This window comes from Pelodiscus sinensis, chromosome 1 (assembly GCF_049634645.1).
Source record: "Pelodiscus sinensis isolate JC-2024 chromosome 1, ASM4963464v1, whole genome shotgun sequence".
Lineage (NCBI taxonomy): Eukaryota > Metazoa > Chordata > Testudines > Trionychidae > Pelodiscus > Pelodiscus sinensis.
In genome coordinates this window covers 232135697-232207785 of record NC_134711.1, presented here as the reverse complement: position 1 = coordinate 232207785, position 72089 = coordinate 232135697, and positions in this window count along the sequence as shown.

Genomic DNA, 72089 nt, shown 5'->3' with positions numbered 1-72089 from the left:
ACTATTTTTTATGAAAAGGTGCCTGATTTCAATTATTATTTTTATAACTGAATGAGAAATTGTGAGCATATCTTTGCATGATGTCCTGGGTTTCTCATTTTTTGAAAATTAACCCCATAATCTTTCTGCATCTCAATTTCCTTGTCTGAAAAATGGGGAATATACAACTTACTTAATGACCTTAGATGGTGATGGGAAGATTAATTAATTGGCTAATGTTTACATAGCACTTTGAACATGTAAGTTGATATACAAGTCATACAATAAGAGTATGCAATAATTTGAACTTAGAGGAAATTGTAACTTTCATGTTGACACTGCAAGTAATTGCAACACTAAGCAGAGTTGATTACAAAAAAACAACAGAAAATATTTTTATTGTATGTGAATCAGCAACAAAGTCAACAAATCAGCAACATTCCCTCTGATTCATCATATTTCATTTAATTTATGCAGTTAAGTCATTACATAGGTATGCCTAAACCATACTTGTAGTTTCTGGGCACGTGTAGACTTGCTTTCACTTTCGAAAGAAGATATGCAAATTCAGCGCAAATTTGCATATCTTCTTCTGATCGCTGTTTCAAAAGAGGTTCTTTCGAAAAAGAAAGTAGTCTAGACGCAGTTCTTTCGAGAAAAAAACCCTTTCTTGAAAGAACCATGTAAACCTCATTTTTTTAGGAAGAACAGTTCTTTTGAAAAAGAGTTTTTTTCTTGAAAGAACCACATCTAGACTACTTTCTTTTTCGAAAGACCCTCTTTCGAAAAACAAATCGGAAGAAGATATGCAAATTTATGCTGAATTTGCATATCTTCTTTCGAAAGTGAAAGCAAGTCTAGACATTCTCTCAGAGTCCCAGTGACAGTGATCACATAAGTGATATTCACTAATCTAATTAATGTGACATAATGATAACTGAACAGATAAGTGTACTGAATGGAAATTATGTAAGACAATTTGAATTATTTTTTTTACTTCCGACTTTTGCCAATGATAAGTGAAAATACCACACGAAAGGCTAGTCCTATGATATTCTGACATCAGGAAATACTGAGATTTCCACCATGATATATAGTGAGAATGAACATCATCTTGCAGAAGCTTTTGGGACAAAGTTTCCAAATTCTGTTAGGACTCCCCAATCAATTGGTGACAAAATGGCACATCATGTAATGTATCCTAATCATAATGAAGTCAATGTGAAACTCACTTTTACTTTAGTGTCATCAGCACAGGCCCTTAGAAAACTAGAAGAGTATGTTTCTTACGCTATCATAAGCAATTTTTTCCACTGGATACAAAATTAAGCACATTTTGGCTATTACGCTGAAACAGGCCCATTGTTTGAGAATCAATTCAGCATTGGAAACTATTTCAAGGGCAGTGTTCCCTCTAAGCTGTGCAGCAGCATATCTTCACTGGTGATTAATCAGCCCAGCCCAATCAGAGTCTCAGAGCTCTTCAGGGAGCTGACTGACTGGGCGGGGCTGATTAATCACCTGTGGAGCTGTGCTGCCTCACAATTTAGAAGGAACAACGTGAAAGGATATCATAAACCAATTATAATAATCTATGGACCATTCCCAAACTCTTCAGTACTGGTGATAAGCATCTGTGCTTGAAGCATGGTATTCCAATAGTTGTAGTCAACCAAATCATGCTAACTGGAAGTTTTGAAGATATCTAAAAATGAAAGGCTTAAATAAGCTTCCAATGGACCATAACTATAAAATTTACAAAATATTACTACTTATTTATAGTATTACACAAAGCTTCCTTTTTTGGTTTAACTGGTAAAGAGTAAGCTGTGTCACTAAAATGTTCTTGTAAACTTTTAAGGGTTGCACATACATTAATGCTAGCATTACAGTTTGGAATGAATGTTGTATGCTCACAACCTACTATCTTTACATTATTAACAAGATCATTGAAATTTATCAAATTGTGTCACATTAGTTTTGAGCTTTCCAACGAACTCAGCACATTTCTTCATGTTTTGTCCGAGTATGCATTCAACAATGATTTGTCAGTTTCCTAAATGAACCTGAAATGTTATTTAAATCGATGACACAATGATACTTTGAAAATGTGTTCATAGATCAGTTTCTTTTTTACCTTTTATTCCAAGCATCAACTGAACAAAAGTCTTTCTTAGAATGGAAAATTTTATAAACAAATTGAGCAAATTTATTGTAATCATTAGGTAGGCTAGTAGATAGATATATAAATAGACATGTTGTCTAGTGTACAAAGTCTACATGACTTATCCAGGTTTAAATCAAAGTAATATGAATGTGATAATGAACAATAATATTTTGTTTCTATCACAGTCCTATGTACAGCCTTATGTACAATCTTCAGAATGTCATTCCAGCTTAAATTGTATTGATGGAGGGGATGATGTAAGTTATAATGATCAGTTGTTAAGTAACGGAGCATCATAGAACTCAAGGTTTCAATATTCCAGAAAATTAAATGTGTTATTTTGGATCAGAGATTACAAAAACTTTCTCCATTTGGATATTAAGGTTTGCATGGCACTTTTCTTAAGAGTGCAGGTTTGAGTAGGTGTTCCTAGCCAAAATTTCCCATTGGTCCTTGTTTGTGCTCTGGTTGCCCATATGACTTCTACATTTCAGTGCTGATTTTATATGTGTATAGTAGAGATATTTTATATCCTTTGGGATGAGATGTACTGTGTAAATAAAAGACAATATTCTTACTGAAGCATGGAAACCTAACCCTGATTTTACTAAGCATGTTTAAGTCAGGTCCGAAAGCCACTATTACTATATATTGTATATCATTCCTATGCAATCGGCTGACAAATACAGAGCAGGACTCAGATTTCTCCTGATGATTTGGAAACAAAGCAGAAAATAAAATGAAGCTCATGCACATGAAACAGGAGTACTGGGTCTGATCTCAGAATGGTGCAGGGTTTGGGGTATTTTTTAAAAATTGTCTGTCATATCAGCGGATTATCACTGAAAGACTTCATGGCACAAACATGTTTCAGGAAGGGATATGAATGGAGAAATGGAATTCATGTGGAACACCAGATGGGCTATGTCTACACTGCCCCCTTTTGCGCAAAGAATATGCAAATGAGGAGAAGTATGGAATATCGCCATACCGCATTTGCATAGTTAATGAGGCTCCGTTTTATGGTGATATTCCATGCTTTGCCTCATTTGCATATTTTTTGTGTAACGGGAGCAGAGTAGACATAGCCCGCAGGTATAACTCTGCTGAAGGCCAGCACAAGGATATGTCTACTCTGCATCTGAGGCTACGTCTAGACTGCAAGCCTCTTTCAAAAAAGAGAATCTAGACTACAACCAGTACTTTTGAAAAAGCAAGCCATTTTTTCGAAAGAGAGCACCCAGTCTGGATGCTCTCTTTCGAAAAAGCACAGTTTGCATTACATAGCGCCTTTTTTTGAAAGAGCACTTACACAAAAAGGTGTTCTTCCTCATAAAACGAGGTTTTCTGCGGTCAAAATAACTGCTGCATTCTGTCGATTTACTTTTGAAAGAACACAGCAGCAGTCTAGACGCAGAGGACGTTTTTTTTGAAAAAATCCCTGTAGTCTAGATGCACCCTGAAAGTGGCCCTGCCAGCCTAGATCCACAGGCTCACAATAGCTCTCTAAAAATAGCTGCTTTTACATTGCAGCTCAGGCTGGACATTGAGCTTTGAGACCTTGCTCCACACCCCCAAACTTTTCAGCCTAAGCACTAGGCCCTGGTGCAAAATTTATCTAGATTTAGAGCATTACAATAAGTCTTGCTAGAGTAAGTCTGTGGATGCAGGTTGGGGGGCTCTCTGCCAGACACAGTGCAGACCTTTCCTAAAACCCCAGTGCTTCTCAGCATTCAGACTATGAAACAGTGAATAGAACAGTGAGATGCTAAATCTTCTTCTACATCTCTGACTACCTTGAATGCCAAATGGTGTTCCTTATGCTCCATTCACTGTCAGGTCTTTTTAGGGAGGAAGGAAAAGAACTACTAGTTCAGCTCTCTATTGACACCTGCCATTCAAATTCCATGCAGTTTGTTCTCTTAATAATTTTTCTAAATAGTAAAGAAAGAATACATAGGACATGGTTGAGCAAACTATTTAAAAGTTCAATATTTTCAACTGCTACAGTTATATTGGTATTAGCTTAAAACAAGGTAAAAATAAGAGTTCATGCACATACAGTACTTGTATTTTAATGAGGTGATTTGGGTAGAACTGTCATTGAGTGTTAACATTTACAAATATAATTAATTCAGTCATATAAAACAAATATTAGATGGATATATTTTAATGGATTTAAATCTATGTATAAATGCCAGCAGGAAGTTGCAATCATATTTAGTCAGGGACATGCATTAATCTTTCTTAGTTTTGTCCTGTATGCCACACTGGCCAGTCTGTGCACAGAAAATTAACAATAAATGCTTACATTTCACCTCTGTTCCATGCTTTATGAAAACATACACCATTTAGTCTTTAATTGTGCTATTTTTCAGCTGCGCAAAATCTAACTATCTGCCCAAAGTTTAAACTAGTTTTGTTTTCCTCTGTGTACTCAAAATGAATTTCAAACAAAGTATTTGTTTTTCCAAGTAAAGTTTTGCTTTATTTATGTGTAACTGAGTAAGAATAGTCTGGTAAATTATTAACAATAATATATGAACTAAGTAGGAAAAAAATCAACATTTATCTGCAAAACACCATGTCCATTTGCTCCTATTCTAATCTTCCTCTCTCTCCAACCATTTACCACCTCTTCTGGCAAATTTTAGTGAAAAGGGAAAGGAGACAAGTCCGAATGAAAGACAGGCAGATATTTGTTGCTTGTGGAGGAGAAACAACTACAATTACTGCAAACACTTGGGACCCGATTCTCCTGTGAATATTCTAGTTTTAGCCTGCACTGAAAGTAATAAAGCAAAGCTTAAGCATCAGGCTTGGAATAACTAGTAATGGTGATGTTCACTTTTTTGAAGTTATCATATTTTTTTGTTTAGAAATTGTTGAGAAGTTTCTTCCATCTCCATACCCAAAATGGCAGGCCCAATAATGATGACAGCCAGAGTAGAGGATGGTACACTGGAAGGCATAGTCCCTGAGCATTGTGAAGGAAGAAGATGCAGGTTGCTCTCTTAGGTTTGGTCAGGTTTCTGTGGAGGCCAATGAAAAATGAATCATACTCCCTACTTCTCCTTGGCCCAGTGCAAGTAGAATTATTGCACTCCACTGGCATCCAAGGACTACAACTGTGAAACACCTGCATAAAGCAAGAGGCTCTTAGTGCTTTTGCCTCTGGTCTCTTCCTGTGCACTCAAAGGTGTGTAACAATCTAGCCATGATAATTTTTTCTATAGTCTTGCAAAATCATGCTAATCCAAAGGAGAATCTCTATAAAATTAAGCATTGGTATTGGATATTCAACCATCTTTATAAAATTACTAAAGCAACTATCTGTTCCCATACATGGGCTGTGTCTAGACTGGCAAGTTTTTCCGCAAAAGCAGCTGCTTTTGTGGAAAAACTTGCCAGCTGTCTACACTGGCCACTTGAATTTCCGCAGGAACACTGACTTCCTACTGTCTGAAATCAGTGCTTCTTGCGGAAATACTATGCTGCTCCTGTTCGGGCAAAAGTCCTTTTGCGCAAAGGTTTTGCACAAAAGGGCCAGTGTAGACAGCTGAGATTTGTTTTGCGCAAAAAAGCCCTGATCGCAAAAATGGCGCTCGGGGCTTTTTTGCGCAAAAGCGCATCTAGATTGGCACGGACGCTTTTCCACAAAAAGTGCTTTTGCGGAAAAGCATCTGTGCCAATCTAGATGCTCTTTTCCGCAAATGCTTTTAACGGAAAACTTTTCCGTTAAAAGCATTTGCGGAAAATCATGCCAGTCTAGACGTAGCCCATGAGTTGCTTCACTGCTCAGCTTCTTTTAATTTACATCTCACCATCTCTTTGCACTCCATACAGACTGATTCCAAAATAGTTGCATGTACATACCATAAATGTCTCTCATATCTCCACAGTATCCAAAATGACTCATGAGATGAACAAACACCGATATAAATGCCCCCGAATCACATCATGTTGGTGGCAGTTATAGTTTTATACTGTATTAATAGTTCCAGAAAGACACTTTTGCTCTAAGTATTGCTGTAACCGAACTCAGAAAGACCTTAAAAGGTCATTTTCTGCATGTATGTTATAAGGAAGGACAGAACATCCTGTGAGTACTATGGATGACAAATCAGTGAGGACTCCATAGAAATGAATGTGGATCAGCCAGCCAGAAACTGCAAAAACAAAACAAAAAAATACAACCCTATTGAAACCCAGCATAGCTGTTTATGCAGCAATTGATAAAGCCTGACAACTGAATTCTCTTTTATAAAGTTTACAGCCATGTGTGATGATTCAGTGATAATAAACTAATGTTAACAATATCAAAAAGCATGATTCTGAAATGAACCAAATTAAAAGTGTGCACTTTAAAAATATCCACTGAAGTAATTGATCCAAATTATGGTAATGAATATAAAAATAGCTTTTTGATATAATCAATAAACACATATTTGAGATAGTCATATGACAGAGGAGCACCAAATGTATTTTCCTGGATTATTCTGTTTTATTGTAAATATGGCAAGACTGGAGCAACTCATAGTACAATTTACATATTTTATATGTTGAACAACATTCATTGGGGGGGAGGGGACAAGGAAGGAAATGTGTGTGTTACTGTGCAGATTTCTTAGTTTGTTCAGTAAAAGATAGCAGAAATTGTACAATAGCTTAGAATAGTTCCTAGTTAATACAATATTTATGGGTCAAAGCCACACATTCTGGAAATAACTACTCCATGATTTAGATCATTAATAGTGTCCTTATCACACTAAAACTTTAAGATGAGTCAGTATTATAAGGCTATTATGATACCATAAAATTTTAATCCCAAGAACCATATCCACAGCAATAAAATGTATGGAAATTATTGTTTATATGAGTTTTAAATTGATTTATCCATTTTTAACTCTGTTGCAATGTCTTTTGCTCTAACTTAGAAATGTGTGTATTTCAGACCAATATATCTATTTTTAACCTTTTATTTTGAATAAAGAAAGTTTGGCTTGATAGGTAAATAGAATTTTGAGGAAAAGATACTACAATGAAACTTTCTAATCAAAAACACTTTCGTTTTTAAAAGTTACAAAGGTTATTCAAATACATTTTAAATTCAGAAATTGAACATCAAGATTCCTGTATTAGATACATTATTCCACTGAAGCCTATCGGTAGTTAAGAGATATTTAATCTATTTTGTCATATATTACATCTTTAATATGAGGGGCTGGGCATGACCACCATATTTTAGATATTATTGCACATAAAATACACTAACATACTATTAAAACGGACCCTTGCTTAGAGGGGCAGAAGGAAATATAGTCAAAAATGGTTTGTCTTTAAGAAGATTCCCAGTCCATGTATCATTTGCTATAGTGCACGTTAATTTTGTTAATATACAGACAAAGACACTGTAAAAGGACTACATCATTTAAATCACTGACAATGCAGCAGTGTTCCTTGCAATATGGTTTTAAGAATTATGTCGAATCTGGTTTTCAATTACTCAGTCCATGGGCCTTCCACCATTTCATCTCTCAGTAGACGCCTGGTCTACACTAGCACCTTTGTCCGAAATAACCTCCCCAAGTTCGAATTTCTAAGTGGCGCATTCATGCTATCAAGCCCATTATTCTGGAATGAGGAGCCACAAAATTTAAACTCTGTTGTCCCACTTTTCATGAGGAATAATGCAAAGTCTGAACTTGTAATTAGTGTGGATACGGCTAATTAGAACTAATTGGCCTCTGGAAGGCCTCCTGCTGCTCCCTAGAGTGCTTCCTAGGGCTCTAAGTCTGAGGTAGCGCATCCATATTAACAGAGCTTGCCTCAGATTACATTCAATTTTTCTGTGTAGTGAGGACACGCAAGAATTTGTAAAATTGGGAGTCCAGAAGTCTAATATAGTAAATTAAAAAAAACTCCTAGTGTAGACATAGCTATAGAGAACACTATTAGGAAAGCTTTTTAAATATCCAGCCCAAATTTTTCTTTGCTCAGCTAGGGTATGTCTACACTACCCCGCTAGTTCGAACTAGCGGGGTAATGTAGGCATACCGCACTTGCAAATGAAGCCCGGGATTTGAATTTCCCGGGCTTCATTTGCATAAGCCGGGCGCCGCCATTTTTAAATCCCTGCTGGTTCGAACCCCGTGCCGCGCAGCTACACGCAGCACGAACTAGGTAGTTCGGACTAGGCTTCCTAGTTCGAGCTACCGTTACTCCTAATTCCACGAGGAGTAACGGTAGTTCGAACTAGGAAGCCTAGTCCAAACTACCTAGTTCGTGCCGCGTGTAGTTGCGCGGCACGGGATTCGAACTAGACGGGATTTAAAAATGGCGGTGCCCGGCTTATGCAAATGAAGCCCGGGAAATTCAAATCCCGGGCTTCATTTGCAAGTGCGGTAGGCCTACATTACCCCGCTAGTTCGAACTAGCGGGGTATAGTAGACATTCCCCTACAAATCATTACCTCTAGTGAAAAGTGTCTTTGCTAACCTCAACAGTTTTTGTCCTTTGTCAGTATGGAGTTTATTCATTGTTTCAAAAGGAAACAATTTGTGTCATTTCAACAAAACCAAACAACTTTTCCATATGGGCAATGTCAAAAAGTTTTGTTTCGATTGAAGATTCCAAGCAAAATGTTTTGACATTTCCATGTTGACTTATTTTGAAATATTTCATTTTGTGAAAAGTTTCAACTTTTCATTTTGATTTAGATCAAACTCTGACTTCATTGAAGTCAATGAGAATTTTGCCATTTCTCTTCAACACAGTCAGGTTTTCACCCTTCAGATCATGAATTATGCCTTACAGAGCCTTAATCTTTAATGGTTCATTTCTCTAAATTCTTTGACTCTTTTAGGATGTCTCAGTGCTGTTCCATGTGCAGTAGAATCCAGATGTTATCCTTTATCAATAACAGGGGTATAGAAATCTGCTGGGGTATGGGAAAAAAGGGAGCAGCAGCTAAGAAAAATGTTTCTTTTTCTTCAGATCACAGAGATTTTTTCCTCTCTTAATCAATGAGATTTGGCTAGCCTCTGTGAGGACCATACCAGGGGTTGGAGGATATTTAGTTTTTCCATCAGTCTCCTCAATCACATACACAATAATTTCTCCATGGAAGGTAATGCTGACCTGATCCTCAAGAAATAATGTGTCCGTGAAGTCAAGCTTGGAAATTAGTGCAGAGACATTGAGCCTTTGCACAAAAGCTCCCATCCTTGACAGGCGTCTCAAGACCCATGAGACTTCATTACATTCTTAGGACATCTCTCTTGCTGCCCCTTTAATGGAAAGTGGGGGTAGGAATAGAAAGGCATGGTAGAAACACGCAGGGCCTGATCTTAGTTACACTGAAGCCCCTTTACAAAAATTTAGCAGTGTAAAAATGTCTTCAAATGGGTGTTAGAAACATGTTTACCATGCCCAGTCCCCTTTACACTCCTAGGGGAGCAAAAAAGGCCTTAATGTAACTGAAAGGTGAAGCCACGGAGATTAGCATTTCTTATGTAGATTTTTTTTCCATGTAAGAGACTATATGGCCATAAGTGCCTTCATTCTCTAAAATTTACTTTCCTGAAGTGTCATACACTTTTAATGCTATACTTAATGCTAACAAGTCATCTGTTGATTATTTAAAATATCATGGTCTCTAGAACCAACCTTCCTTATTTTGTATCAGAGGGGTAGTCGTGTTTGTCTGCAAGAACAACAAGAATCTGCAAGAACAATGAGAAGTCCAGTGGCACCTTATAGACTAACAGATATATTGGAACATAAGCTTTCATGGGTAAAGACCCACTTCATCAGATGCATGTCTTCTTTATTCTGATATTCTAATAATATTTCCCTAATGGAAAAAAATTGATTATTTTAGCTGAAAGGAAACAGCAAAAAAGAAAACATGAAAGAAAAGAAAGTCAACTCTGCCTCGCAAAACGGCAGCTATCCCTGCAAACAGCAGACTCCTAGACATGTAAAGGTGCAATGAAAAGGTGGGGTGGGGAATCATAATTACATTGTTACACACACCATGGATTCTTTGATGTCAGTGTCACAGAATGGTTCTCCACTTATTTTAGTAACCGATTGTGATATACGTTGAGCTTTATTTGTCATATTAGGTCAGGTAAAGCATCCCACTACCCCAACATCCAACTGATGGGTATATAGACTTGAATGTTGCTTCCTATTTGTTTTCACTTTCTTTCAATTATGAAAGACTGTAGCAATTGCTAAAATAATTATTTTAGCTTCACTGGATAAAGTGAAAACATATTCTTAACCAAAGAACTTTACAGGTATGTTCTGTATTGGCAAGTTCTGTTTCAGTAATCTGGTAAATATTTCCAATATAAAGACAACCCCTCTATTAGTTGTTTTTTTCATAGATTGTATCCATCCATGTTCATATTCAAGAAACATAAGAAACATCCCACAAAATTTCAAGTGTGCCAATTGTGTTTGCTATGCATCTATGAATTTTCCCTTTTGTGGTATTTTAGGGTACGTCTACACTAGCCCTCTAGATCAATGTAGAGCTAATGAGAGCGACTGGAATTGCAAATCAAGCCTGGGACTTAAATATCCCAGGTATGCACTAGATTTGCATGTTCCCGGCCGGCTGCCATCTTAGAAATTGACTAGCCCGAAGTAACTGCTTGCGTCTACATGCGGCAGTGAAACAGGATTCCGATTTAAAGCCCCTAATTCGAATTAGCTGGCAAACCTCATTACAGGAGAAATAACCATAACCTACATATTTACTAGAGTTTCATATTGTAATGTCTGCCTAAAGGGAAGAATCTGCATTGTATTTTTGCATTTTCTTTTCCATTGTCTATCTGCCTTCTATGTGTTGTTATAATTACTTAAATAAATGGGGGCTATAAAATAATGCTACCCTTTAGAAACCTTTTAAGTAGGAGTGCAGGGACAAAGATGTGGTGCACCGCTGAGTAAAGTGCACACATGATGCATGAAACAGAAGCCTTCCCAGAGGCCATGACAGAGTACCTTTGACCCTCTGCTTTTGCATGAAACTTCAGTGTACCGCAATCTAGACACTCCACCACAGGTGAGAAATGAGAAATTTTAAGGGCTGTTGAACACTAAGCATTTTCACAGTAGGCCAGCACAAATTTATTCTGCACAGGTGTTTCTGTAATTGTGAAACATTGGTAAAAACCTCACAATGTTCAATGGCCCTCAAACTTATGCTTCTACTAGTTTGCAGTGGTGGTTTAGTACACTGGACTATAATCTAAAAAAAACATGCAAAAGCATACTGGTTCAAAACCTGAGGAAGTATCCCTTGCACTCGGCTTGCTAGCCATGTTGCTTTGTTTATGAATGTACAGACACTGTAGGTCTCTCTCCCCATTCCCTGTTACCAAAGTTTTTGTGTGCTCTGTGGCTAATGTGTTTCTGCCTGTATTGCCCCCTACACATAACCAGTGTTCCTTATAAGCTGAGCACTTCGGTAGCCAACCAGGAGAGATTCAAATACTGCTTGGTACTGTTTTATTAGCAAAACATCCACAACACCCACCACAAGCAGCACGTGTTTTAACTGGTGGTGCACATACACACATACCTCAGTGCACATAATAAAATTTATTCCACACACTTGGGAAAAATTAGAGGAAATATGGCACACAACCAGTTTCTCCCCCCCCCCCCCTTTCCACATCTTAGCTATGTTGTGTCCTATGTCCTATCTCTACCTCCAGCCAGCAACATGTCTCTGCCTGTTCTAGTCTCCCTTCCCCTTTCTCCCTTGAGCCCTCAAGTCAGTGATGCCCTCCATGGCAGAAATCCCCACACTTGATATCCCTGCTGCCCTAACCAAACTCTGTCTATATCTACTTTTAGTCTCCTTGTTGGTCAACCTATCTCTGTTGCCTACCCCACCGTAGCACAATCTATGTTCACACTCACTCTCCTTCACTCCCTATTTGTCATCTCTGCACTCTTTCTTCACCCCAGTCAGTTTGGAAAGGATACTTTGGGTACCACTTATCCTACAAGAACAACCCTTGTTAAACTTAGTTTACCCTACTTGCAAGTAGGAATAAGAGATCCTCCGGAATAGGGCTTTATTCCGGAGGATCGCGCCAGTCGGGACGCTCTTTTCCGGCTTTTCCCCAAGCCGGAAAAAAAGCGGCGGCCATGTTTATTTAAATCCGCAGGGGATATTTAAATCCCCCGCGGATTTCCCTATTCCAAAGTTAGAAATTAACATGCCTCTTCCGGAGAAGGGGCCAGTGTAGACGTAGCCCAGCTGTTTAAGAGTTTGGTTTTACTTTGTCTGTGATGGCAGAAAAAAACCGTATCGTAGGAAGCCAAGCTTTAGTGCAATTACTACCCAGCATTGAAACAGTTTCCTAACACGTTTGTATCTGTGCAGCCAGGTAAGACAAAACATGAATAGGTCATAGCTGTGATGCAACAGGATTAGTTTTGTAACATACAAAGGGCTTGAGCCTGCGGCTGCAGCAGATGAGCTGAAGGTTTCTGCACTGGTTTTTGTTAAAGCTGAGTTGTATTTATTTATTTTACTAAAAAAAAAACATTTTAATCACAAACATGATAGGGAGGGGAGACTGAATAGGAGGGCTCCCAATAGATGATAGGAGGCAGGATGTTCTTGAATCAAAACACTAGCTTTGTTTTATAATTGGAACCGGTTGAGAATTTTTCACTGGTTTCTTTTTTCTATAGAAAGTGTTTATACAATGGGAAACACAAATTAAATAGTTCATCGTGGGATGGTTAGACTGAAATCAAAATGTTTCTGTTCATGCACGTGAATCCAAACACTTTGTTTTGAGTCAGTTTTAGTTTAAAGCTACATTTGTCTAAGCTGCTGCAGTGCCTCCTCTAGTTGGGTTCTTCATGCTCTCACGCTTTCCTATGAACTGTGCTGCTTTCCTGAACTAGATGCTCTGGGGTTTCCACACTGGTGCATCATTGGGATCACATTACTGGGTTCAGTGTAAATTTGCACAGCTCTAGTGTTAATGCCTTATGGGCTTCATGGTGGACTGTCGATGTTACATTCAATTTCTACAGCTAAACAAACAATACAGATTGCATCATGGAGAATACATGCAGTTCAGATTTTTTTCCATTGAGAAACATAATGAACCTTTCTCGTCACTAGTATTCTACTCTAGGGCTATGTCTACACTCATGGCTTCTTGCGCAAGTAATATGCAAATGAGGCTAAGTGTGGAATATCGCTGAGCCTCATTTGCATACCTAACGAGCCACCATTTTTTTCAGAAGAGGCTCTTACACAAGAAGGAGCATCAACACTGCCCTTTCTTGCACAAGAAAAACCCTCTTGAGCAATGCCGTTCTTCCTGAAAAGTAATAGGTGTAACAGTGTTGCGCAAGAGGGTTTTTCTTGTGCAAGAAGGGGCAGTGTAGATGCTCCTTCTTGTGCAAGAGCCTCCTGAAAAAAATGGTGGCTCATTAGGTATGCAAATGAGGCTTGGCGATATTCCACACTTAGCCTCATTTGTGTATTACTTGCGCAAGAAACCGCGAGTGTAGACATAGCCTAGAGGTGTATCACTTCTAAATTACACCTTCAACCCATATATTGAAAGTGAAAGGGCAGCTGTTACTGCCATGACACCGGGACCCACCCTGCAGCTGTGTGCCCTGCAGTGGAACTCCAGAACCCACTGGGCAAGCCACACACCAGGTCTCCCAACCCTGCTTATCAGCCCCATTGCCACGTGCTGGGCACCCCCACTGTCAGCTCGCTGAGGGTAGGCCACTGCCCTACCGGCCCCACAAGGATCCTTGCCACTGAGACACTCTGATCCTGCAACATCCATGCCAGACAATGGATGTGGTCGGACCAGAGAATTCTGGTTAAGAGACTTTCAACCTGTTTTGTGAAACTAATTTTCCAGGTTTTTTCTTCTTACTTCTTTATGGAAATTGTATACAGACGTGCCATCACGTCTTTATTTATTGTACCACCGTGCATTGTACAACTGTTAAAATGGAACAAACTCACTTGATCCAAATTAAGTACTTTAGCATGCTCTTAGCTGCTGTGATCACGGAAGGCTTGCTCTTGTGTCCCAGTGCTGCAAGGTATCTCTTGAGAGGTGCTGAGATCACTCAACTTGCATCAAAGTTAAGGGGACTGAAGGGTTTTCAGCACTTTCCTCAGGGTGTTAAGCAGTTCACAGTACAGGACTTTGGTTGTTGATCTGTTTGTCTGCGTTACTCTGAATGGCTTGTAATGTCCTCCTTCACAGATCTCAGGTAGCAGAAGTGGAAACTGAAGTACTCCCAGTTTCTTTCATACCAGGAGACAGATATACATGTGTTTCAGAGACCTTTCAACAAGTCTACTCAATAAAATGTGAGCCAATTCCAAGTTTATAAGGGTTCAATCAGGCAGATGTTAATCAGTGAACTATGCATAAAAAAGCGAGCAGCCATTTCCACCGTCTCCAAGATGCTTGCCATAGAATCTATTATTCTAGTGTCACAATTGGGAATGGGCTTAGGTTTTAATTGAATCTATTTTGCAGTCTTGAAGAAATTAGGGCTCCTCCAGGCTGATACTTATTCTAATGAACCTGACTACTATGAAACACTCTTCCCCCTCCCCCCTCAAAAAAAACACTTCACTGACCATAAATAAGACTGTATCTTTGAAGGATTTCCTATGCTCTGTAGAGCTAAAGGTATACTTTATAGTGTCTTAATGATGGTATTTATCCATATGTCTGGTTCATAACCATGGCCATTGGTTAAATAGTTCCTTGTAGAATTTCATCAAGCTGGCCATGAAGAAAACTGCTCATTTGAGGAAGACAGGAGGATGTTTCCTTTGATAGTCTATTAATCAAAGCCTTTTGTTTATTTCCTGTGAAACTATCTTTTTTTCTGAAGATGGCTTTCATGACTATCCAACAGCTATTTTTCCTTGTTCCTTTTCTGAAGCAAGAGTATCCAGGAAATTAATTTGTATGGGTTTTCAAGCTTTATAAAAGCTATCTCCTGTTATAACTGATGTCTAATCCAACTCCTATTGATGTCAGTGGAAAAAAGATTCCCAATAACGTCAGTGGGATTTGGATAACACTCTTCAGGAGGGTATTAGCAGCACTGTATTTTCTGAACAAGTCTGAAGATGCAAACTGTTAAATATATGTACTATTTATATAGCATAAATATCCCATTCAAGGTGTACCAAAGGGCCCAAATTAATGGGAATCCTTCCATGGACATTGGATTGGACCCACAAAGTTATGAGAGCCCTGCGTCAAGGAGTATAAGTCTGAATTAGATATAGCATGGAATCATTACAAGCAGAGAGGGTGGGAGTAGAATGTAAAGGAAAAGTAACAGAAGAAGAAGGGAAGCAACAGACGTAAAAGATAGGCAAGTGTCTTTGGAAAACAAATGAAAGATTAGTTCATTCTTTCAGTGAATATGGCAGAGGTAGCAAGTGTGATAGATACTATCATGATGTTAAAAGCAATTGGTGTGTAGTTATTTGGGAAGTCGTTAACCTTCCTAAGTTTGTTGGAAGGTTCACTGTTGTGTCTAATTTTGTTTCACTGGAAAGAGGCAGTAAAATCTGTGTTCTAGTCCAACCTGGCAAAGACTGGCTGACACAAAGCATATCTGAAATCCAAGAACTTAAGGGACTCTACAATTTAGATCCAAATCAGTAAAAGATTATATCATCTTTTGCCTGTATACCTGTGCTGAGAAGTGCTTTGTTGCTTTTGCTGCCAACCTGGTCTTCTCAAAACCAGCTTACAAGCATGCAGGTCATTTCCTGAGATTCCTGATTCAGCAGCTCTGACCCCACCATCTCGTCTACAACTCCTCTGCCCCACTTGGGCTTCCAAAAGCCTTGATTACAACCATTACTGACCAGTACCCAAAACTATGCTTCAATGTGTCCAGTCTTCTCTTGTGTAGTTCAGAAAAATAATAAGGTTTGTTGCTCCTGTGAAGAGTCAAAAATCACATCCCAGTTTATTAACTCAACTGGAGTAAATATACTTTTTTGTTTAACCACCATGCTGAGTTGGTTTATAGCAAAAAATAAAACAAACTTACTAATAATAGGAGTTAGGTTGAATGACTCCAAGAAAAATGTATAAAATTAGAAAGGCTTATAAGCAACAAAAAAAATGCATTTAAAGGTCAATTACTTAATCTAGCAAAATATAGGCTTTGTACAAGATGATTTTTCCACCAGTCATTCTTCCCCCCTCATTGTGGGTGATTTTCCCTCAGTTAGGACCTTCCACAAAAGTACAAAGCACTGTTTTCCTTATCTTTTTAGGTGAAAGATCTTGGCCTTACCAGATTTTTCATCTCTATTTAGTCTCAGAGACTTCAAACTACCCATTGACCTATCCCCACCTGCTGGTAGGAGGACCCATCTTTCTCAGCTATCAAGAGTTTGATTCCATTATGTCTGTCTAGTGAGGGATACAAGAGATGGCTTCTGTCTTTGGATAATATGAACAAAGTTCAATGACTTTGTTCAAGAGGCAGAATGACCTCAAGATACTTTTTCCTTCCCCTGCTGATTTCTATGTAAATGGAGCTTCCATTGTTTCTGGTTATACCATGCTTAATTTACATGGTATAACATTCCCTTCTATCATAACTCCTTATATAATATTCATACACACATTTCCCAATGATATTAATCACCCGTGTGTCATCAGATTTCAGAAAAGATCTCACTCTATAATACTGTAATATTTTATACAATCAGCTGATTAAATTGTTTATGACTTGAAGTTTAGCTTCTCTGTCTTTATAGACCAATAAGCCGCTGTGATTTGTTTTTTGGAAAAAAATATCCCATACCAACTTTCCCTCTCTTCCTGGGTGTAGATACCATGTATTATAGATAGTTTGCAGTTTGCCTCCACCCATTGGTATCCTAGGAGATCCATTCACAGAAAATGTAAATGCAAAGTACTTGGAGTAACTTCCAGGTGAAGAAAACAAATCCCATTGTCTAGTGCAGACCTGTTTACCAACTCTCCCCCCAGCATACTTGAGTTATATACAGTTTAGTCATAATTCTAGACTATATCCATAACTCTTAATATCTATTACATATGTACATCACACACAAATATTAATAATAGGTGAGTTAATAGATTTCGGATGATACCTCACAAGGTATACTTGGTACAAATAGTTTTAAAATAGTTTTAAAATTGTTAATTGTGAAGATGGGGTGCTTATACAACTGAGCTGGCTCTATAACTTAATCTGTAGAGGCTCCTACACTGAGGTCCCAGGTTAAAATCTGCCTGGTGGTGGTTACACTTACATCACAGAGAAAAAGTTCCTCTGCTGGGAAAGAACGTATTCATTTGGATTAGGATTGGAGAAGGAGATACAGAGGAAAGGATAGAGAGCCACAAAAACAATAAAGAAGGAAACAGAAAAGGAGAATGGGAAGGAATAGTAACAAAGCAGAAATAACAATGATATTACTCGGGAGAGTATCTTCCCAGTGAATGGTGCCTACTTCTGAATATGACAAGATCATACTAAACACAGAATAAAGATAATTGAAAGTTCTGTTGCTATTACATAAAGGCCATATTCTACCTAATTTCTATACATGCCTCTTATTGCTTTCAATGGGAATTCATCTTGTATTAAGAAGGGTGGTCAGCCAAATTATGCATTTAGGTCTAATGAATCACAATTAAAAATAGAATCTGGTCCTGCTGAAGGCTGATTATCCTGTAATCGGATATTTATCTCCTTTCATGTATATGATTTGGATATAGTTTTTCAGTCACAGAGATTCTATATACTACAATTTATTCTTGTCCTTTGTGCCAAAGTATTTTCCAGAATATTTGAAACCCAGTGAGGGTTTATGTGTCAGTGTTGATCAGTTCATATAGTGTAAACAAGTATCAACATTTAGGGTGAATTGTGGTTAGTTTGCTCACATGAGATATCTCTGCTAAGCCAATAGACCTGCTCAACAGCGAGGAAGATGAGAAACCCTAGATGAGTAAATGGTCATTTGACTTCTCAAGTTGATGAACAGAGACTGACATTTTAGAGAGCTCTGTGGAAAATGTTGGTGACTCACTTAGAATGTTAGTGTTGTTCTGAAAGTCTTTATAAGTCTTTCCTAGGCTGTGTCCAGACTCAGGGGTTTTTTCGGGAAAAGTAGCCTTTTCCCGAAAAAACTTCCCCTGCGTCCAGACTCAAGCCGCGTTCTTTCGAAATTATTTCGAAAGAACGCGGCTTTTCTTTCGATGGCGGTAAACCTTGTTTCACGAGGAAGAATGCCTTCTTTCAAAAGTTCCTCTTTCGAAAGAAGGCGTTCTTCAATGTAAATAGGGCTTCCTCGAAAGAGAGCATCCAGACTCGCTGGGTGCTCTCTTTCGAAAAAGCGGATTGCTCTTTCGAAAGATCCGCCTGCAGTCTAGACGCGATCTTTCGAAAGAGGCTCTTTCGAAAGATGCTTTCGAAAGAGCCTCTTTCGAAAGAAGCCTGCAGTCTAGACATAGCCCTAGAGATTAGGGACAGAAGGGCAGGGGGTTATTTTTTGTTTTGCAAATTAAGTTTAGTTTCTTGCTTGTTGATAACATCACAAACTAAGTTTTGTTCAAGGCATACTTTATAGGCTTTTCTTAAGAGTTATTAATTGTCCTGGGAACTATTTCTGAATTAAACAAGGTATGGTCATCCTTCACATGAATTGGAATCTAAGTTTGTCCTCTATTTGACCTACCAATTATAAAGTTAATTTTGTCTTAATTGTTTGGAAACATTTGCACAGAAATGGATGTAACTGCTCTTTAAATTAGGGTATGTCTACACTACAGCATTATTTCGAAATAGCTTATTTCAAAATAACACGTCTACACACAAAATGCATTTCGAAATACCGCGCCCACACTGAGTGAACACTGATTTGGATTTAAGGCTGGCCAGAACCAGATCAGGGTTAGGGCATCAGGTAAGGAGTGTCTTTGTGTGGCTGTTGCCTGAGGCTATCTGAGGCCTGTGCTTAAAGGGACACTCCCTCCCCCTCCCCCCGCCCCGGGCAGCCGGTTCTTAGGTGTCCCTGCTTGCTTGCCTGCCTTGCTGCGGGACAGCAAAGCATTTGTGTCTCGGAGTGCTCTGGTTGCCCTCACTCAAGATACCATAGCACTCTGCAACATAGAGCCAGAGCTACCCCTGGACACTCTGGTGCTTCTCATGGACGCGTTACTATCAGCCTGGCTGCACTTGCTTCAGCCTGCTATCAGGAGGTCCATCAGGGAGCTGTCACTATCCAGGAGGCCCTGTAGGAGAGCGTCCACCTTGAGGAGCACTCACAGCCTCCCTGGTCTGCCTACTGGGGGCTTGTGCCTCATTCCTCCCTCACGTCCTTCCACTTACCCCTCCCTAATCCCCCTTCCTGATGTGATGTCAAATAAAATACATGTATTTTCAAAAATATAAACTCTCTTTATTTTACAAAACGGGGGGGGGGGGGGACGGGATGAAACTCTGGGGAGAAAGGAGGTGGGAGAGGGGATGAGGAAAACTGAGAGGAAGAAGCTGGAAGGGGGAATCAAGGAGGAGGAGGGAAAGCTCAGGGCTCAGGGGTGCGGATCTCACTGGGCCAACTGTCTCCCAGCATGGCGGGTGCAGGGACCTCGGCACCCCCGGGGGGATGGGGAGGAGGGTGTGGAGGTTGAGGTGGGAGGTGTAGAGGTTGAGGAGAGAGAGGCAGGAGTGCAAGAAGGAGTGGGAGGAGGAGCGGGAGCTGAGGAGGCAGCAGGCACTGGAGCAGCACGAGGCTGCACGCTTTGCACCAGGGCCTGCAGATGGACACAGATGGCATAACCCTGGGCAAGCAGCTCCTGACAGAACTCCTTGTTGTCCTGCATCCACTGGTCCACGGTGCAGTGCAGGGCTCACAGGGACCCCAGGTGCTGGTCTCAGTTCCCCTGCAGTGTTGCGGTGGATCTGCTGAGCCCTCGGGTGTGGGAGGATGTCCCGGGCTGGGTGGTGTGCCCTGCACACGCAGCTGGTGCAGCTGTGGAGAAAGAAGAGAAGTGGTCATTTCTTCCTGGGGACACAGTGGGTGAAGCCCAGCCTGCCTCAGCGAGGTGAGGATGACCATGCCCTGCACCGTCAGAGCCGCTGTGCTTGCACAGAGACCATGGTAGGAATGTCCGGCTATCCCTAAGAGGGGAGCTGCCCCAAGACCACACCCAGGCCCCTGTGCTGTGTATAGTACGGCTGAGGTGGGGGAGAGATGTCCCTTGCCTCTGTGTAGAGGGGGCTTGTGAAGGGAGGGCGTACTGCTGTGTCCCGTCCTGGGGTCAGGAGCAGGTCAGGTCTCTTCACTCGTGCATTTGGCTATCAGGCCACGGCCCCTGTGTAGCACACAGCTGGAGCCACCTGCCCGGGGTGGCATGGCACGTGCTCGCACTTGCACAGGTTGCTGCGTGATCCACGGTAAGAAAGACCCATGTGCGTAGTGCCTGGTTTCCCTCCCCCCGCCCCCCCCAGGAATGGGACAATGATGGCATTCACATGTTGTGGCCTCCCCGGATGACCCTGGTGACTCAACTGTTGGGACAGCTCGGGGGTCCCTAGCGGCGTGGCACCCTCCGTGGTGGCTCCTGCGGCTCCTCCTCTGTGCCCTGATGAGGGTCCTCTGCTCCCAGATCGGTGCCCCCCAGGGAGGCATGGACCATCCCGCTCCCCATTATGCAGTCCAGAGCATCAAAATAGGGACAGGTGTCTGTCCCTGCTGGGGAGCTGCCCTGTGTGGCCCTGGTGTACGCCTGCCGCAGCTCTTTAATTTTCAGGCGCACCTGCTCCTGGGTGCACATGTGGCCTTTGGTGGTCATGGTGGCAGTTATGCGACCGTACACGGTGGCGTTCCTCCATCTACTGCAGAGATCATGGACATTGGAGGCCTCCCCCAAAACCTCAATGAGATCCATGATCTCCGCACTAGTCCCGGAGGGTGCCCACCGTCTCCGGCCCCTGGCTGGCTCCTGGGAGCTGGAAGACTGGGCGGTGGACAGGTGGCTGGCACTGGCTGCCCAGCTCATTGTGCGGCCACTGGGTCAGGGGCAGCGACTGCTGGCAGGCCTGGCTCCTGCATATGCACTGTGGCCAGAGTCTACCCTTTTAAGGGCTCTGGGGCTTGGGGGGAGGAGAGGAGTTTTCCTGGTTTGTCCCAGAGTGGCCACCATGGGAAACTGGGAAGGGCTGGAAGCACCCTCTTTTGAAATAAGCGTCTACACAGCACTTATTTCCAATTAGCTATTTTGAATTTGGCGTTATTCCTTATAGAATGAGGTTTACCAATTTCAAAATAAAAGCTCTGCTATTTCGATTTTATTTCAAAATAGCGGATTGCCTGTGTAGATGCTATTAAAGTTACTTAGAAATAACAGCTGTTCTTTCAAATTAACTTTGATGTATAGACATACCCTTAGGGAGTCTTAGACAAGTGTCAATATAGATATACACACACACACACACACACACACACACACACACACACACACGTACGTCTACACTGGCCCCTTTTCCGGAAGGGGCATGTAAATTTCACTAGTCGTCGTAGGGAAATCCGCGGGGGATTTAAATATCCCCCGCGGCATTTAAATAAAAATGTCCGCCGCTTTTTTCCGGCTTTTAAAAAAGCCGGAAAAGAGCGTCTAGACTGGTCCCGATCCTCCGGAAAAAGTGCCCTTTTCCGGAGGCTCTTATTCCTACTTCAAAGTAGGAATAAGAGCCTCCGGAAAAGGGCACTTTTTCCGGAGGATCGGGACCAGTCTAGACGCTCTTTTCCGGCTTTTTTAAAAGCCGGAAAAAAGCGGCGGACATTTTTATTTAAATGCCGCGGGGGATATTTAAATCCCCCGCGGATTTCCCTACGACGACTAGTGAAATTTACATGCCCCTTCCGGAAAAGGGGCCAGTGTAGACGTAGCCATATAGATTCACACATATACAAACACCTATGGGAGAAGGGCTGGAGTACAGCAGTTCTAAAAAAAATCTCACAACTCCAGGGTGGCTTATGAGTTTCAAGTTGTTAAATCATTCTAACATTACCCTTGTAATTTCTCAGAGCAAAACACAGGAAAGCTTTATATTGAGAATTGTAGGACTTCAACTGCAAGAGCACATGAGGAAACACAGAAAATTAGATGGCAAAGCATGAGTAAAGGTGACTTTTGGTTGAAGGATGCTGCAGGCCATGGTTGGTTAACTTTGTTCATGGACTATGTTTGATGTTACTTGTCAAGTCTCAGGCATACAAAATTGGCAAGGAGAGATAGCTGCAATTAAAAAATAGCTATTTTCTAAACAGCAGCATTTTATTTCTATAACTGGCATAACCCCCAGTTCAGAACTTTCACTAGATGAATCCGGTTAATTATTTCTTACACAAAACTTAGGCTTTTGTCAAGACTACTTTAACTACTAACAGAAATACGCAAAGAACTGCCAGCCATTCATGGCACTTTAATTTCCAAGCTTATTTTTGTAAACAATGATGCATTTTTGATGGCATCACTCCCTGTCAGAAAAATAAGAGATCAAACATAAATACTTAAATTTCCTTAACAGTTTGTCATGGCAAATGTATCTTTTCCAGAAAAACAACAACAAGGAAGTAAACAATGTTCACACAGGGAATATAGCTGAAATAATTCACACAGTATACAAACACTTATTGGTACAAAACCTGAAACATGAGGTTTTTGTTAAATTTTTACAGTGTTTTCTCAAATCTTCAAAGCTTGCCTTGATGGTTTGCTGAAGTAATTGAACCACTCTTGAGTTGTTTTATATAGGACATCTTATCTTTCTTTCATTACCCAGTCCGTGGCTTCTTTTCTATTCCCATGAAATCCATGTACACACTTTATAGAAGCCCTCCTGAACAAGCTTGCTTCTAACTTTCACAGAACCCTTAGCACAATTTGAATACGAAAGAGATACTGAATAAAAAGCTTTAATCTCTTGTCTGCTATTCTTCTTTCTTGCCTCTCTTCATCTCCCCCTCTTCTAAGAGCTTTTCTGTGTAAGTAAAGTGAACACTTTCAGTTTAAAGTAAGTATAATGCTCAATAAGATGCATTGGGAAAGTGAAATCGAATGGCTGGCTTGTGAAGCTTCTCTATCACAATTTAGCAACATTTGTGCTGCATTTACTTTGGCTAAGCTTTTGCAGGTAAAAGATTAGTAAAGAGCTCTCCTTAACAAAATCATTCAATCAGCGGCAAGTATAGGCAGTATCAAATGTGCCCTCTACCTCAAATAGTGTGGGGCTCTTTCTTCTGATACCTCTTCCCTTAGTTAACTGGAACTGCTTTGAAAGGGCTTTCTGTTCTCCAGTCTCTTGTCAATTTGAATGCCAGGAAATGAGCCCCCTTTGTGAGATTAATTAATAGCAGGAGCTGATCGGCCCAAGCCCAATCACCACGCAACAGAGCTGTAATTGCTACTTTGTGGAAAGGAAAGAAAAAGTTTTGGTTGCAGTTTAAGAAGAGGGTTTAAGGAAAGTTCTTTGAACTAGAGGTCTCAGTGCACTGGATTAAGGCAAGAAGCAAGAAGGCCTTTGAAGTTTGTTAAGAGGTTTTGGAGGAGAAAAAAGTTGGGTGGCAAATGGGAGCTTGCAACATCAAAAGCATTTAGCACCACTCCTCACCTGCTTGTATTCAGAACAGGGACCACAGCCTTTAAGCATCATTTGCTATCAGTTTAAATCATCAGTTTGGGGGTTTGTTTTAATCTTAAATTGCAGTGTGAATATGTATTTATACACCTGTGCATACACATATTATACATACATAGGTATGTGAGTTCATTATATACACATACATACAGTGGAAATAATCTATGTACATCTGTCACTTGTCACTGAGCTTAGTTACAGAAGGTTAATTATTGTTATTTTGTTAATTATTGGTATTTATGCTTAAAATCATGCTTAAATTACTGATCACTTATATTGCTAGTCTCCATTTTGGCTAAAGAATAGGCTTACTGCATGCAGGTATTGCTAAATGGTTCCAAGAATTATATACCTCCCATGAATAAAGAAAGATCAAAGTGTAAAACAAAGCCAAAATACAACTTACAGAAAGTTAGTACAATTCCGGGCCAAAGTCAGCAATGATATAAACCCTTGTTTAAGCTGGTCATAACACAAGTGTAAGCATACATTACAAATTAATAGTATTTGTACCATTTTAGTATTTAGTGGATGTGCAAAATCAATGTAACTTACACACAAACCTTGCCCCAGCAGCACAAAGAGACTGAAAACCTGCCCTAATGGGATAATTGACAACTACCCTAGAATGGGGGGCCGTGCTACACGCTGCACGGACTAGGTAGTTCGGACTAGGCTTTCTAATCTGAACTACCGTTACTCCTCGTGAAAACGTTTTCACGAGGAGTAACGGTAGTTCAGACTAGGAAGCCTAGTCTGAACTACCTAGTCTGTGCCGCGTATAGTCGCGCGGCACGGAGTCCGCACTAGCGGACATTTAAAAATGGTGGCGCCCGGCTTTATGCAAATGAAGCCCGGGAAATTCAAATCCTGGGCTTCATTTGCAACTCCGGTTGCCTACATTACCACCCTAGTTCGAACTAGGGTGGTAGTGTAGACATACCCTTTGGTAGTAGAACTCAAAGTGCTCTAAATTATGGTGAGGGACAAACCAAGCCATGACATTGGTGAGGCCACATCTGGAGTATTGCATCCAATTTTGGGCCCCTCATAACAGAAAGGATGTGGATGCATTAAAGAGAGTCCAGCAGAGGACAACCAAAATGATTAGGGGGCTGGAGCACAGGACCTACGAGGAGAGACTGAGGGATTTGGGCTTGTTCAGTCTGCAGAAGAGAAGAGGTGGTTTTGATAGCAGCCTTTAACTACCTGATGGGAAGTTCCCAAGAGGTTGGAGAGAGGCTGTTCTCAGTAGTGACAGATGGCAGAATGAGGAGCCAAGGTCTCAAGTTGCAGGGGGGGAGGTATAAGGTGGATATTAGGAAAAATTATTTTACTAGGATGGTGGTGAAGCACATCAATGGATTACCTAGGAAGGTGGTGAAATCTTTGACCATAGAGATTTTTAAGCCCTGGCTGGGAAGATTTATTTAGGATTAGTCCTGCTTTGGGAAGGGGGTTGGACTCGATGACCTCCTGAGGTCTCTTCCAGCCCTATGATTCTATGATTCTTTAAAATTGGAGACTGAAAAGCCACTTTGGTCCACCTCTGCATGTGCTATCATATACACCATCACGACCACTGAAATCAGTGACTAATGGAACTCCAATGATGACCTCAACTTGCTAGCAGATATGACATGGGCCACGTCCACCACAAACATGATGATATATTACCAGTTCTTTATTGCGCCTACTAATTTAGGAGAATAATAGGATGAAATTTCAGGGTGACAGTGATTAGAAAAATTAGATCACATATAATGCATACTTTTTTTTAAAGTGCTGAAAATTACGTTTAAAAGATTCTCAGCACTGAATAAAAATAAATTTTAAAAAATCAAGCCATTTATTCAAATTAATGTCAGTGGGCCATGTTAATGCTCTTGCAGCTTTTTGCCATGACTCCTCAAAATTTCACTTGATTCATACTTTTTTCCATCTTTTCATTTTATACATTAACACTGCACTATTAAAAAGATGCTAAATGAAACCTTCTTGAAATAGTAAGACTAAAATGACATTTTAGCTGCTAGTCTTTTGGTGGGGATGGTAAAAAAGTTAGAAAGGGCAAGTCAGCAAGAAACGTAATTAGACCAAATCAAGACACGGCCAAACATTGGAGAGATACACAGTGTGCTGTGCTTTCAGAAGATGGACAAGATGCTCCAACTAATCTTTCTTACTATCTAGAAGAAACTTATAGCGTTATGGCGCTATTTCGAAATAATGAACGCGGTGTAGATGTGGTTATTTCGGGAGAACATCCTTCCCCCAAAATAATAAGGGTTATTTTGAGGGAATGGTGTTCTCCCAAAATAATCGCATCTGTTTGTTATTTTGCGTTTGTTATTTCGAAATAGTGCCATAACACGATTATGCAAATGAAGCGCAGGATATATAAATCCCGGCTTCCTTTGCAATTTCGAATATCTTCATTCGCATCCCTCTATCGAAAGAGGGTGCAAGTGTAGACATACCCTATGTGTAAACAGGAAAGAGAGTCAGTCTTGCATTCACCCCAATCATAATGGGCTGGGTTTCTGTGACCTCTGCAAATAGACATATCCATAGAGTCATATCTGACTCTATGCCCCTAATGGTTCACAGTGAATACCACAGCAGCAGCATCTGGGTTTTTTTTCAATATTTTAATTTTAAAAAAAATTTTTTTTTGGGGGGGGAGAGATAGCTCAGTGGTTTGAGTATTAACCTGCTAAACCCTAAATTGTGAGTTCAATCCTTGAGGGGACCATTTAGGGATCTGGGATAAATCTGTCAGGGATGGTCCTGCCATGAGGTAGGGGACTGGACTGGATTCAATGACTTCTCAAGGTCCCTTCCAGCTCTATGAAATAGGTATATCTCCATATATTATATTAATGAACAATTTGGAATGCAACATAAGCAACATAGCCATATAAAGTACAGCAGAACAGATTGCTTATGTGTTTTTTTCACTAGTATTTTTACTCATACCATGGGGATCACTCCTGCCTCATGGACATCAAGCATGTTTCATTGTTGGATTAAATCTGACTTCAGAGGGATCTGCTCACGTATCCAGTTTTGATCCAAAGTCAAGGAGTGTGGTATGTGCATATTGGAATATCAGTCCAAAGGTTAACAAAACTGGGAAATACGGAAATATTAAAACTGTCTGAATTTTTTTTTCTTCAGTGGAATAGACTTTAAAAACAAAAGTGGTGCTATTGTGAATATATGAAAATATGTATGAATATATATTGTGAATATATGAAAATAATTTTACTACAACCATCAACGGGTTCATGAAATTCCTTTAAATAATTATTGCTGAACTTAAATCTCCAGGGACTCCATGAAATCTTCTTAATATGTAATTTACTAATTCTGCCTTCCTCTATTCTCTTCTACCAATGTTATTGCATGGGGTCCATCTGCATGGCATCTTAATAGCTCCCATTCAGAACAAGAAATTTACTTTTCTGATATTTCCATCCTGCATTGTCTTTGGCAGAAGTATTTGTCATGTATTTTGCCTACTTATATGGCAGTATATATTGCAGAATAACGAGTTATAAGTAAAAAGGAGATAAATATGCAAAATATCAAAGCTGAGGGAAAGTTGAGTAACCATAAGTATACCTATTTTTATGAGAAAAGTTATTTTTAATATATAAAGTGTAACTATTCATTTCATTTGGCCTATCTTTCCTCAAATAGCTTGGATGCTGATCCAACAAAGGCAGAAATATTTGAGGACCAACCAGTGCAAATATTACACAGTTTTTTGTTATAAGCAATTTAATGCAATAGCAAACTTATACAGATTCATATTCCCCACCTTGCACTGGCTGAAAGCCTTGGATAGTGGTTCTCAATCAGGGGTATACAGAGATCTTCCAGCAGATACATTAGTTCATCTAGATATTTGCCCAGTTTTATAATAGGCTACATTAAAAATCACTAGCAAAGTCAATAAAAGTATAATTTCACACGACTTCTTTTTAGTGCTGTATGTACCATACACTGAAATATAAGTACAATATATTTATATTCCAATTGATGTTATAATTATATGGTAAAAATGAGAAAGTAAGCAACTATTCAATAATAGGATGGTGGAACACTGTTGTATGTTTGTCTGATTCTGTAAGCAAGTAGTTTTTATGTGAGTGAAAGTTAGTGTATGCAAGAAAAATCAGCCTCCTAAAAGGGATGCAGTAGTCTGAAAAGGCTCAGAATCGCTAGAACACGTGGTTAAATATCTTGGGTCATTGCTTTGCTCAAGGTAAGTAAAATTTAGCATTACATATGAAATGGCATAGGCATCTTCTTTATTTAATCATACACAAAATTTAATTCACCATAGGTCTAAAAGATACCCAAGCCCATCCATATATCATTGTTTTTCAATTAATTTTCTATAATTACATCTGTTAACAAATGTAGTAAATTCAATTAAAATTAACTGGCAGTGCATGAGAGCAAAGCAGGTTCACTCTTTTTATGTCAAACACCTTATTTTATGCCATGCATGTTAAGATTTACCACTCCTTACGGCTTGCAACTGCAACATTTTAAGTGATATCTGGAGGCTTGTAATTGTATGTGCACATCAATTATGGATTGGATTCAGCATTTTCAGATAACTTCACCAATCACAAAGACAGCCCAGTGGTCTCCTGGCATTTTCAGAGCAGTTTGGTTACAGGTGTAATACATACAGCCTTGTTAGCTCTCCGTGATGAGGGATTCCTTTCCCTGTTGGGTTCTAGCAGAAGCACTGACCATTGCTTTTCACTAACAATTTCTGTCTGCTCCCAAGAGATGTTTTAATGAGCCCCTCCGACATGGCCAAAGGCAAAAAATGTTCTCTAGTCCAGTGAGGTGAAGAGCCAAAGCTTAACCTACTAGGCAAGCAATAATTAATAAGGCATTTTTGATTCATCTCAATTCATTAACAAAGTTAAAAAAATTGTTACTTCTAAGTAACACAATGTAAAGTCTGTGGTATCATTCACAAGTATTGAATGAGAAGCCCATCCCGAGGCGTGTGTGTGTGAGAGAGAGAGAGAGAGTGAGTCTATACAGAGAAAAATATATTATATACATATATTATATACTGATGGATAAGTGAAAGACTGATTTAGCGGAAAAAAGAGAAATCTGTTTTCTGTTTATTTTAAGGAGAGGAAATGAAAACTGATTAGAAATGTACAGGCATTCAGGTTTGTGCAGCATGTGGTTATTATTTTTACAGAATACTCCATTTGTCTCAAATTTTCCCCAAATTTTTTGAATAAGAGCTATTCAAATGGATAGTGAGAATGTAGTATGTCTGCATTACAAACTCGTTGAAATCATTGCTGCACTTTTTTGCTGTGCTGTTGCACTCTGACAAATAATGTGGCAAATCCCAGCTAGTGCATTTTATTTTCTTATGATTCCATTTAGTATTAATAATCACTGCTTTAAGGTGGCAGGACAAACTTCGGTAGGGAATATGGGAAACATGCTAGTCTGAACTGATTAAGAATCCTTCCAAATTTTTAATTTGCATCAATTTAGGTTCTTGAAAGGAATAAACAATTAGAATCAATTGTGTGGGTCAGGGGTTGGTAATTTTTTCTTTCCTTTTCCCCCATGTCTAGGATATATGGAAAGAAGGAGACATTTTGCCAGAAAGAAGAATATAAAGAAATATTAGTTAAAATGAATGCATCAAAAATGAAGCTCTTTAGAGATAAGGAAAGGGCATCAATCACTTCTGTGGGCACATTAAGCTGTTACATATTATAGCCATCTCAGTTTAAGTGGTGTAAGGCTCATCTCATTTGCATTTGTTGTGTTACAATCTTGCTTCAGGCCTGTCTCCGCAGTGAATAAGGTGGCTGTGCAAGGCAGCTTGTGGCTGGCATAAAGGATATGTCAGAGTCAAGCTGCTTCACTAATCAGCTTTGCTGGGGCAGATACATGATAGTCTATGTGAAGAAATTTAGATAATAGTCTACAGCATCCTCTAGAACTGTATATAGTGTATATGGGGCTTTAGACTAACTTCTAATCCTTCATGTAAAATTTGTAAATACTGTGGTGATGTTCTAGTGACCTCTAAAGGCAGATGGCTTGAGCTGTTATTTTGTTAAATCTCATGCTTTGAACTACATGTACTGTTGATATTCGTTAAGCTCTTCACAGGGAATTTTTTTTCCAAAGTGTATGATTAATCATGTTACATTAAACCTTCCCTATTTCATTTTTGTATTCTCACCCTTTTCCTTCTCTCTTCTGGTTCCATCTAAGCTCCCTGCCTCTGTTCCCCCCGGACTCCCCTTTGACTGTGCTAGAGGCCAAGCCACCCAAGCCAACAGCAGTTCCAAGTTGCATGAGTAGCCTGTAGCCTATGCTGTGGTCTCTTTCCATTCCGCCTCTAAACAACTTGACATTGTCATCAATTTTCCTGCCTCCAGCAGGCCAGATCAGAGAATTTATTCATACAGAATAATACTATTTGGCCGCAGGTCAACAAGCATGGTGCTGCTTCGAGTCGAATTTGACTGCACTGCCCAGCTGGCTAAAAATGTAAGTTTTTAAAGACATTGCCCTTTCTGTTTCAGTGGGGTTTTTTTTTTTTTTTTGTTTGTTTCTTTGTTTGTTTTAAACCTCAACCATGGTTTGGATTCCAAAATCAACCCCCATCTCCACCAGCTCTATGCGGCACAGCACTGCCCCCCACCACCACCACCCCCACCCCCACCCCCACCCGGTATCATTCCTCTTTGCTCAGCTGACAGGTAAAGTTCATCATTTATAGTGAGAGTCAACTTGTAAAGGTGGCTAGGTCAGAACCAGGATCCTTCTTCTTATTAGGTGACAGCTTCAGTCCTGAACCTCGTCTGTTTGTTAGTATCATTCATACAGCAATTTAGTTTGTAAGCGTGAGACAAGCTATGCTTTCATTTGCCTTAATCATCATTAAACAATTAGGTAGGACATTATTGGTACATGGGAATAATGGTAAGAAAAAAAATAAACCTTTTAGGGTAACAAAAAAGCAACAGAATATTTTGCATGCAGGTGATTCTTAGGAATAATAGAACAAGAATGTCTTTTTCTTAGTTCTCTATTGAGGATGAGGGGAGGGTGTTTTTTTTAAAAAATGGCACCATGAAAGACCTATAAAGTTGAATAGTTGGGAGATAATAACTCTAATGGTAAAGGTCCCTGCATACGTATACCACCCTGCCTCTGGCAGTAATCCTGGCTTTAGGGATCTGAAATTTCCTAAAGATGTATTAGTGTCTTATACACATGTGCTCTTGTGCACTCATAATCCTTTTCACTAGCTTCTTAGTTGCATGCTTTGTATTTAAATTTTCCTTCTGACCAAGTAAATCCCTTTGGATGAAGTGACAGGAGCTTTTCAGCACCCATAGCTGGGTGACAGCTGGTGTAGAGACTCTCAAAGACTGCAAAGTGTTCCTTACTAGCTTTCTTCAGGGCCGGTGTCAGCCACCAGCTGAGCGATTTGTTAGTTCCCCCTTTGGGCATCAGTCAGCTGAAGAGACTCACATTAAATGCTAGAGTTATACAATAGATATTAATATAAAAACAATATCTGTGCTTCTGGCTTAGCTATGCTTTTAATTAGGTACTTATTTATTACATGTGAACATGGGACGTGTTCATTAAATTCAGTGTAACGCCTTATTAATACTTTAGGAAGTATAGTCTAGTTTCAGAAACACACGGTTAAAACTTAAGCTTGAAAAGAAGTAATTGTCAGCAGCCTTTCAAAGAGTAGTGCAGTGGTTAAAGTAGTTTACTTACAGATCACAGAACAACATGTTTGGATTTATTTTCCCCTCAAGTAAAGTTTCCCTGAAAATGTCCAATATGTAATATATTCTGTTACTTAAATCTAGATTTGAAGGTTTGCTGCTCAGGGGTTCTGGCAAGTTTTTACTATAAGATTCAGAAATAAGAAGCAATGGAACTCTGGAAGTACATCACAGTGTAATCAGGTTGTAAAAGGTAAAGCAAATCAAAAATGGAACTATTTTAGAGCTAAGCTGTTAGCTAGACATAACCTTTCAGAATGTTTGGATGTTTCCTGCAGGAATTTTTTGAGAGGGTGAAGATAAATGGAAAAAATGCTGTAGTGTATACTGAGCATTGAAAACAAGGAGTCATTCAAAATAAGCCCATTTTAAAACAATTGAATACATTTATAAAAAAATAAATTTTAATCTCTCTGATGCTATATATTACTGCAACACAGAGCCAAATAAAACTCCCACTGATTTTGTGTTAAAGTTTCCCTGAAACAGGACTGTAGGAGTTGCCCTAAGATTTATAAAAACAGCTTTATATAGAAAATTACAGTTCATATTAAAATACGTTAGAGATTCACACACCCATATGCTTCTGAAAACATCTTAAATATAAAGAATATTCAAGCTTGTGATAACAGGAGTGTCCTTTAATTTTTTTTTTCAGAAATATTTTGATAATTAAAGCTCTCCTCTCCAATAAAGACATTTAGGGGATGAAATGTATGTGCATGCATGCATGTTGTTCTCTCACTTGTTTTGTGGAATTTTGGCTCAGGTTTTCTTTTTTCTTTTCTTTTCTTTTTTTTTCAGAGTTGGAGTTAGGGTTCTACAGGGACTAAATCAGAATTCCAAAAATAACTTCTCCTCACTAAAAAGATCTGAAATCTTACTGTTTCTAAAGTCAAATAGCTGAACTGAAAAACCTAATGAAGTTCCTGGATCTAATTCTGTTTCTACTGATTTCAGTTAGAGCAGATTTGGACATTTTGCTCCTATTTACAGAAAGTTTGAAAATATTTTCTAATGCATGGTGATTTTCCAAAATATGATAATAATATAAATAATATACATTTACATCAACTTTTGTTTAATGTAAATAGAGCTTTTATTTTGTCTGTTTTTAAAACATATAAACTGTTATTTTGTCCTTTTAATTACACAGATTTGGCCTAGGATAATTGAAGAGTTAGATGGAAAGAAAGAATAAAGCAATGTATTGTTTTGCAAGGTGATTTCTATTGAATGCTTTAGAATCATGGAGGTGAGGAAAATGAATAAATAAATATCAAAGGAAATGTCATTTTGAAGTTTCTTGGAAACTTAGTCAAACTAATTCTCAAAATAAAAAATAAGGGTTTGTACTTTTAAAAATTATACAAACATTACGTACTCAGAACAGGAAAACATGATTCAGTCTCAATAGGAAAGTGGCATTACTTTTCAAAGACAAACCCAAACATTTATTTTCAGTTTTTAAAACTCCTGTCCTACCTCAATCAATTCTTGCTATTCATTCGTACATCTGGATTTTGACCATTTTTTATGCATTTTTTTTTCTTCAAATAAGCACTTGCTAAAATTTCAAATTAAGCAGATCCCTGAATGACTTTGGGTCTGATCCTTCTGTCACAGAAGTCAGTAGGAGTTTTAACTGCTGATTTCAAGAGAAACATGACAGGGTTGCGGTGCTTGTGTACTGGTTAAAGAAGTGAAAAAGCAGAGTTAAAAGCCTTCTTGGAAGTAGTGTAATTCTAGAAATCTGCTAATAATAAAAATGTAATTTAGAAGATTTTGGTTTGAACTTGGAGCATTTCAATTAGGTCTTGAACTCAAGCACTTCTTCAGAATTTTTTCCTTATGAATTATTAATATGGGGCTAATAATGGGCTCACCAGTGACTCCTGAATCCTTATTAGTAAAACATGATCATTTTACCATAATACCATACTGAAGAATTTAAGAGATTTCAATTAACAATAATACCTATATCTCTACATTGCGTTATATACATATTCTATCTCGACACATATAGGCACACCCATACACATATACAAATATGCACAATTCCAGAGTATATGATATTCTGCATTCATTCTCTCACTATGAGAGATTTTCAAGTTTCCATCTAAAAGTCCCATATTTTGCATTTTATTCCCTTTATTCCTTTCTTTAGAAACTTTCTCTGTTTCATTTCAAAACATTTTTATAAGACGTTTGTTTTAGATGTAAGGAACATTGCTTGGTCAATTTTTTAAAAAACAAATTTCCAGCTAAGGAAAAAAAAATATAGGGCATACCTGTATGTTTGGTGTCTGTTTACATTTTCTGTAATGTAGTCATTAAGCACACAGCGTAGACTTAAAGGATGTCAAAACTGACAGCCACGCTATGATTGATGATGCTGTGCTAGACTAATTCTTACCAGGTGTGGTGTGATGTGAATTCAAATGTAGTTCAGCGTTCTTATTGGTATTAGTAAGTTATGCTTTGTCAAAGTTCTGTGACTTCTTAACCTATTAAATCCCATCATCGTAATCCCTGCTTTTCTTTCCCTTATTGATGTATATATCCCCCTCTCCCACCCAGAAAACAATACTCACATCTTGATCTCTCCTTAAAATTTTGTTAAGATATCAGTTTGCAAACATGTACAACTTGGGAAACAGTGAATCCAATGGGGTTGTTTCCCAAATTTAAAATTTAACACAGAGGCTTCCTAAGTGACTTGAGCTGGGGTAGACTAGATTCTGTAGTGTGAAATTTACTTCATCAGCACAAAGCCTGAGCAGCAGAGTGTGAAGTGTATGATTATACACACACACACACTCATACACACACAAGACTTGGGCTGTAGCCTAGGGATGTAAGCAACTATTTGACTATCCTATAAGCATAAGCTTATCAGATAGTTGACCAGTGATGCAACTAATCACTCTCTTCTTCCCCCACCCCACCACTCTTGCTGCCTCTATGAGACAGAGGGAGTAAGGAGCTTGTGGTGGGAGGTGCCTTAATAGACTAATCGAATGGTTGAGGGAAATCTCATCAACTATTCTATTAGTTAATGTAAATGTAACATCCCTACCGTAGCCTCTACTTCTCACTCCCCAAATCTCACCATCACCACAGCTTTCTATCTAGTATTGTATGGAAGGTGAAATGAATTCTCCTAAAAATCAGTGGGGCTTTTGAAAATGTAATGTAAGTGCCTACATATGGCTTTACAAACTCATCTCTAGGTTTTTATTTTTAATCTTGTCCTCAGTAAGTTTCATCTTATGGACTCTCTGTGAATCGTTGGCCTGATTAGTAGTTGATATCTGTGTTGTGTGATAGGTTGTTGACCCATGGTTTTGTTTCTGCTCCCTGATTGGATGATTGTAATCTTTTTTGGGGGAGGGGAATAGGAAAATAACAGAGATCATGAACTTCTAATATGAGTTCCGATGAGTATAAACATGTATGATTACACTGATTTGGCAGTCAGAAAATCACAAATAATGAACAATATGAGCCCATGAATCATAGCAGACCAAATGTGTGACGCTCTAGGTGTGGGTGTGTGTGTGAGAGAGAGTGAGAGAGCGAGAGATCAGGCTTCTTTTGAAAACTTTGCTCTTTGTAAGCTCAGTTTTGTTTTTTGGTTTTTGTTTTTTTTTAAACTATATAAGGTTTGGAATTATGGTTCCAAAGGGGCAAGTTAATGCCTTGCCTTATTCTGCAAAACAAGAAAACCCATCTCAAGAAATTGTTAGATGCAATAGCTCGTCAGGACTCATCACAGAAGTCCTATTTGCAGTGTTGGTATTCGAACTTACCGATTGCTAGGGATAGCTCAGTAAGATTTACAGTTAGCTAAACTCAGTATTTATAGTATTCAAGCTACTTCCTACTGAAAGCACAAGGGAGACAAAGGAATAGAGAAGTTACTGAGCAAACAGTAGATATTTAAATTAGGTAAAATTGGCAAGTTTTTTCAGTATTTCCATTATAGAAGCCCAGGGTGAATATCCTAACTTTCTTAAAGCACCCCTTTTTCTCTAGCCCAGCCCCCATGTCTACCATTCAACATACAGCACCTCTCTCTCCAATCCCACTTACCATGAGAGGTAAAAATTCATCTGAACGGAAATCCATTTTTTCTAATTGGGAATGCAGTCTGTACTTACCAAACGCCTAAAAAGGCTTGGTAAGACCTGCAGTTTCATGACTGGCAGGGGGAAAAGCACTGACTCCTTTCCTCCTTGTTCTTTTGCAGACTAATGCTTTGGTGGAACTTGGGCAGAGTTCAGGGATCCTTCGTTCTCATCTGTGATACCTGATTGATCCTTTCATAGACCCCCTGCAGGGGCACAAGCCAGTGTTTCTGAAAAATAAAAAAAAGCAGGCCATCTCTCTCTCTGTCTCATTTTACCCGGCTGTAAAATGTGTATGGTAATACTTCACCACAACGCAATGGTGTTGCAAGGTTTCGTTTATTCATATCTGTAAATTCTTTAGAAATATTTCAGGGAAAGTTGCTTTATAGTACAATGTTGTGATTATTATTTACACTAAAACTTAGGGGCTTGACTTCAGTGGGTGATAGTTTGCATGATGTACTCCTCTGCTCTTGAATTCATGGTAACTGTGATGCTCTCGTTTTTCCTTTATCTTGCTTTTCACATAAAGTGGTATATTTTTTGTTTGTTCTGCAGTCACACAGGAAGGAAAAGAAAGAGAAAGAAGAGCAGGGATGCACACAAGACCCTGACTCTCAGTAGTAAAAAGAACACATGGCCAAGTGTGGCAGAACTGAAAGAAATGTTGAATACATGTTGGCAGGAAGGACCTGGGTGGAATACAGCAGACAGTAATGAGGAGGAATTAGCTGACCTTAATATGCTGTTAAACAAAGCACAGTGTGAGGGCTTCTGAGGCCATTATGGATCTAACATGCTAACTGGTGGTCAAAACATATTAAGAGTTTTATTAAAAGATCCGTATGTATCATTTTATCACAGCAGAATTACACAGTTTGTGCTGTGAAGGGAGAATTAGTGAGGCAGTTCTCATTAAGGGCCCAAACCTCATTGACTTCAGGGGGACTCTTCCCTGCTTAATCACTGAAGGATCAGGCTCTAAGGTTGGATAAGCCAAGCTCTATCCTATCATCCTGAGGATACTTTAGGAAATCAGCTACTGCTCATGCAGAGGAGTCTCACAAGGCATTTTAATCTTATGGGGAAACTTCATTGCAATGCACAGTGACTGGCATTCTTCTCAAAAAAGGTTATTACATCTATTTTTCTCTGATTAAAATACTATATCAGTGAGTATGCATTTACACATTGGCATTCAGTGCAGGAGGTATGGAATGCTTTTTCAATTCAACCTAGAGTAGATCTGGTAACCACCAGGCCCTCAGAGATTCATCCAGTTCTAATAATAATCACACTTTATAGATAATTATCCAGAAATGAAGTTACTCCATTTTTTGTTGCATTTCTAAGAAACGCAAGTATTTTCTGCCAAATAGCTGCAAAGGATCATGAGCGCTTAGGCCAGGCTGCTTTAATTGTACTTACAGGTCTGGGACCGAACTGTCCCAGCTGCTGGTCTGAGCAGAGAGCGAGATGGAGCCTTACTGATTGATGGGAAATATGGGAAGCAACTGCGTCCCAAAGTGGCACAGTTCTTTCCATGCAAGTTAACACGAGGCCTTGCTTATGCTAGTGGCAACACAGTGCAGAAGTAAGAATGGCATGGTGTGTTATTACGGACCTTACCTCTGCGCTGCTGCCTGCAGAGCTGGGCCCTGGCAGCAGCTGCCACTCTCCAGCCACCCAACTCTGAAGGTGGCATGGAAGTAACAGTGGCAATAGTGTGACAACCTCCCCTAAAATAACCTTTTGAACCCCCCCAACCCCTGCAACTCCCTTTTTTTGGTCAGGGCCACCAATATGAAAAATATTGCTCTCTCCGTCTGAAATCTATACTATATAAGGTAAACACACACAAGAGGCCAGGTTTCACAGTCCATGATATTTTCTAGTCTGTGACTATTTTCTTCCACTATTTGATCTGAGGAAGTGGGTCTGGCCCACGAAAGCTCATCATCTAATAAACCATCTTGTTAGTCTTTAAAGTGATACATAGTCCTGCATTTTGTTTTAGTCCGTGATATGTGGTTCATGGTCATGAATTTAGTAGGGTCCTAGTTATAACTGTACCCCACACTGGGCACATTAGAGCTACGAGAAACGGCCTTTCCCACTCCTTATGATAGCACTATGGCTCCTTTCCCAGAGATCACATCGCCATCAAAAATAAAAAGCTTTTCAGAGCCAACATGGTCATGCAGCCAGATATATTTAATGGCTGAAGAATTAGTCATGAGCTTTTTTATGGGGCAACCCATATGCCAGAGGAACTTACTTAACCCAAGTGTTGATTTTACTAAGTCACTGTGCACTACAGTAGTGGAAGAGAAGCAGCACACACTTTCCTCCTTTGATATATGAGTTAAATTGTTCCAGATCATCATTACAGTCCCTGTTATTTAGTCACAGTATCTAGCGGCCCGTTGGCAGAAGGCACTTAGTGCTGCAAAACAAATGCTAGTAAATAGGACACTACTGGCTCTGTGGGAGTGTAACTCAACAAGGAGAAAATTACCTATGAAAAGCACCAGTACCTCAGCTTTTTCAATCCAAAACAGACCAACTTATCTGGTCTATACAGTTAGCCAACAGAGAGCACCAGAGCCAAAAGGCATAAATAGTAACTGCTCTCTTGCTTTTTGCCCTATGGTTATCAGATCCTTATCCTTGGGGAAAAGTCTAAGTTGGCATTTGCTGAGTTTTCCGTTCTTTTGTCCTATTTTTCCCATATATCCTATTGTAAATGGAGAACAATAACCTGCTTATGTCATTGACCAGTACTTGATGGACTAATTTCTGCTTTCTTGTAGATTATGTTTACCCCTACAGTAGGTAGAGGTTTGGGCATTTTGTATACTACCCATATTTTCATTATTCTATATTTAGGTAATAGTTTCACAAACATTTTATACTATAACCTGGCTCACTTGGCAGTCATTGGACTTTCAGGGAAAAGATTTCAAAATGTGATGCCCAAATGATGCCAACAAGATTTGTGTGCCTTCCCATTCCATGTATACAGCCTAGATTAGTGAATGGGAAAGAAACCAGGCAAATGCAAATATAAATACTTATTTGCTCATGCAACAATCTGTTCTGAAAATGTTCTTGCATGACCCTCAGGAAATTTTGTCCTTATAATCTCTGATTCCTGAGGGTGAAGCAGAAATTATGAGCACACCACAAATCATCCTTTTTTTCAATATTGAAACTGTTGCTTGCAGTGAAAGGAAGAGTGATTTGAGGCTGGTTTTATTTTTCTTGGGGTCAAAGATGAAATCTTTAGTTTTTTTACTAGCAGGCTGTGAATCCTTCTATTCCTCTTTTGTGCACTGCATGGTGGACAACAAAAGGAGTTCATGCACCTTATTGAGTGAAGGGACTGTTCCTTGCTAATTCCTCAAGAAAAAATAAGCCACCCTACAAAGTCTAGGGAAGGTCAAGGAGAAGGTAGGCCTCTGACCCACCAATCTGCTCTGTAGTGGCCAGTCATGGAAAGACTTCCTGTTTCACCTACCTAAAAAGTAGTTCTCTCGGACAGTGGTTCTCAAACTGTGGATCAGGTTTTGACCCTGATTTAATGGGGACCCAGGACTGAAGCCAAAGGCCAAGCTCCACTGCCTAGGGCGTAAACCTGAACCCCACTGCCTAGGATGAAAATCCCAAGCCCCACATCCTTGGCTGAAACCACACCAACCCCATCTGCCTAAGGCTGAAGCTCTTAGGCTTCAGCTTTGATTCCCCTGCCTGGGGCAATGGGACTTGGACGAGCTTAGGCTTCTGTCTCTCATACCAGGGTTCATGTATTAAGTTGACAGAAGGAGGTCATGGTGCAATCAAATTTAAGAAGCCCTTGTTAGTCTTTAAAGTGCTACATAGTCCTGTATTTTGTTTCTGCAGTAGATGAACTTCTCCTGGCCGCAGGGGTAGGATGAAGAAAAAAAATCAAACTGGGAAATAATTAGCTAGACAGTGGAATTGCAGAAAAGGATCTGGGGATTACTGTGGATCACAAATTTAATATGAGTCAACAATGTGATACAGCTTCAAAACAAGGCTTATATCATTCAGAGGTGTATTAACAGGAGTGTCATTCATGAAACCTGGGAGATACTTGTCCCTCTTCACTCAGATGTGGTAAGGCCTCTTAGCTGGAATACTGTGTCCTTTCCTGAGTGCCAACTGTAAGAAAGATATGGGCAAACTGGAGAGATTCCAGAGGAAAGCAACAAAAACAACAACATATTTAGAAAACTTGACCTGTGAAGAAAGGTTAAAAAAACGGATATGGAGAGAAGACTGACGGGAGACCGATAACAGTCTTCAAAATTTCGTAATGAGCTGTTATAAAGATGATGGTGATCAATTTTTCTCCATGTCCACTTAGGATAAGGTGAAAAGTAATGGGCTTAATCACAGGAAATGAGAATTAGGTTAGGCATTAGGAAAAACTTTCTAACCATAAGGGAAGTTGAGCACTGAAATAGATTTCAAAGACTGTGGTACCCCCATTAGAGATTTTGAAGTGAAAGTTGGACAAAAAGCCTGTCGGGAATGATCCAGATTTACTTGGTCCTGTCCAGTACAAGGGGCTGGACTCAATGACTTCTTAAGGCCCTTGCAGGCCTACATTTCTATGAGCTTATGGAAATGCCTCTTGGTGCTCCTGTTGGGATGACTCTGCCCTGACCTCACTGTGGCTCAGCATTAAATTGCCATCATCTGTGTGGAATTTTAAATCAATATCTGACCAAGCACTAGGTCATGCAGTGTGCGCTTATTTTCCAGGATGAACAGCTTCTTTACACTCCATACTGTATTCCAAGTGCAAGTTTGAGGGCTTAATCTGGGTAAACATAACTGTTTATATTTATTTTTCATATAAACCACATCAAGCAATGACAAACAAACTGTAAGTGATAAGTAAGTCAACAGCTCATGGTATCTTACTGAACCACAAATATTAGGAAGGAAATAATTTCATGGAATGTTATTTGAAGAAATGATCAATGTTTTCAATTCTAATTTCAGCTTCTGATGGCATGATTCAAACATTAACATGCCAGCTGCTTTTGAATGTTGCAAGTGGTGTTTCTAGGAGCATTGTGAGCAGGTGGCATTCCCACCCTGCTCCAAATAATGTTTACATATGCTGTGTATAAGGGCTGGTCTACCCACAAACATACATTTAAATAACTAACTCGGTTTTAATTCACTCATTTTGTTATTTTAGCAAAAATCTGTATGTGCCCCCTCCCATTTTTCCATAATGCAGTGTACAGTAATTAGATAATACCCCTTTAAGTAGTTTATAAATGCCTTCCATGCTATCTTTTATTGCAGAAGCTATCAGAACCTAACAAAGGAGCAGTATATATATTGAATGTTTATATATAGTTGCTAAACACAGTTATTTAGAACCGAAGAGTGTCAGTATGGTTTCTTCATATTCTTAATGTTGTGTAGAGTGCAAAAACACAAAATGGATTAAGAAAGCTCTATTTCTATTTAGCGTGTTGTGTTTTTTTTTAACCAATTTACCAATTGATATAGTGCACTCTTACTCTGAAAAGAAGAACTTTCACCACTGAGACATGCACTGCTAAGCCCAAAGGTGTTGGCTCAGATGGATACTATTTTGGTGGCAGTTTGCAGAAACAAACATTGTGAGAGGAAATGTACCTTCTTCCAGATGTCTGGCTTTTTTATTATCATTTTTAATTATCACCACATATATGTCACGGGCTGGAAGATTGTGCAGCAACAATGAAGCAAGTCTTGATTTTGTTGATGAACTCTAGAAATAAAGTAACAAAGAAAGCAAGCCACACAACAATAGACAAAAGTGCATTTAGTGTACATGCACACTATTATGCTTGTATGAAGAGACATAACCTGAATATGCATGGAACAAAAGATACAGGAATCATTATTATACATCTGTTAAATAGGCACCGGGGTAAAAAATTAAACAAGCATTATGAAAACAAAATAATATTGTTGTCCATATACAAGCCAATTGCATGCTTTCTCTTGAATATTGTGAGTTATTTTTATTACCTTCTATCAAAAGGGGATGTAGGAACCATTAAAGGTCAAGAAAAGTGGAACAAAAATGGAGGGATAAGGATATTACCATTCAGAACATGGTAAAAATAATGGAGGTTTCCAGTCCCTATGATTCATGGCATAATTTCTTACCTGGCTCCATAGAAAGAAATTTCACACACGGACAGTTGTACTCTGGGAATTTTTACTTTCCTCTGGAGCATCTGAATGGTATATAACATGTCAGAAGCAGGGTGTCACATGGGATAGACTTTGGCTTTATTGATAAATCAAATATCAACAACTACCAGAGAATGTCATGCTCCACCTTCCCCACAGCCCTAGCTTATCTGTTCCTAGCTGTTTGGCTGCATCTCCATCTCTGCCTCTCTGACCACAGGTGCTCACCCAGAGTTCTATAGTGGCACCTGCCACAATGACTCATCAGACTTACAAAACTCTTCTTAACTCTGTGTTGCCTTGAGGCTGTTCTAAACTTAGTTACCTGGCTATGATTCTAAGGGGCCATTACACTAGCAGCAAAACTCTTGCTACTACTCCAACATTCCTTCTATGCTGGGAATAAAGGGAAGTTGGCTACACTGGCTTTATGCTAACCTGAACTTCTCCCACACTGATGAAATCCCTAGCTGGCCAGTTTTGGCCATTTCCCTGCTTCTCTTCTCTACAAGAATGGTGCAGAAGAGCTGGAGCAGGGCCAAGAATCTGGATTTTAGCCTTAATGGGAAAGTCACATATAAATTAATGTATATTTTTCCATCCTCTGGTAAGATGGGTGTGTGTATAACTTCTCTAGAAGAGTCAATACTTGATGCTTGACTTCAATGACAGATTTTGTTGAACTGTGATAATTCAAAGATGGAGGATGCCTCTTTTCCCAGTCTCTTGTTATTCTCTTTGGCTGTGTCTAGACTGGTCAGTTTTTCTGGAAAAACTTGCCAGCTGTCTACACTGGCCACTTGAATTTCCGCAAAAGCACTGACTTCCTACTGTAAGAAATCAGTGCTTCTTGCGGAAATACTATTCTGCTCCCCGTTCAGGCAAAAGTCCCTTTTGCACAAAGCTGTTGCGCAAAAGGGCCAGTGTAGACAGCCCAGATTTGTTTTCTGCAAGAAAGCCCCGATCGCGAAAATGGCGGTGGGGCTTTTTTGTGGAAAAGCACGTCTAGATTGGCACGGATGCTTTTCTGCAAAAAGTGCTTTTGCGGAAAAGTGTCCGTGCCAATTTAGACGCTCTGTTCCGAAAATGCTTTTAATGGAAAACTTTTCCGTTCAAAGCATTTCCGGAAAATCATGCCAATCTAGACGCAGCCTTTCAGTATGAGATTTGCTATGCTGGTATTTGGCAGTGGGAGTAGGAGATACATCACTCAAACGAGCAGAGCCAAATATTTGATTTGGATGATTACAATGAAGATTGTCTTCTCACAACATTGATCCCTAGATTATCAAGTACTCCCTTTCCTATGAATTATGTGAATTTTTCAGTGAACACAAACCAGATAGCATAGATCATCATGCCTCTGATAAAAGTGACCTAAAAAGATTTTGTATTTGAATTTAAGAACACAGGTGTTTATTTCTAGGGAATAGATGTGCATTATCTTTCACATTTGTGTGTTCCCCTAACTCTTTAGAATGACATCTGTTGAGAGATGTCTAAGACTTAATGCCAAAGATTTGAGGTCATTTGCCTATAAACAGAATTTACTTATCTTCTTGACCCAGATTAGGATGCTGGAAGTTTGTAATCATTTTTCCCAAAGGAAAGAATGTTTTATAATAAATTAAGAAATATTTGTAAACTACATGTGAAGAATAAACAGCATAGGTAAAAAGGAAAATAGTAGAGGACATTATGGCTGTGTCCAGACTCAGGGGGTTTTTCGGGAAAAGTAGCCTTTTTCCGAAAAAGCTTCACCTGCGTCTAGACTGCAGCCGCGTTCTTTTGAAATTAAATCAAAAGAACGCGGCTTTTCTTTCGACGGCGGTAAACCTCATTTCACGAGGAAGAACGCCTTCTTTCGAAAGAAGGCGTTCTTGAATGTAAATAGGGCTTCTTCGAAAGAGAGCATCCAGACTCACTGGGTGCTTTCTTTCGAAAAAGCGGCTTGCTCTTTCGAAAGTTCCGCGTGCAGTCTAGACGCTCTCTTTCAAAAGAGGCTCTTTCGAAAGTATCTTTCGAAAGAGCCTCTTTCGAAAGAGGCTTGCAGTCTAGACATAGCCTATGATTTCCAGGAATATCTAAATAAAGCTAAGTCAGTATGAGCTTGAATATAACCATTCAAAACCAAAATAAAAATAAATTTGAATCCTCAGAGAAAACATCTGGACAATTTAGTAGAAACACACTTTATCCAGTTTAGTTCCTAGGTGAGGTCCTACAAGGGGGGACGGGGGATCCTACAAGAAATAAGATGATAGAAATTTGCCTTCATATAGGAAAAGAAAGCAAGATTATTAGACAGTCAGATGAAGCTTAGGAAAGAAAAAAGTGTGTGTGTGTGTGTGTGTGTGTGTGTGTGTGTGTGTGTGTGTGTGTGTGTGTGTTGGAAAAAACAATATATTGATTTGCAACAAATAAATAGAGCTCTTTTTTTTCTCCTTACAAATCAAAAGTATTTCATTTTATACACCTGGGCACAATGCCACATTATTTTATACATTGGGAGCTTACGCCTTCTGTAACTACAGAGTCACAGATGCTAAGCTGTACTGACTAGAGATGACCAGAAAATCTGTTGAAAAACAAAATTCCCAGTTCTAGGTTTGGAAGAGCCAGCACATCTTCTCTACAGTCAGCTTAGGAGACGTAGAGCATATGTTCATTTCACAATTTAAGCAATCCCCTTTAACTTCCAAAGGTTACGTTTTTCCCAGCCCTTTCCTAAAACTGGAGATATTAAAACAATTAGATGATTGTGATGATCCTTTCTGACATTAAAGGCTAAGATTCTATTAATGTTACATAAATATGAATAAATTTAGCCACAAAAATGAAGTAATAATGACAGTCACTGTGTAGGAAAACTTCCCCACACATCTCTTCCAGTGAAGCTTCACCCTAACATGCAGTAACATCTGAACTATTCAAGCTCTAGATGTTTCCTGAGCAAAGATCACTCATGATCCCTGATGTAAATAAATTATTCCACGAATGAGGCCACCTAATGATCTTCTGCCAGATTTGAACTAAGAACTCCAGACTCTCATATACTGATCCACTGTGTTTGAGTCATCCTCTCACTTACATTTTCCTGTTTAGTGATGGATGCACCATGTTGGAAATGGTTTTGCACAACTGGAACATAACAATTTCTAGCTTTCCATTAAAGTCATTGTAGGTATTTGGAGCACTATCAAAAGAGCAAATATTCTTTGTTGCTAATGCACACAATTTTTGAGCTGTGACCTTTTTGGTTCCTATGTCAGGACCTGTTGACCTTATCAGAACCCTTCTCAGGAAGTGTGCACTCTTCCTCCATTCTCCACGACAGCCAGAACATTTCATGAAAAGTTGAATCTGGCATGCAGTCTCGGGACTCCTACTCCCCTCGACTCCCACCACCCCACCCCCGTGTGCAGGAAGGCAGGCAGGAAGCAGGGGGAAGGAAGTTCCCAGTGGCGCGACAGACCCGGCTTTTCAGGAAGTGCACCAGCTGTTTGCGGGAGTGGAGGAGCCACCCATGTGCTTCCTGAGATGCTGGATCTGGTGCACAGCTGTGGCCCTCCCCCTCAAAGCCACAGGAAGCCAGTGCTACCTCCATTTTCACAGGAGGTAGTGCCAGCATGGGTTCCTTCTTGGCGTGGGAAGGGAATAACAGTGGGGGGAACTGGGATGCCTCGCGATCAACTCGTTGTGCCCCCAAACTTGACCAGTCGATTGAGATCGATGGGTTGGTGACCATGTTCTACGTTCATTTTTATTTATATTTTATTTTTTCACAGATCCCCTGCAATACCGTCATGGGGACCCCAGTTTGGGAACCACTGGTCTAGATCATTCCTAATAGATGTCTATCCAACCTGCTCCTAAATATCATCAGTGATGGAGATACCACAACCTCCCTAGGTAATTTATTCCAGTGTTTAACCACCCTGACATTTTCCTAATGTCCAACCTAAACCTCCTTTGCTGCAATTTAAGCCCACTGTTTCTTGTCCTATCATCAGAAGCCGAGGCAAACAATTTTTCTCCCTCCTCCCTGTAACACCTTTTTAGATACTTGAAAACTTCTATCATGTCCCCTCTTGATCGTCTCTTTGCTAAACTAAACAAGCCCAATTCTTTTAGTCCTCCCTCATAATGGTTAAATTTAAATTTACAGTTGAAAACTGAAAATTGTGGGGATGGAATTAATTACAGTTTAACTTTCTAGAAACTGTGTATCTAATCTACATTTTGTATTTGGTGACATATAATTTGATTGTGCTGCTGCACAGGTGTAATGGTATTTCTGTGAATGTATACTGTGGGACCATTGCAGTATACACTTTCATCCAATTTTACTTTATCTTTCTGTTTAGTTATATTTCACGTCTCCTAAATTTCTATGCTAACTTAATTTTTCTAGAAAAGTAAAAGCCCTAAATATTACTGTTTGGACTGTGATTTTTATTTAGGAAAGGAGTAGATTATCAATATTATCTAGACCATTATTATTGTTTTGATTCATTACTATCAGGTTTTAAAAACTTTACCAGACACCTATTAAGCCCAAGCACTAAATGTATAAGCCAAAGGTCAACGCTAAGTCAATGAAATCAGTCAATCCCACTTGGCCGATCATAATGCTTACTTTTTAAAATAATTTTTGTAGCATTTTTAAAATTCCTGTCATCCTGTAGGCCACTTTTTGGTGTCCACCATCTTTGTAAAAGATGGTTCTTGGTTCGGTAAAATAGCGGGAGTCCCAGAGGCTTAAGGCCAAATACCCAGTGAAAACATCGAATGATGGCAAGACAACAAGTTTTAACAAAGAAGGAATGATTTATTAAACTGAACAACTTAAAATGAGCAATTACCCAATATTTGCCACAAAACAATTGAACCACAAAAATTTTTAAAACTCTATCTAAGTTACAGCTAAGTCAAATATATACACATTTCAAAAACTGTTTCTTTAAACACACTGTCAATAGCAAAGGTAAAAGTTATAACTGAGCAATATATTTTCCAACCTCTCTTTTAAACCACTTAACAAACACTGAGGGTAAATTAAATACTTACGAACTCAGCAACAACAACACAACACAAAGATATACAAGGAATCGGAGCATGCTCGAGATTCCTACACCACTTTTTAGATTCGGTGGGTGGGAGGCGGCCTTTGGGTGATCAGTCCTAAGCCAGACTCAGATTCTATCTTCCAGTATTTGGGAGTCCTCCCCGAGCTTAGGGCTCAGGGGTTTTTATGTTATTGTCTATTACCATATTTGGTATTGTTTGTGCTCTGAGAGTGGCATGGGTGTGGTCAGGGTGCGGTGTGATGCCCATATATGGTATTGAGTGCTGGACTTTGTCAAGCTCCATTTTATTGGCAGATAAGCCTTGTTGCTATCCATGTGACATGGTGAGGTTGCTGAGGTGGATCTCGACTATGCGCACGCGAGGCCTGGCCAAGAGAACCCATACTTGACAGTTCCCGGCAGTAGCTCAGCCAATTCTCATGACTGCTGTTAACAGAGGATATGCAACTGTGAAAGTTTTGCTATAATAGGCGCAGGATAGATGGTCAAGGAAAATGGTCTTCCTTATTCCATGATCATGTTCAGACCTTTATCAGACATGCAAGGGCACCCTCAAAGCCATTATCTCAGAGTCTGATCATACAAATAGACAGATACATTATTAGAGTTACAGACATAGTGGAAAAGGAAAGAAATCTCAAAGCTCCCCGACATTCTTCCCATGAAGACCTTTTATCAAAACAGCTAACTACCATTTTGGCTATGGAGCACTTGGTTACATCACCCTTCTAAAGCTCAAGTGAAAGTGAGCACAGGCTCATAGTGGGGAAAGAGGAGAGGATTTGTTACATGGGAGTTCAGATGCTGGGCATGAGTACAGACAAATGCAATGAGTACTGCCAATATTTTCAGACAGTAGCTAATTTGTGAGGGTGACAAAACCACAGAGCACCACTGCTGCTGACATCCTGATCCCAACTGGGCCCATAGGTTGCTAAGTTATCTACTACAATGGTGCCAGCCATGCTCATAGAACAGAAGTGGGCAAACACTGGCCCGAGAGCTGGATCTGGTGTGCCAGGGTTAGTTAGCCCCTGGCAGGCCCCCACTGCTATATTTACCTGCATGGCCACAGGTACCAGTGATGGCAGTTTCTGTTGACTGCAGCTCACTATTACTGGTCAATGCAGCAAGTGGAATCCTAGTTTGTGCTGTTTCCTGCCATTCCCATTGGTCAGGAACAGTGATCACCTGTACCTGTGGCCATGCAGGTAAATATAGCAACAACGGCGAACCATCAGGAACTAACCCTGGCAAACTGCTACTACGTTGTTGCCCACCCCATCATAGAATCTTAGGACCTCGAACTTGCTCCTAAAAATCTGTAATGGTGGAGATTCCACAACATTCCTAGGCAATTTATTGCAGTGCTTAAACACCCTGACAGTTAGGAAGTGTGTCTTAATTCCAACCCAAATCTCGCTTGCTACAATTTAAGTCCTGTCCTCGGAGCTTAAAGAGGTTTTTTTTTCTCCTTCCTCCTTGTAACAACCTTTTATGTACTTGAAAACTGTTACCACATCTCCCCTTGGCCTTTTCTTCTCCAGACTAAGCAAATCCAATTTTTTTCAACAGAGTGACATAGGAATGACTTCTTTTGCAAGGGGTGAAATAACCTGCACATTCCTAGCAATATTCAGATGAGAAGGGCAGTGTTTCTCCTTGCAAGTTTCACAGAGACTATTCAAGAGTATAAAAGGCACAGCTCCGTTCAGATAAGAAAGTACTCTTCAGGAGAGAATTGTGACCTCCCCACACCACCCTCAACAGGTCAAAGGAAAGAAAAGTGAACACCATCTCTACCTCCTCCTTCTAAATGTTGTGGACTGTGTAGTTTGGAATGCTACCCTAATCTGTTTGAATTCATTTCCTAGCATATACTAGTTGATTGAAGTGGCAATCACATATGCATTGCAAAGCATTAACTTTAATTGCATTCCCAGTGCTCATTTTAAAAGTTAAAGTGAGGAATTAAAAGTCAACACTTTTGTTGTATAACTGCGTGCCTGGGAAGAGTGCCTTCTTAACATAGAGGACCGGGACAGAGAGGGAAGGCAGAATTCGGTCACCAAAAGGGAACCAAACCATGCCTATAAGGAATGATGCATCTATACACTTAGCTGAGCTCCTTTCCTCTTCATCACTGGTCCCATCTGTGCACATCTGGTGGGACTTACTTAATTTCCATGGAGTTTCAAAGGGCTCCTGGCTTGCTGCATGGTTAACATCCCCATTCTCTATGCATTGCAAAGTGTCCACAGGCATTTTAGGAGGGCTGGTGGGACCCCTGCCTAGTATTGAATGCAGAACACTGTAGATGCAGGAGGTGGGTCCCAGTTTTCTGAAAAGGCTGTTCAATTTTTCTGCCTTCCAGTTAGCATTACTGTTCATGTTTCTTATTCTGCTCCTTAGCTGGGATTGCACAGCTTCTTTTTCCCACAAGCCAAGGAGAGCCAGGACTTTCTCCCCTTCTCTAGGCAGAGGAGAGCCAGGACTTTGTCCCATGTTCCAAGCAGAAGTACATCTAGGTGTGTCTCTCTGTCTGCACTGACAAATCATGGAGGCAGAGGAGGGAGCTGTTTGCATAGATTAAATGGGCCACTCACTCCTAATTTTTTCTGCTGATGATGTGAGTGCATGTGTACCCCCAACAGGCAGAACCGAACCTGGAATTTCTGGAGCTTTATTCATGAGCTTGTACTGCTTGAACTAAAAGCCAGCTGGCTCTCAGCTAAGGCTGTAGAGCAGACTCATTCTCTCTGTATGTGGTCTAAGTACCATTACGTGGGACAGTGCACCACACCCAGGACGTGTGTGGGTTACACGTGCAACACTAAGTTGAAGTAAATTGACTTAACTTGAAGTGTAGGCCAGGCTGCACAATTTTCATTCCATACTCTCCTGAATCCTGTAGCCAGCATCACTCTACCCATCACCATCCTACATTTCTTGGGTCCTGTTGTTTGCTCAAGCACCTGTCTCTTTGCTGTTCATAGTGGCAGCCAAATGAAAATGACATGGCTTTGGCTAGCCTTGGCTATGCTTGCAGGAGGATGAATAGCAGTAGTGAAAATAGTCCTGAGTCTTCCTAGCATCATTCTAAAGCTCCTTGCAGTGGCAGAGATGCTAGAGAGGTCTCTTTGCCAACAATGAAACATGATTGTACTTTGCCAAAAAGCAAGAAAAGAAATTGTATTTGTAAAACTGAAGGCTTCTATTTGGGATAAATTGACACTTTAGCCCCCACCTTATTTAGGCTATGTCTGCACTACAGGGCTCTATCGGAAAAAGGTATGCAAATTGCACTCTGCAATTGCATACCTTTTTCCAATCGTTTTTTCGGAAAAGCCTCCTCTTTTGGAAGAGCTCTTCTTCCTTGTGGGAGGAGAAAGACAGGGCTTCCAAAAGAGCATGTCTGTTCTTCCACAAAAAAAAGTGAAAAAGCAGACGCATTCCTTGGATGCAGCGGAGTTTTTCTGGGATACTTCAGCTGTCCCGGAAAACCCCCTTTGTGTAGACATAGCCCCCAGGGAAGATTCCCACTTGCCTCCAGTGAATAGTCAAATGGAATTTTCAAGACCTGACTGTTTTTACTGTGATGTTCATTTCAGTATCCAGTGTAATGACATGGAATGTCAACACATCGAAATAGCTATGAAGAGGTTAAGCTACCCTTTGCTCGGAAGCAACTTTGATTAGAGAAAAGGATCTGAACAAACACAGGAGGAATTTGGCATTCATGATTCATAACACTTGTAGAGAGTTTGTAAAATTCTATCAAATATAAATGGAAGTGTCACCTTTTTGGTTAATTAGACATAATCTGTGACTGCCTAAAACCCTGAAAAAGAGCCTTCCCTCTTTTTTTTAACTCCTATTTGGGATGCTAACATAGTGACTAGATTTTGCTGCTTATTTAGAAGCATGAAATGTATTTCATTTGAACAACTGTCTGAAAAACACGATATCCCACGCTCCCACTTTTCCCACTATTTGCCAATTTGTAATTACAGTATGTAAATACACAGCAGAATGGGCCTTTGGTTAATCAAATTGATTTAATTGCTGAATCCCTGCAGATGAATGTGAATGGAGTCTTCTCCTTTCTCATTTTTTGTTGGCAAAACATTGCCACACACTTGATAAAAATCCCACCAGAAAGGGGAGGTGGGATTTGAATACCGCTCCTAAGGGATTATTGGTGGGACACCTGTAGTCAGGTTAAAAGAACTTTAACAATTTCAGTTAATTCCCTATAATTTTATACATAGAACCTATAAATTATTACATACCCCAGAGATATTGAATTAATTAGACCCTTGTAGCTAATCATTGTGTATAACATGCCCATTTTCTATGGAAATGTAACAGTTTTTCTTTTCCTGAATTAAAACAACTGCTGCAGTAACTAAAAAGAGAAGTTAGCAAGAGGTCCACAAAAATACTCACAAATTTATTATATGGATATAAAACTGGATGCGTTTGAGGTTCATTGGTGGGATCACTTTAGGCACTAGCTATTGGAATCATGACAACTATGCTGATCGTTTTTGATGGATGAAGGCAGTATACGATGGACAAAGAAACATAAAGGATGAAAGTCTAAAGATGGCTTTGTCCATAGACCGGTCTTAGGCTGTGTCTAGATTGCATCCCTCTGCCGACAGAGGGATGCAAATCAAGCATTTCAGAAGTGCAAATGAGCCCTGGATTTAAATATCCAGTGCTTCATTTGCATACTCACGTTCCAACACTGTGCCGATCACGCTCAGTGTCAAAGTGAAAGTAAAGTGTAGCTGTGGTTCTGCGTTTCTGCCAACAGCAGGGGCTTTTCCAGCAGATCCTGTACTCCTCATTTCTTAACATTAAAACCAGTGCTTAGTATATTCTTTTGTCAGTAGAACAGAGAGACCACATTTCTATATGCAGTAAGAGGATACTTGCTGATAAAGTCCATCTTTTGTGATTTGGGGATGGCAAAGGTGTGTTGTTTGGAAGGGGGGGTTTGTTGGTGGAGAGGTACCAGGTTTATTTTTATTTCCTCCATTTTGTTTTCCTTTTTAAGATGCTGGCCAGCCTCCTGGTCACCATCTTCTGTCAGAAAAGAGCAGGAAAAAGAGGAAAGGTAGGAAAGAGAAGAGGTAGGGAAAATGGGTCACATGACTCTAATCTTCCTGGTAACCAGAGGTTTCTCAAGGGGTTTTCACCAGCCACGCAGGGGTCTCTGTGTGCATGTCATCAGCACAACACAGAGGTGCTAGGGCAACAGCTACCAAGCTGTTTGACTTTGTAGGCCATCTGGGCAGAAGCCAGCCTGGTTGCTGACAGCCCTTTGTGGTGCATCAATCCAGTTTCACAGCTGTAATGACTGTTAGCATGCAATGCTAGGGTTTATTTGTTTTAGTTAGGAATCTGCAATGGGGCCAGTCATACACACACGCATATGTACCAGCTCATCCTCCAGTCCGCACACCACATGTAGGATGGTGTGTCAAGTGTAGAAGAAAGGAAGAAAGAAGACCAGAAGCAAAAAGATTGTCTACCTACCTGGGTCTCTGCAACTCCGTCCCATCTCAACTTGTTCCTTTTCCTCCACCTGAAGACGTTCACCTACCTCTTTTCTCCAGACATTGAGACAGTGGTAGGATTGTTTAAAACATTCCTATTTTGGGTTCTGGCTTCACACCAGGCTTCATTTGTGACAACTGGATTTTATGTTTGCTTCCTAAGTTTAGTATTTTGTTAAATAAAACAATTGTTTTTTCATCCATTTCTGATTGACTCGATTAATACAGAGTGATACAGATTTGGTGCAGGTGTACAACCTGTGTCCTAAAAAGCAGGTTTAATTCCTGGTCTAACAGGTTCCTGTAACCTCCTCTGTCCCTCAATAGAGAGGAAGCATTGTTTAGTGTCTGAGATGATAGTCTATTACTGAAGAGAACTGAATTCAACGCCCTGTGCTGCCATAGGTTTCCTTAGTGACAGTGGGACTGTCAGTGAGGCCTGAATGCACAGCAGGAGTTAGGTGACCGAGTACTAATTTTAGGGTTCAGTATACTTCACAAACTCCCATTAACCCCTATAGGTGCTGGAACATACACAACATCTAAGTTTCTGTTTCTAAGCATAGGCACTGCTGCCTCTTACTATGTTTTCAGGCACCTGCCTTCTGTTTAAGCCCCAAACCTTTTCACAAAAAAGAATGAAGACAGCTTAAAGAGCAAGAGAGAGAAGCATGAGAATGATGCTCTAGCATGGCTGTTTGTGCACTTACTAGTGAGGTTGGAGACCCAGAAAGTTCTCATGTTGTGGGTTTTTAATAATAATCCCCACTGAAATAGCTTTAGCACAAGAGGCTGAGGGAATCCAATGTCAGAATGCCCTATAGTTCAGCAGACAGGGCATTCACCTGAGCACTCTTCACATCCCTTATTATCCTCTGTAGGATAGGGTCTCCCACACCCTGGCTGAGTACCCTAACCACTCAGCTAGACATTCTCAGGGAAGTGGTTTCCTCCTCCTCCTCCTTCTCATTGACTTCCTTCCTTTCCCACCCCCAGCATCTTGCTATCAGCATAGTAAGCATCTAATGCCAAGTGAGAGTCTGCAGCTGGGAATCCCAATCAGAGACAGGAACTAAAAGACATAGATGGGGATTAGTGCACACCCCTCTCATTCCTGTTTCTCATTGGCTGGCTTAGTAAGTGCATCTAGAATGACTGCTTTCGTGAATTGCAGTCTAAAGTGCCTATTTCTTCTCACTCTTTGTGTAGGAGCTTAGTTGCCTACCTCACAAAGCCCATGAGGCTTTTATAGGTACCTAAGAAGCTCAGTGTTATAATGGTTAGCTTTATAATGCCTATCTCTTCTTATGAATTTTCAGGCCTTAGTCATTCTGGGCCTAAGTTTCCCTTCTGTGGAATGGGGATAATCACACCCCAACCTCAGGCTGAATGAGGAAAAATATGGACTGTGAGATATTCAGATACTATGTGGGCCACAGACAGACATCAAACCCATGTTCAAGTTGGCAGTTCTATGAAGGAAAAAGCAAGTACCTTTGGGGAGGGATAGATCAGTGGTTTGAGCATTGGCCTGTTAAACCCAGGGTTGTGAGTTCAATCTTTGTGTAGGCAATTTGGGGCAAAGATTTGCCAGGGATGGTACTTGGTCCTGCTGTGAAGTCAGGACTAGACTCAATGACCTTCAAGGTCCCTTCCAGTTCTAGGAGATAGGCAATCTCCATTAATTTTTTTATTTTAATTTTTTATCTCTCAAATTTCTCTTTGTATTTAAGCTAAGGTCATTGGGTAAGGAGAAGAAAATGTACATACACACATGCCATATTTAGTTACCAGATTCCAAAACTCATTAGTTAGTTTTGAGAAGATGGCAGAGAAAGGTGGAACATGAGAGCACTAATCATCTCTGGAACTTCACAGATGGAACCCACCTACCCACAATCACAAGATACACATCCAACCAGTGCCATACCAACAATTCCACAGTCCTTACCCACCCCCTTCATGAAATTAAATAAAGAATATTATGTTAATCAGGTGTGGGAGCTCAGTGCCTGCACTCAAGGGCTACGTCTACACTTGTGGCTTCTTGTGCCAGAAATAGGCAAATGAGACTAAGCGTGGAATATCGCCGAGCCTCATTTGCATACCTAATAAGCAGCCATTTTTGCAGAAGAGGCTCTTGTACCAGAAGGCGCTGTCTACACTGCCCCTTGTTGCGCAAGAAAAATCCTTTTGCGCAATGCTGTTACGCCGATTACTTTTCAGGAAGAATGGCATTGTGCAAGAGGTTTTTTCTTCCGCAAGAAGGGGCAGTGTAGACAGCGCCTTCTGGTGCAAGAGCCTTTTCTGCAAAAATGGTGGCTCATTAGGTATGCAAATGAGGCTCAGCGATGTTCCATGCTTAGCCTCATTTGCATATTTCTGGCGCAAGAAGCCGCAAGTGTAGACATAGCCCTTGAGTACAATCTGAAAGATGCACTACACTAGCCTGTGTTGGGTTCCCAATTCGTTGGTCCCAGATAGTGCCAATGTTTTATTAAAGTAGTTGCAGGCACATACCAGGGGAACTGATTTATCATTGCTTTTTTAGCATCTCAAGAGGATAGTATGAGGCACCATAAAATACTTCAGCAAAGCAGGTCTTTGCCCATTATTTGCAATGGGAGCTCATATGTAAAGAGCTCTTTTGAAAATCTGGCCCTTCTAAGTGTTTAAATGGCTGCTGAATAGTTTGGAAAATGCATCTATCTTAATAATTTACCAAAAATCCTCTGCATTCATTAATAAAATAGCTGTAAATTGATTGCAAACATTTTAGCCATGTTTGCATTTAGCATCTGTTCTATTTTGTTGTCTTTTCAAATATTTCTTCAGTGATAAATTGCTCCATCTAATACTCAATTGGCCTAACTAGCAGCCAACTAGAGCCCCAGGTTTGCATCAAAGCTTTCATCCTGACAAGATCCTGTTAACTTTGAATAGGTTTTTAAAATATGAGAGTAACCTAACAGGATTGCACAGTAGAGGTATAAAGTTATAGGCTGCACTGGCTGATCAACATCCTTACCAGGTGCTTATACTCTGAATTAAGAAATGGCCTAACTACAGGTGAGTTGGATTATCAGGGGATTCAGTTCGCTCCAGGATATAAGAGGAGTGGAACCACCCACAAGGGTAGTGGGAGAAGTGTGAGGAAAAGAAATGTAGAAAGTGGGGAAAAGAAATGTAGGCTTGACTAACTTTGTGGGAGAGCGCATAGGCTGAAGTTGGTACTATTGTTAGTGGTTTTGTTACCAGCTAAGCATCCAGAAACAAGCAGGTTTTAGATTTTCATTGTGAGCATGTAGTCTCTCAAGTGCAGAGTGGGATCTTGATCTGCTTCAAATAGATATTGAGAGAATAATAGAGCCATCTTTTCTAATCATAGAGCTAACTAACTTTGACCTGTGCTGACTTTTATTTTTGTTCTCCTCCTCAGCAACTTCTGCTGTACTTATCTTAAACTTGGTGTACACTGTAAAAGTCTTCTGCATAATTTTTGAGTGTATGCAGAAGGAGCAAACTGTACTACACTCACAAACCAAAGTGTGGTCTAAAGTCTTTAATAATATCCTCTAATAGCAAAGAAAATACAAATTGCTGTAGAAATGCTGAGGAGCTTAAGAGTCTGCATTAAAGCACATCTTTGTACATCTTAACTATAAGTTACTTGAACTGTTAGTTTTTACTGTTGTAAATTTATTTTTGCTATTTCACGTATAGCCATAGCATCTCTTTAATACCTGCAGCTGTGATAAGAACTCTGATTTAAATAACTGCAATACACTTGCCTGAGAGTCAGTCTTAAGGTACTGCCAAACTTCTAAACAAAATAAAATTCTTTATGTAGCTTTAGTATCTCCTTCATGTGATGACTACCTTTTGAGGTATTACTAAACTTAATCAGAATGTTTCTCTCTTGGCAACTGTATCAGCTGTGACTTTCTGCTGAGACTAATAGATATTTATTGTATTCATAAAATCATGACTGGTATAGAGAGAGTGAATAAGGAAACGTCATTTACTTGTCCCCATAGTGTAAGACCTAGGGGCCACCAATTGAAATTAATAGGTAGCAGGTTTAAAACAAACAAAGGAAAATATTACTTCACGCAGCGCACAGTCAACCTGTGGAACTTCTTGCCAGAGCATACAGGCAGTCCCCGGGTTACATGGATCCAACTTACATTGGATCCCTACTTACAAATGGGGTAAGGCAACCCCGCACTAGCTGCTTCCCCCCAGCAGACCAGGGAGATGCGAAGCTAGCGCCCCCCACAGCAGACCAGGGAGACGCGGGGCAGCTTTTCTCAGCAGACACCTCAGCTTGAGAATAAAGGACTGAGGGAAGTGAGGTGTGGTAGAATAAAACCGAGCTCTGGAGAAATGTTTGTCTAGAGTTTCCCCTACAATATGTACCAGTTCCGACTTACATACAAATTCAACTTAAGAACAAACCTACAGTCCCTATCTTGTACGTAACCCAGGGACTGCCTGTATTGTGAAGACTAGGACTTTAACAGGGTTCAGAAAAGAACTAGATAGATTAATGAAAGATAGGTCCATCAATAGTAGTTAACCAGAATGGATAGGCATGGTGTGTCTTGCCTCTCTTTTTGTCAGAGGCTGGAAATGGGTGACGGGCTTAATCACTTGATGATTCCCTGTTCTGTTCACTTTCTCTGGGGCAACTGGTACTGGCCACTGTCGAAAGACAGAATATTGGGCTAGATGAACCTTTAGTCTGACCCAGTATGACCATTCTTATGTTCTTATTAGGGCTGTAAATTAACATCCGTTAATGCCTGCCATTAATGCAGGGAAGAATTAATGCATTAAAAAAAAGAACACACGTTAATCTAGGGTTACCATATGTCCATTCTTTCCTGGACATGTCCTCATTTTCACTTGTTAAATCTCTGGCTGGCTGGCTGGCTTTTTTAAATTGCAAAAAAATGTTTGGGATTTTGCCCTGCAAAGGGGATTGGGGAGGGGGGCTATTTGCACTTTCTAAAGTTCCAGTAGGCATTTTAAAACAAGTGTGAAACTTGAAAGTAGTTACGTGGGATAGAATTTATTGAACTAAAATTTGTCTTTATAACACAAATATTTCGCCTTTCATTAGAGAAGGCACTGAAAACAAGGTTGGTTTTTTTTTCTAGTTCTGTTTGCAATATGTCAAATTGCATGCACCTTATTCTGCTTTCACATATGCTCTGCAAACTACTCTATATATATATAGAGAGAGAGAGAGAGAGAGAGAGAGAGTAGTTTGCAGAGCATATCAGACCACACTTAGGCAGAATATAGTTGGAGCTCATACAACTAAATTTCAGTCAGCATGTCCTCTGATTACCAGATGGAGAGCAAAAACTAACATAACTGAAGAGATTCAACTTTTTTCAGAAAAGAAGAGTACACCGAGATATGAACTTCTGATTCAGTTTGATCCAGAAGCCATCTTTCAGCACTGCTGGGGAAAGACAACTCAGAATTTCACCCACTTTTTCAAAAAATATTTCTGCCCAAACAGAACCCAGTATTGACAATTATTTTACCATCCAGACAATAAAAACCCTGAATTTTCAAGAGAAAACTTGAAATGCAGGTGCATTTCACATTTCAGTCTATTAGTTTAGTTTTGTTTCTTCATCTTTCTCATTTTATGTTTGGTTTTTCTCTTGGTCTTTTGTATTTCAGCTGTTCTGTACTTGAAGATTCATGGTAATTATTTAAGAACCAAGAGGTTTGTCAAAGCAGTTCATACAACTCAGCCATGTTTCTTCTATTTTCCCATTATTTAAAGAAAATGTATATTTGTTGTGAAAGCTAGAGATGAGCCAACAACACAAGACTCAACTTTTTGTGGATGCTTTAAGGCTTTTCAACTACCTAGTCTGCCTCAGAGCACTCGGGGACTGCAATTTTGGATGTTTAATTTCTGGAACTAATAACCACAGAAAAGAATTCCAGGAGCAACATGGAAAACCTGGGTAATGGCGAGGGATGAAACTGGACCATTATTCTCAAAGCCTTCTTTCATGATTGCTTCCATGGTTGATTTAAGAGAGACTGCAGTGTGTCAAGCTACTAGCTAGGAATACTTATGGCTATGGGAGTGTTGCTCAGTCTTAAAGACATATATATTATAATAACACAAACAAGTGAGCAAGTTAATAGTATGAATTCCAAATGTATAGCCTGATCCTCCTAAGACATACCCACATGATCATTTCTCACCTGATTTCAGTGGGACGTCCCACTTGCTTACAGATCTGAGTTTGACATTGCAGGCCTGAACTCATACATATTACAAATAACTATTGATGTGTATTACTAAACAGTATAAAATATGTTATGCGATTATTTTATTTACTACAAAACTATTGAGAAATGGTCATCGGTGGGCCTGCTCTGGTGACTCTCTCGAAGGATATTTAACTAAGCAATTAACTTCAAGAGGAGATTTGCCTGAATAAGAAGTGCAGGAGCAAGTCTCCTTTTCACAGGAGCAAGTACCTCTGTATACCTCTCAGTAGACAGAAATCTGCCTTGCAGAAATGTGTTGTTTAAGTCTAGAGAAAGCACCTCAGCTAATGTAAATACTCTCCAACAGGACATACTTTAGCTGCTTTGTGGAGAAATTTCAGCTCTGACAAGACAGGACTGTAAGAGCACAGACAAAAAGATTCTTGAAATTAATCCATCCTGATTTAAAGTAGAAGATGGCAATTTTTTTATTGAATCTTCCTACTGTTCTCAAATTATAATGTGCTCTACTAGATTGCAGGTCAGTCACACCAATCTGGAGGATATTATTTTTTCCATCCCCCTCCCTCCGCTTATTCTTTCCATTCAGACAGCACTATTGATGAAGACCTCAGGAAAAAAATACCAGCGCCCAAGACACTTTGATGGCCTTTCCACTGTGTAATTATACTTACTCTTGATAACGCTAAAGACATGCCTTATTGGTAGTGGCACAGGCTGCTTTCCTTTTCACAGAGAGATGGATTGTTTCTGCAGGCCTTGATGGCCTTCAAATTATCTGAGCACAGAAAAGGGAGCAGAGTGAATTTTATTTTAACTCATTTTATTTCTAAATTTATTTCCCAGTAGCTGGAAGGTGATGACTGCCCCAGCAGTCAAGTCAATTGTTATCTGTGGGACTTGATTATGTTTAGACCCAGTCTCTCATTTTGAGCAAGACACAGTTAATGAGGAGAGAAATGAAAAGTGCATTGAGTCACAGTGTGTTTGTGGTAATTTGTGACACATTCACTCTACTCAGTTCTTTGTTTATTCCTCCCCCTAAGAGCTGGTCCTGTAGAAAAAGGAGCAGATAAGCGAATTCAGTGGTAGACAGTTAAGGGTGTTGAAAGTAATGAATCTATATCTCTCTATCTCTTTCCCCATTGTTGGCAGTAATTGGAGCAGTGTTCATCTATACAGTAAAATGCCAATGAAGCCCATCTTAACGAAACATCTTTTTTTTCCATTATTTTGCAACACATTTTTCATTGACTCCGCTAGTTTTTATTTTCACTATGTGTATTTTTTTTAAGCTCCTCTCCACTTTTCTAAATAATAGTCCATTAAACAGTTCACAGTGTGTGTTCTGTAGAAATGTGAAAAAGTGATTGGATGATACTAATTAAGGAGAGATTCTGTTTCCACTTACTGCAGATCAATGGTGGGTTACATTAAAGCTGCATTTTTTGATGAGTTTAAACACAAAAGAACAGCTGTGCTAAATACATATTTCAGGGCATACAGGTAGGTCAAATAAATCTTTCTTTCTTTGCCTGTCTATTTTAAACTGTAAAAGAAGAATAGCAGTAACATTTTTAAAAAAGCAAATTTCTCACTTCAGATTTAATTTTTTTTTTTTTTTTTTTTTTTTACTAGTGGAAGAAGAAACTGTTAAATCAGGACTAATAATTGTGCTTTCAGATCTTGTTGGCTTTTAATTTACTCAGTACTGTTCTGTGTGTTGATTTTAGTATGATTCATTTCTTCAGAGTTTCTCACGATTGCATTATTTAAGTGCATCTACTCTATTTTATGACATTTGATAGTATGAAAAATAACATTTAATATTGAAAGTCCTCTTCATATGTGTGAATCCATATTTTCTCCTTTAATCCCTAAATCATTCTGTTACAAAATTTAACAAAAATTGTCATAGAGAGATGTCTTCATGTGCAGAGAAGTGCGGAAATTCATCCCCGTCAGATCAATTAAAATAAAAGTGCTTCACTTGTTGGCACTCCTTGATCATCACAAACAACATTCTGAGAAAATTTACCTAGCTGTCTTCAGGTATTATAATGAATTCTGAACATATATGACAAGGAACTAAAAGAGAAAATGTGTTTCAGGCAATGGGTGTAAATATTTAAAAGCACAAAACTGTTTTAAAACCAGTTCATTTTAAGTATCAAAGAATTTTCATTTATTTATTATAGGATTCTGTGGAACTATGACCCTGGTTTTATACAGACTATTTTACTATAAGAAGAGATTCACTAATGTCAGAATTGGTGTTAGCAACCTTCCCTTCATTAATACATCTTAGGACCCTTATTTTAGCTTAATAAGAATAGAAGTATATCACACGTGATTTCCTATCATGGGATTCTACTCTATAAATGAGATGGGCCAAAGAAGTTGTGTAAAGTAGCTTTGGTTTTACAAAACTAAAATTGGGAGTGCTTCATATATAGGCTACACTTCATCTGAAGTACCAAAACTCAAAGGTACGAGGTTTCAATTTGGTCCATCTTTTCTATATAAAAGTTTTAATGAATCTAATAGATATGTATTCTCTCAACATTCCAGCTAATGTTGTGATTGATTCTTAACATTACAAATCTTTATTCCATGTTTATATTTGGGGGTGCTATCAAGTACTGGAAACTGGTGGTGTAAACTTAAAACATATGGGCCAAATTCTGCAAAATACTTTCCAAACAGGACTGCATTTATTCTGAGAAAGTATTGCCACTGTGTGCCTGTGCTCAGTTTAGATGCAACCTATGAAGATTACTTCTGCCAGGAGCAACAATAATTTATATGAAGGGCCATACTGCAGTTTCAGGGTATGTACACACATAATCATATAGATCATGCTCCCCACCACTTGCTTCATTCCCATACATCCCGCCCCACAAAGGAATAGGTGTCTGGCTTTTCCCAGAGCAATGTTAATAACAAACAATGTCTTCTATATGGCATTTCAGTAATGCTCATGTTTCCTTTACTTCTGTAGGAATTACAGGGCTATAACTCTTTGGTTTAATTTCAGTTTGGGGCTGATGTTCGGGTTCTGGGTGGTATTGTTGCCCTGTGAACACAGGTGATCAGCCTATATGATGGGTGAGCAATAAAATGGCAGCAGTTCACCAGGGTTAGCTCCTCATGGGCTGTTGCCACAATATTTATCTGCGCCTCCGCAGGTAGAGGTGATCAGCAATCCATGGCCAATGGCAGCTGCAATCCCCACAGGTATATACAGCAGCATGGGATCCCACTAGGGGCTAACCCTGGCAAGTTGGCTAGCCCACAGGCCAGTATCTGCCCACTCCTTCTATAAGATCTAGTGGTCTCTTCTGGCCTTAGACTCCATGACACCCTGGAGTGTCCTATATTTCATTCCTGTCTAATTTTACTTTAGAAAAGTTCTTTGTTTGTTCATTACAGATTTTTGGTGTGATTCACAAATGAGCTGATTCAAAGATTTATCAGTTCTTAAGGCCACAAAGGCCTACTAGGGTGATCAGCTGTCCTGATTTTATAGGGACAGTCCTGATGTTTGGGGCTTTGTCTTATATAGGCACCTATTACTCCCATCCAGGTCTTGATTTTTTCACACTTGCTCTCTGGTCACCCCACCCTATTCCATCATTTAGTCAGATATACCTCAGGCTATACGTTTTCACCCAGTTATTCCTGTACTGAAGATAATAAATTATTTGACTAAAACCTGTTTTCCAGAAAGGTATCTAGTCTGGACCAGAAAGCATCAAGATCAAGGGATTGTCATAGTTAGGACATGTTTTCCCCTCAATGAACAGCAGTTTAAAACCTAGATGACTGAAAATTCATGCCACACATTGATAAACTGCTTTTTATTGAACCACATGTATTAGAGCTAGAAAAGCCATTTTGGGTGAGATTTTTCTTTGAGGTTTTCTGTGTCTGAAAGACCCACAAGTACAAATTCTGGGACTAACTTTTTAAAACATCTTGGTTATCAATATTCTCATAGTAATTTCTATAGGAAAACTTTTTCTGGCATAATTCATTAAAAATTAATCAACCCATTTCTGTGCAAATCTCTGTGACATGCTTTCTTTGATGCCATGAGTGCTGAATAGTCTTTGCTTTACTATGAAGTGACACAAGTGGAGCTTTCTAATTGGCTTTCAGTGATGCCATACCGGTGTCTATATAATGCAAAGTAAATACACAGGTTGATTGTTTGCCTTATAATGAATATATTCCATGACAGAGTGTACTTTTAGAGAATTCTTGCACCTCTTTGGTAGCTAAAGTCATATTTCCCCGTAATTATAGCTATGATGTTTTAATAGGACAGAAATGCACTAACGTGATTTCACAACTTTATGTGCATCTGTTTCTTTCACTTCTTATGCTCCATTAATGTTGAGTCTCCACGTCTGCCTCAACTAAGGGGAAATTAGACACTTCTTTGTCTGAACTAACCATATGTTTCTCAGTGATCTTGCAAGGGATGTGGACAAGGAGAATCCAGTGGATATAATGTACTTAGATTTCCAGAAAGCCTTTGACAAGTTCCCTCACCAAAGGCTCTTAAGTAAAGTAGGTTGTCATGAGATAAGAGGGAAGGTCCTCTCATGGACTGATAACTGGTTAAAAGACAGGAAACAAAGGATTAGAATGAATGGTAGGTTTTCAGAGTGGAGAGAGAGGTAACTAGTGGGGTCTCCGAAATGTCTGTCCTTGGACCAATTCTATTCAACTTATTTATAAATGATATGGAGAAAGGGGTAATCAGTGAGGTGGCAAAATTTGCAGATGTTACTAAACTGCTCAAGATAGTTAAGACCAAAGGAGACTGTGAAGAATTTAAAAAGATTTCACCAAACTAATAATATATGTACCTAGCTCATAGAGCTGGATGAGACCTTGAGAGATCATTGAATCTAGTCCCTGCCCTTACAGCAGGACTGAGTACCATCCCTGACAGATTTGCCCCAGATCTCAAAATGCCCCCCCCCCCCAGGAGTAAACTTACAATTGTGGGTTTAACTGGCTAATGCTCAAACCACTGAGCTATCCCTCCTCCCTAAGGGCTTAGCTAGACTATGTGGAACAATCAAAAGAGGATATGCAAATTCCATGGGAATTTTTTGAGGAAGAGCAGCTTTTTGACAAAGGAGGTGGGGGTTTGCCGAAAAAGCTGCATCTAATCTACTTTCGCATCTGTGATCGGAAGAAGATATACAAATTCCCGCGGAATTTGCATATCCTCTTTCAACTGTTCCGCGTAGTCTAAATGAACCCTAAGCGATTGGAAAATGAAATTTAATGTTGATTCATGTAAAGTAATGCACATTGTAAAAAATAATCCCAACTATACATACAATCTAATGGTCAGTTTCCACTCGTCATGTCAAAAGCAACAGTAAAGGTAATAACTTTCTAATCTTAACTCATAGTTGACAAATTCCATACATTGTGGAGAATCTATAAGAGGAATGTAGTCATAGGGCTACAGAAAAATTAAGTTCTGGTTCTAGATTGTTTCAACATATTTATTTGTTTTGTTCACATGAAAATATGGTGCCATTTAATGGTGCTCTGATTTTCAGGTTTGAACAAACTTTAAAAGGAAAGAAAAATAAATATGATAATAACCAGACCTGCTGGTATCACACTGAAAACATAAGTCCAGAAAGGAATAAGTGGTCTTGAAGTTTGTCTAAGGTTTGATGGATAGGACAATTAAATCTTTTCAGCAAGCTGGATATAACTGGTTTCATCATGAATATTCCTGCTAATTTTATTTTTTATATTTTCCTGTTTTATTAAACATTATGACAATAAAACACCCTGAACTTTGATCTCTTTTTAAGTTTCTTTTCCCTCATCTAATAGAATGGAAAATATAATTTTCAAACTTGTAAATACTGAGAAGAGGCCTAAACTAAAATCCCAGAATCAACCTCTGTTCTGAATCAAAATTTTAAATCACATAAACATCCTCACCAAAGCTCTGGAATGAAACACTTCCTGATATGAAGATCAACAACTGAATGGCTGTGTCTAGACTGGCTACTTTTTCCGGAAAAGCAGGCGCTTTTCCAGAAAAACTTGCCTGCTGTCTACACTGGCTGCTTGAATTTCCGCAAAAGCACTGACAATCTCATGTAAGATTGTCAGTGTTTTTGCGGAAATACTATGCTACTCTCATTCAGGCAAAAGTCTTTTTCCGAAAAACTTTTGTGCAAAAGGGCCAGTGTAGACAGCAGAAATTTGTTTTCCGCAAAAAAGCCCCGTTCGCAAAAATGGCGATCGGGGCTTTTTTGCGGAAAAGCACGTCTAGATTGGCCACGGACGCTTTTCCGCAAAAAGTGCTTTTGTGGAAAAGCGTCTGTGCCAATCTAGACGCTCTTTTCCGAAAATGCTTTTAACGAAAAACTTTTCCGTTAAAAGCATTTCCGGAAAATAATGCCAGTCTAGACGTAGCCAATGTGAACTGACTGTTTTCATCATAACTGTTCTTGATGTTTGAATCCAACCCAATAGAATTTTAGATTTGCAGAGCAAACTTGGATCTAGGCTTTCAGTCAAAGGTCTGTCTTTACTGAAAACCAATTTTAAGACATTGTTGTTCAGTTCTTCCGAACTCTCCTGTGATCAATTTTTGAGGTGCTTTGAAACTTAAAATAAGAACAGGATAAAATAAGAAAGGGTTTGATAAGTTCCAAACTAATATTGACCTGGTAACTTGGCTGACCCTTTGAGGTCAGAAGAACATTTTGTTTAGTTAGCAGAGTTTTCAAATAAACTTCTCACTGTACTGGATTTATGTGTTGTTGTGAGCACATCTTATGTTTGGTGATTTTAACTTTCAGTGTTAACCATTAGTTTTTGAAACTGCTCACTTATTTGGAGGCTCAATCATTTCAGCTCCAGTATTTACCAAAAAGAAAATAGGACTCTCAATGGAGTCCTGTCAGTTCTGTTTTTAAACACTGTAGTGAAAAGGGTTAAAGTTAGGCGTTAGGTAATGGTGAGTTTGCTAGCTTGGAATTCTCTCTGCAACACATGCAAAGTTTGGATGGGTCATTCATTTCTTTGTTCAGAGCTTCATTTGTAGAAAAGTTATTCCAGAGGTAAGAAGGTGACCCCCTCAATCAAGACATGCTAAGTACAGTTCTGCTGCATTTTACTCATGCAACAAGGACAACTTTTCATTACCCCTATACTCAATACTAAAGTGAATGTTGAACCACACCAGCCAGGGGATCATCTATGCAGTATAGGTGTGTCTATACAAATATGGGCTGCTGTTGAAGTCTTTTACCCTAGTGCATCACTACATTTCAGAGAATTATTCATTCAGGCCCTGCTAACATCGTAGTTATAATATCTTAGTTATTTTTGTTTGTTTCACATAATCATAGAATCATAGCACTTTGAGCTGGAAATGACCAGTAGCAGTATTAGGCCTATAATGCAGCTCATCTTCCTACCATACAGGTTTGGTCCTTTGTTTTATCCAGTACAACTTAAATTACTTAAATGATGTAGACTTCTGAAAAGCATTTGGCTTGGTACACAAAATGTTTTGATTACAACACTTACAGGATATAAAATTAACGTCACACATGAAATGGATTAAAAGATAGCTAACTGACAGGTCTTAAAATGTAATTAACAGAGAATTGTCATTGAATGGTGTGTTTTATTGTGGGGTCCTGCATGGATTGGTTCTTGGTGCCAGGTTATTTAACATTTTTATTAATGACCTGAAAGGAAACATAATATCATCACTGATAAAGTTAGCAGATAAATGTCGTGTCTTGCAAGGCACTACATTTAGCCATTTGGAATGGAAATCCATAAACCATATGAAAAAACTTGCACAGATCCAGACAGACATCATCTTTCTATCCAAGTGCAAAAAGATGGACATCGTCCCCAAAGGACTGAAAGTGAACAACCCATTAAGATCAACATACTGGACTAACTACAGTGAGAGACTCTGCTTCACACTATCCAAAAAATTAAGGAACCTCCTGATTACCATTTTATACAAGAAACAGAAAAACATCAAAAGTTACCAGATGACACACTAATTAAGGGAGTGGTAAATGATGAGTCACCTGTCCAGAGAGATTTGACTCATTTGATAAGCTGGACATAAACAATATCTGTTGTGATATGGATAAATATTTACATTTAGAAAAAAGCTATGTAGGCCATATTTACAGAATGAGCGACTTTATCCTGGAAAGCAGTGACACTGCAAAAGTTTTGGAGCAATTGTGAATAAGCAACTAAACATAAACTTCAGTGCAACATTAAGAGCAAAAGGGCTGATACAATCCTTGGATGGAGAAAGGGAATCTTGAGTAGAAGAAGAGTGTGAGGTTATTTTGCCTCTATTTGGCATTGGAGTGACACTTGCTTGAATATTGTTCATAACTCTGGAGTCCACAATTCAAAAAGCATGATGATGAATTGGAGAGGATTCAGAGAAGAGCCACAAGGATGATTGCAGAATTAAACATTCATAACCATTCCCAGGGATCACATCACATTCCCCCCCAAGAGAGGTTACATATAATTCTGGCCTACTGGCTATCATATTTCATGTATTCATGCTATGCATATTTAGTCCTTTTCATCCCTCAGTACCTCCATATCTTCTATACTTTTCATTGCTTTTTCTCTTAATTCACTCAAATTTGTTGAAGCCTTGTTGGAATTGTGCTGTTCTAGAACTGCAGGAAGTTGTCAGGGGAGCTCTTTCCAAAGTCATATAAATCTAGATGATCACTTCTGTGCCCTGTGATATGTCACCTTTTCTATTCAGTCCAAAACAGCATCGTGTCTTTTGGGGTTGTTTTCATTATATTTTATTCTAAGTTCAGAATTAATTCTCTGTATCTCTTCTTCACCATAACTGATTTCTTCATTTCTTCCATTGCATGTTGGTGCCTTGGCCAGTATACATTCTTATTTATGCACTGTCATTTCAGATGAAGGAGCTCTTTGTCATATTTCCTCTTATAAACTCTTGTGTTGCTTTGTTTGTGCAGAATGCCTGCCACATACTATACTTCTCCAATGGTGCCTGTCTTTCACTGAGAGAATGAATGATTGCCATATATCAGAAAGCACCTAGAGAGGTGCTTTGGGAAGGATTATGGTATTTAAATGTATTCATATCTATTATTTACATAGCATGCAACATGCTTTTAAAAAGGTAGCACATATCAACCATTCAGTTTTGGAGTGCGGATGATTTTATAACTTGATGCAATTTTTCTACATTATTATTTAATTTCCAATGATTATTTGCTTAAATAATTCTTTCCATACTACAGATGTTGGGTATGGTCCTATTGAAGTTAACTGGAATTTTACATTGGACTCTCTAGAGGCCAGGACTTGGCATAGTTTGTTTAAACTGTTGAAAACAGGGCATACAAAAACAAGTTTTGATACTAGTGTGAGTAACTACAGTACACATACATCAGTGCCACCCTAATCAGCTACTGTTTGATTGATTGGGGCAGAATTGCTTGGACCTGTTTGATTTTTTAAAAAAAAACTTCTTTTTTTTTCTTTGTTAACCAACAAAGACTTAATCTAAGGCATAGAGATAGCCATATGATTATGTCATTGCCTAGTCCAATTACAAAGCTTTGATATGTTCTCTTATCTCTTCTGCTCACCCACTGATGGCTGTTCAGACTTGAAACTCTTTACCTTTCACTTCAGGCATTACCAATCCCTTTGCATTTTTCTGTAAAACAAATGTACAATATTGAATTATTTGATTGTATCTTATGACAAAGAAGATTAATAGTAAGAGAAAGTTACAACCCCAATTATTTTTTTCTTTGTTGAGTTTGTATGGACTTTAAGTTTAGAATTTAGAGGTAGAATCCTGGCCACTGTGAAGTCAGTGGCAAAACTCCCATTCATTTCTTAGGGCCAGGGTCTCGCCCGGTAATTATCGTCCAATGACCAGCAGGCTTTGAAGCAATCTAGTACTTTCCCCTATGGGGATGTGACACCATTTTGGAATACAGGCAGTCCCCGGGTTACATGGATCTGACTTACATCAGATCCCTACTTACAAATGGGGTGAGGCAACCCCGCACTAGCTGCTTCCCCCCAGCAGACCAGGGAGACGCGAAGCTAGCGCCCCCCTCCCCCAACAGACCAGGGAGACGCGGAGCGGCTTTTCTCAGCAGACACCTCAGTTTGAGAATAAAGGACTGAGGGAAGTGAGGTGTGGGAGAATAAAACTGAGCTCTGGAGAAATGTTTGGCTAGAGTTTCCCCTACAATATGTACCAGTTCTGACTTACATACAAATTCAACTTAAGAACAAACCTACAGTCCCTATCTTGTACGTAACCCGGGGACTGCCTGTACTTTGCAGTTTTATACATAGTAATTCTTCATAAAGGAGGTTAGGGGGAGAACCAGGATCCTCCTCCCAACCTAGAATGTCAGCTGCACAACTATGTAGGAACCACTGCTCATGTTCATAGACAGAAATAGCAGCAAATATTGAGGCTGTGGTCCAGAGGATCTGTGGGAAGGGCAAGGATGTAATAGTCATATCCATCACTCCCTGAATTTTGCTTAAACTTGATTTGATGACGTATAAAACTGTACAGAACTTGGGTCTGAATTTGGATTTATGTTAGATCAAGCATGTAGCACATATCCAGATTTAAAATTTTATCCTATTGAGCCATTGGACACCAGTGTGTGGTACAGAATAATAGTGAATCTTATTAGAAAGTATGAAACAAAAAACAGGACTGTGTAGCACTTTAAAGATGAACAAGATGGTTTAATAGGTGATGAGCTTTTGTGGGCCAGACCCACTTCCTCAGATCAAATAGTGGAAGAAAATTGTCACAACTATATATACCAAAGGATACAATTAAAAAAATGAACACATATGAAAAGGACAAATCAAATTTCAGAACAGAAGGGGGATGGAGAGGGGGAGGTAAATGTCTGTGAGCTAATGATATTAGAGGTGATAATTGGGGAAGCTATCTTTGTAATGGGTAAGATAATTAGCTCCTTTATTCAAATTTGAGTGTAAAGTGTTGAATTTAAGCATGAATGACAGTTCAGAGGATTCTCTTTGAAGTGAAGTCTGAAAAGGTCTTTGAAACAGGATGCAGGTAATCAAGTCATTGAGACAGTGTCCTTTCTGCTTGAAATGGCAAGAAACTGTTTTTTCTTTGTAATCCTGTCTGATATCTGTTTTGTGGGAATTGATTCTTTGGCAAAGTGTCTGAGACGTTTGTCCAATGTACATAGCGGACGGACACTTTCGGCATATGATTGCATAAATTATAATTCTGGATGCACAGGAATATGTGTTCTTGATCTTATAACTCACTTGGTTGGGTCCAATAATGGTATCAGCAGAGTGAATATGTGGACAAATCTGGCAACGGAGTTTGTTGCAAGGGAAGGTACCAGGGTTGCTATTAGTGTGGTATGTCCTGTGGTTGTTGGTAAGAATCATCTTGAGGTTAGGTGGTTGTCTATAGGAGACTATGGGTCTGTCTCCCAGAGCCTCTCGGAGTTTAGTGTCCTGTTCCAGTATAGGCTATAGTTTATTGATAATGTGTTGGGGTGCTCCATTATATGGTCCATATTTGTATGCTGGTATTGGATAGTCTTCTATGCTAAATTCACAACCTACATCTTAGGCAATGACAAGGAAAACCAGTGGGATTAGTCAAGCTGTGTTAGGGAGCACAGAATTTGGTTCATATTTAATAAAAAGAGATGAGACACCCTTTGCTCCTACTTTTAGGCCAGTGTGACATTGCAGGTGAGCCCATTTTCCCTTTTGGCCGCTGAGTGCATTGAGCAGGGCAATGAAAAGCCAAAACAAAGTAATCACAAGAACAGTTCCTTGAATGATGCCCCAGAAAAGGAGCACAGAGAGTAACAGCCTGCAGCTCCCTGGTTCAATCTCCCAAACTATATGTCCAGACCAAAGTCTCTGTGTCTGGTCAGCCTAGACTTCTAGGGAGAGAGAGAGAGGGAAGGAAGGAAGGAAGGAAGGAAGGAAGGAAGGAAGGAAGGAAGGAAGAGATCTTACCATCCTTCGCAAGCTATTCTGCTTCTAGTCTCCTTCCCTATGTTCAGGTTCCTCTTTCTATTTAAATAGGTCGCTAAGGAAGGGACCATAAGGGATCTCCTTAATTTCATCCAAGAGGTGCAGTTTGTGAGATCCGGGCGTACACTACAAGGAATAGTACAGTCATTCACTTCAAATTAACTTTTGCATTACCTGTGTTGGTGGTAGTTCTCTGACATTCTTGGAAAATCATTTCATTATGTAACTGACCTCACTGTTAGCAAAACACTATCCAAAAAGTTAAGTCTAAGTTTTTCTATTTCTTACATTCAGTTGTTGCCTTCACAGTCTTTACCAATAACTCATCCTTCTTTTTATGTTATTACTTCTCAAATAATCCTTCTTGTTTACTTTACCTTTTCTGTGAGGTGTACTTCAGTTAATGAGCACAGCTTTAAAATATCATGAACATTTTAGCAAATCTCCCATGACGGATCATGGACAGGGAATCCCATGCTGTACTCCTTCCCCTCACAGGGAAGGGAGAAAATGGGGCATCTTGGGCAGTATACTTGGATCATAGCATCTGGAGATTTGGGAGCATGAAGCATCTGAACTGAAACTTTCATGAAGCACTCTGGTGGCAGTTTGAATCAATTTCTTTTCAGTTTTTGGCTGAAAAATGTTCAATTTTCAGTCCAAATATTTCACCACCAAGTCAGAAAAAAAATTGAAGGACTTCAATCCCAAATGAAGAGCTTAACAACTTTTAGGGGCATTCCTTTTCACATAATTCTGTGAAAAGTAACTTTTAAAATGCTGAATTTTATCTTTCATTTAAGGTGCAAAATATGGATCTGAGTTTCAAACCCTGCTCTCTTCTATGTTATGAAAAGCATGTCAATTCATGTACATGGAACTAAAAAAACCTGCTTTATAATTAATCACATGCTTTAAGTGCTTTTCATAATCAGATCCACTATCTGGGCATGTTC